This window comes from Malania oleifera, chromosome 1, assembly GCF_029873635.1.
Source record: "Malania oleifera isolate guangnan ecotype guangnan chromosome 1, ASM2987363v1, whole genome shotgun sequence".
Taxonomy (NCBI): Eukaryota; Viridiplantae; Streptophyta; class Magnoliopsida; order Santalales; family Ximeniaceae; genus Malania; species Malania oleifera.
Window position 1 is genome coordinate 97,178,826 of NC_080417.1, and position 72,089 is coordinate 97,250,914.

Sequence of the window (72,089 nt, forward strand, 5' to 3'; positions counted from 1 at the left end):
GAAACTTTAATAAATTTGTTATGTAGAAAGAATAATTCAGCTTGAATTTCTTTGTAAGAAGGCATACTTTCACATGAATTACTACAAGATTCATTACACGAATCTTCAGAGAGAGAATAATAAGAGTTTACCTCTTCGTTATGCGCCATGAAACACATGTTTGCTACTTCTTGATCACTTGACTCACTTTTCGATTCACTCGAACTAGTGTCATCCCAAGCTGCCTTCATTGTAGACTTCTTTTTCTTCTTTTCCTTCTTGAGTTGTGGGCATTCCATTTTTATTACTTTCTCCTTTTTCAGCTTTTGATCCATTAAATTTTCTAGCGAATTTTTTGTTTCTTCTTAAGAATTTTCCAAGTCTTTTAGTTATGAGAGCTAAGTCTTCATCTTCTAATTCACTAGATTCATTATCTTCCTCACTTGAATATTCTTTCAAAGCTTTTAGAGTTATAGACTTCTTATTTTTGTTTTCAGTGCTTCTTTCTTTCAACATCATTTCATAGGTTAGAAGAGATCCTATGAGTTCATCTAAGGAAGTTGTTTTAAGATTTATCCCTACCGTAATGGCTATGGCTTTTGATTCCCAAATAGGTGGAAGTGTTCTTAGAATTTTGCGGATCATCTCATGGGTAGACTAATTTTTTCCTAAGGCACTTAGTGAGTTTATGATATGTGTGAACCTAGTGTACATGCTTGCTATACTTTCATCGGAGTTTATCCTAAAAGCTTCATATTCACTGATTAACATATCGATTCTACTTTCCCTAACATCTACCGTGCCTTCATAGGTTACTTCCAATTTATCCCAAATCTCTTTGGTTGTTTTACATGCCATTACTCTATTGAATTCATTCACATCAAGTGCACAGTATAAGGCATTTATTGCACTTGAGTTAATTTGCAACATTTTGTAATCTGAGTCGTTTAGTTCTTTATCTTCTTTAGGTACTTCTTTTCTATCAACTAGTTTAGTGGGGATTAAATTTCCATTTGTGACAACATTCCATGTCTTCCAGTCCATTGTTTGAAGGTAGATTCTCATTAGTTACTTCCAAAAGGTGTAATTTATTCTACAAAAAATGGGTGGCCTAGTTAAGGATTGACCATCACCAAAGCGAGCTACTCCTATTTGTGCCATTTTGATCTTTATATAGCTACTTATTAGGTTTTGCTATAACCAGGCTCTGATATCAATTGAAACCTAAGCTGTAGTCCTAATAGGGGGGTGAATTGGGTCGTTTAAAAATTCCTTAGATCCTTTTTGTTCCTTTTTACAATTTTTTAACGCTTTCTTGTATTCTTGTTAACCGGGTAATCTACACAAACTCCTATTTCCTCAAATTAATCCACAATCACAACGACCACAATTAATTAATCAACTATTCAAGCAAAACAAGCATACACCAAGAAATCAATTTGGAATATTTAGCGACCCTGTATATGAATATGAAGTTCCTGTAGTTGGCTTTTGAATTTCAATATTAAAATGACATCCAAGCACCTTTTTAATATTAGAATTTAAATAAACCTTTAGCTAAAAGGTTTTGGGATGTTAATCAATCAACGTACTTCCTTTCGGTTTTCGCAAAAGATCAATTAACCAACGTACTCCTTTTCGGTTTCCGCAAGCCCAAAAACAAATTAGACTTTGGGTTTACTTAATTTCCAATATGCGTTACTTTATGATTAAAAAATATTAAAACATCCACGCAGGTTATATCATTGCTAAAATGTAAAAGAGAGTAAGGGAAAGAGAGTGACACCACCACTTTTACGAGGTTCGGCTTACCCTAGCCTACGTCCTCGTCTTAGGTCAACCACCTAAGGAATTCACTATACCTTGTTCCTTTCGGGTGGAACAAAAACCTTACAACAATTACCCTCTTTTTTAGGAAGAGGAACCTCTCCAAGCAACAACTTGTGCTTGGTCCAATGATCTAACAAACCTTTGAACCGTCAAAGATTAAAATGAACGAAATAGATCTGCGTACAAAAATACGCTCACAATTCAGAGCAGGTTGTAAAAATTAAATTCTAAATCATACTTCAAAAACCAAAGTTAAATAGAAAATGTGAAGCTTTAAAGGTTTAGAAGTCATCAATGGTTCTTAAAAAAAATTTGAATGCAACTTAGAACCAATCTCTTGTTTGTCAATCCACTAATATCGTATAGTTTTTCTCCAACAAAATGATGTGAGCACAAAAAAACTTTTAGGAGAATTTCAGTGCAGGGATCATATATAACTTCGGCGTATTGCTCGTTTGATCTTTTTGCTACTTTTTTTCTTGCGTAATTTTTCATTGCTCAATGAGGTATTTATAGACTTTTTCAAAGAAAAGTTTCTTCATTTAATATGAAGCATTTAGGTAATTTTTCAAAAATTATTCAATTATAGAATTAATTTTGAAAATCTTCCATTTAGGTAAATTTTTCAAAAAATATTAAATTATAAAATTAATTTTGAAAATCTTCCATTTGGGTAACTTTTCAAAAAAATATTAAATTATAAAATTAATTTTGAAAATTTTCCCACAAGTTTGAAATTCAAAGATTTTTAATTTTGACAATCTTCTCGCAAGTAAAAAATTCTCAATTTTGACAATCTCCCCGCAAGTCAAAGATTCTTAATTTTGACAATCTCCCTGTAAGTTTGAAATTCAAAGATTCTTAATTTTGACAATCTTCCTACAAGTCAAAAATTCTCAATTTTGACAATCTTCCCGCAAGTCAAAAATTCTTAATTTTGACAATCTCCCTGCAAGTTTGAAACTCAACCATTCTTAATTTTGTTAATCTTTAAAACTCTAGTTTACTTGAAAAACTTAATTTGAACACTTTAAAAACATTTTTAAGAGTTTTTCAAATAATGATCTCTGGGTCTTTGATTCTTAAGGAGCTTCACATATCTAAATAGCATTGACTTTGAAATACTTACAACAATCCTTCTAATCATGGTCTCCTTAATCACTAAGTCTTTCAGCCTCCTTCAGCCTCTCGAGGTTCGCTTTTGACTTTAAGATTTGCTTGGCCTTTAACCTCTTCATCTATCGTTCATTGCTTCAATATTTTGAGGAGCTTCCACTAGATTGACATTGAACTTCAGCTTATCAACCGTGAGTGTCCTTTTACCTAGATCTGAAATCAAATCACTCAACACCACATGTTAAAGCATCCTTCATTTTGTTATCATCAAAAAAAGATTGAAAGGCCTAGTTAGGCCAACAATAACAATTAATGATGTGAAATTTAATATTTCAAAGCCGTATATTTCCAAGTGAAGTGGCTCCCCCTCAGATTATGCATTTTCTTTAATTTTATAATGTGAGCATATGGCACAAGGTATTTAAAACTTAAAAATACACCACATGACAAAATATTATCTTTTGAGATTAGTTCATGCATATATGACTTTTAAAAGAAATCCCCCTTTTTAAGAAAAACGAATACCAATTATTATTTTGGGGATACAATTTGCCACAAAATGTTGAATTTAAGTCCAGCAAAGTGATTGAAGAAAACTAGAACATATCATATTATAAAAAATTCATGATGCACAAAAAGATGATGTTCTAAAATCACAATCTAAGTTGAAAATGTTCAGATTTATAAGACTGTAGGATGTGTGTGCAGTGAATTTGGACAAATTTTGGCAGCACTTCTTTTAAAAATGCAACTTTCCCCACAAACACCTGTCTATTACAAAGCATTTAAATATATGCAAAAGCTTCAGATGATTCAATTTAAATTGAGCTAAGTGCAAGAATTTTAAAAACCAAAAGCAGATTTAGCACGCACATCCATTTTAGAAAACATTTGAATATTTTGGGAAAATGTCAAAAAAAAAAATCCGGCAATATGCTGTTTGTAAACAGGACATTTCTCATATGAACCCACATACAAGGGTTCAAGCAGACAGTATATCATTCAGTTTTGAGCATGCGAGAACCAAACAATTCTACCAACAGGCAATACACATCAACTGCATCTACCATGTAGGAGGCATCAATCAGGCAAATATATATACATATATAAAGGTATATGTAAGCCATCAAACCATCAGATATATATAAGTATAAGCAAAGGACAATCACCACATAATAGTATCTCTCTATGTGTGTGGTGAGAGTGTATAGACAAAAAGCAAAATAAAAAAGGAATTATTAAGTTATTATAGACCCCAAATGTAAATGTATGTATGTAAAGGATAGGATAGATAAGATAAAAGAGCAGTTGATATCCATGGCTCACCTCTAGGTCTCCCCATCACCATGCTCGTCATCTTCATCACCGCTCACCTCCATCTGTTCCTCACCAACATCCTCATCATTCATCTCCCTCAAGCGCTCACCGAGTATGTGGAAGTTCACCCTCACATCAAACTGGAACTCTATGAACTCGAAGTAGAACGCATCATGCCTGGCCTAAGAGGAGGAAGCATGCTCCCTAATTTCACTCTAAATGGAGGTCTTAAGCTCCTCAGTAGATGCAGTGAGACCAGTAATGGTATCCATGATCTCGGCATTTGACGGCATGTGGGGCTGCTTTTGTGAAACCTCTTGAGGCCCTGGACCTCTCTCAGGTATAGTAGGCAACCACATGTTACCAGTGAGCTCGTACCCCATTAGCTTCAAGGTAGTGGAGGAGAAGGTGTTCGTGCTCTTGATCTTCTTTAGAACTGCATACGGAGTACTCGTGATTCTCTATTTGACAAACATCCTAGATAAGATGCCCCCGTATGGCAGTATACTCCTATTCCCTACTGTCTTCATGAATATCCATCTTAAGATCAGTCTAGGGTGGTCCATCTTCTTCCTCGTGAACAAACACCACATCACGAAGCAGTCTAGGTACGAGACATGATCCCTAGACCCTGACTTCGGCAAAATATTATAAGATATCAGGTGGTGTACCACTTTCGCCTCCAAAGTCAACGACCTATAGCTGGGTGTGTGACTGAGATCAACAACAGGATGAGACATAACCAAATTCACGAAGGTACTCACTGTGAAATCCTGCTCATTGATCCAGGTCAAGGTGGATTCAAGATAGTCGAAATCACCTCTCTGGATATTGAACGCCTCAACAAGATATGCTTCATCGAACCGAATGTCCGTCTCAAACACCCGGGAGTAGTATCCCTGGTCATCTTGCCCAATATTGGCATAGAATAGTCTCACAAGGATGGGGTAGATCCCCCTGGGCTGGAAGCTCATAAACTCATACCACCCCTGGTATCTAAACATTTCTAACACATTATTGAAGTAGGTCTGTATAAACTAAATGTCCAGAACCTTACCTAGTATGGGCTCCTTGAGCCGGAAGACCTTCTCATACTTGATCCTTCTTTTAGGCATCAGGAACCATTGCTTAAGAGCAATGTCTATCTCCGTGCACCTTTGGTCTCTAGACATGATTAGGAGAAGGTTTTTCTAAGAAATATTGGGCTAGGAATGAAAATGGGAAGGCTGGAAGAGAGAAATTCCGAAGGAACTCTCAAGAACAGAGAAAAAATGAGACTGTTCACACGGGTAAAAATATATATAGACTGCGGTTCGGTCACCTAAATCTTAATAATTGCCCAAGGCTGTAAGTCTGTTCGGTTGACTGAACACAGGGTTAGTTGGCTAAATCTCAAGAGACTTCTCGTGTTCCAATGCTCGGTAGCCCGAACCAAAATGGTTCATTTCAGTTTGGTTGGCTAAACCTAGGATTCAGTTGCCCAAAAATCAGTTCAGTTACCTGAACCATGTTCGATGGCCCGAACATGCTTTGAACTGAAACATTCACCTGCCCAAATGTGGTCAACATTCCGGTCAAACTTTAAGTTTGGTCGCCTGAATGATTTAGACTGAAATGGTTTAGCCGACCGAATCTAGTTGACTTTCCTTCCTTTGACATTTTCTTGTATAACATGACCACCTATGATTCAGATACAAGACCTAAGGATTATGGAGTCCACCTGTTTTACCCAATTGAACTTGGAACATTTTTGGGTTTAGGAGAGATGGATTCAGGTTTTTCTTTTACTCTCCACACTTGCTTCATTTTGACCCCTTTCCTTTTGAACGGACAATCAAACTTAGTGTGTCCCTTCTTTTTACATAAAGCACAATAGGTATGAGTATAAGGACTAGAGGAGGTACTAGCATAATGATCAAACTCTCTCACAAAGTACCCCATGTACAGATTTTTCCTTTTTCTATTTCTAATTCCATTATATCACATACCTTCCTTGTCTAAGGTCATCTTTTGTGAACCTAACAACTTATTAAAGTTATCGTTGCCTCTAGTGAAGGTGTAGATGATCTTAGCTTGGTCTTCTACTTTATCTTGCATTTTTAAGTTCTTAAGACCTTTGCAAACATCTCGTAGTTTAACAAACTCTTTAGTCATGTTGTTTGCTTTACATTCAAGTTTTGCAATAAGATGATCTTTATTATTGTCTTTTGAAGATTAAGATCTTACTGAATTTAATTCCTTTTCTAATTTCATTCTTGTTTACAAACTGTTCGATTCTTAAATGATTTTCCTTTTCAATAAGAACTTTTGATTCACATTCTTTCACACATGCCTCAAACTTGTTTTTCAAAGTATTATATCTTTTATTAGCTTTAATATAATGCCCCAACCTGGGTCTATCAGGGAGCACTGCATCTCTCCTCCTCTACCTGGACCAGACAATAGGGGGCGGGCCTTATCGGACTAATGACTGGCCCCACAAACCAACACGTGTTCTTTTTAGTGTATTTTATCCTCACTCACACACTTCCTGAGAAAACTTCCTAGGTGGTCACCCATCCCAAGATTACTCCAAGTCAAACATGCTTAACTATGAAATTCTTATGGGAAAGCTCCTGAAAAGAAAGGTGCACCTTGTTGATATGGGCAGTAACATCTAATCTTTTAAGTCTTTCATCCATGGGGTATCACATTAGAAGTTGTCACGCCCCGAACCCGCAGGTGGGTCCCAGGTGTGAGTTTAAGTAACCTAACCTGTCTCTGTATCAATTTACATGATACAATACAAATACGAGGGTTCGACCCCGTGGGGTACATGGTTGCCCTATATACATACTCATAGCAATCCATAATCATTAGATACGCAGCAGAATACGATCTTTTATACATAAACAGTATCATACCAGAGTCTATACAACTAGGACATACATTCCTATAATTACAACACGTACCCTAGGTGTCTACAAACTATCTTGACAACCTAGATCCCAAAACTCGTACCTAAAAGGTACTAGTAGTAGCTATGACACCCCTTACTTCCGGACGCTAGGATGCTACTTAGCGCTACCTTAAGGACCTGAAAAACATTGTACGTACATTTGGGGTGAGACACCTCTCAGTAAGGAAGCAAACAGTTTATATCAGTTTGTGGCATACCAGTGTCATTTTACATACTTCATAACACTATACATACAATGCAGTTTGAAACAATTCGTACAGTTTCATACAATTACATACAGTTCCAGTATTTTTAGAAAACCATTCCAATTCATACGATACCAAAACATACGTACATACATACATACGGTTAGTATCATCACACTAGTTCGCAACTACATAAGGTCACCTCGTCTCACAGCGATTACAATGCTACATACACAACTACGGTACGATGGTCAAGGCCTAATAGTGATTACATTGCTCCATACGCAACTTCACAAGGTCGCCTAGTCTCACATCGATTACATTGCTACATACGCAACTACACAAGATCACCTAGTCTCACCACGATTACATTGCCACATGCACAACTACGTTGCGACCACCTAGGCCCACAGTGATTACATTGCTACATACGGTGTAGAACACACCCTTCGGTGACCAGTCGGAACATACTAGTGATATTTCACACCCCGAATATAGAGCTGGCCACTCTCGCTCATGGTAGTGAACTGATACATGGTTGTTTTATAAATCCCTGGAATCATTTTGGAACTCACGTTCCTATACATTTCAGCGTATGGTAATTAGCCGCCACATAACTATTTTACAAATACCTGGAACAAATACATACATCCATACATACCACACTTATTTGGTTTACGGCAAATCATATCAATTACAATTTCAAGTATACAGTTTATGCAAATATGGATTACGGTCACCTCAATAATACAGTTTCAATGTAACAAATAATTTTCCAAACCAAGTAGAGATGATACCCGAAATCCTCCATTTTCCCAAAAACTGTAACCCGAAAATCCTGCATTTTTACCTGATAGATTTTCCCAAATAAGTAGCCAAAACATACATATGATCGTAGCCTACAAGCTTACCGATCCCGATTTCGAAAATGAATTGATATAAACAGAATCCCCTTACCTTAACTCGAAATCCAACTACGAACTCTACGGTCCTCAAAACTACGAACCGAGACTCCGAAACCTACAAACCACAGTACAGTACATGCTTACAATCCGTACTACTACACATATACTGAATCATAAATGAAAATCAAGTCTTACCTCGATTTTAGCCCGAAACCCGAAAACACTCGAATCGAGATTTCGATCCGGTAGAAACGTAAAGAATCCTTCACTGATTCTTACAGTAACCTTGGATTCACAAATCGAGCAATGATCAGCAAGCAAAACTAGAGAGAGAGAGTGTAGGGAGAGTTCTAGAGAGAAAGAGGGAGTTTGGGAAAAACTTAGCCCCAAAGCAAACTCAAAATATCCTTTTATAAGCCTTTGACCCGAGAGGATTTGTCAACAAATTGGGGTCCTCGTCGATGAGCTAGATATTCCCAATTTTTCCTGGGCTCTCGGCATTTACTCGTTGACGAGCTTCTGAATTTCGTCGACGAGAAGTCTTCAGCCTTTGTCGACGAATTATGGTCTCGTCAACGAATTCTGTGAAATTTCTATTTTTACCCCTCTTTTACATAATTAACCCCTATATCATGGTTCGGGTTCTTACAATCTCCCCTCCTTAAAAAAATTTCGTCCTCAAAATTTTCCATCTCTCATTCACATACTCATACATACCATCAAACACATATATACCACTCTAGAGCAAAACTGGCAGCCACTACAGCATAGCCCCATTACAATCCCTACATACCTACTCTAAAGAATACGACGGCCATTTATATGTAGCTCCGTCACGATACATACAAACATTTCTAGAGAATACGACGGCCATTTATACGCAGCCCCGTTACAATACACACATACATTTCTAGAGAATACGGTGGCCATTTATACGCAGCCCCGTTACAATACATACATACATTTCCTCACTTATGGCGGAGGAATATCGTGGTCACATACATACACGGCCTCGGGAACTTACAATACTACCAGACCCTCCCAGAGACTAACCACACAATACTAATATGATAACAGAGGTTTACATACATATATACATACTCATACCACCCTGCTATCCAACTACTACTCAGAATAACTGCGGATACTTCCGGTGTATTTCCATTTCTAGTTCCCAAGAAGCTTCCTCAAGCTCGTGGTTTCACCACAATACCTTTACCAATGGTATTTCTTTGGTACGAAACTTCTAAACTTTACGGTTCAAAACCTGAACAGGTATCTCCTCATACACTAAAGTATCCGCAATTTCCAACTCATCATAACTAATAACATGTGAAGGATCCAACACGTACCTCCTCAATATGGATATGTGAAACACATCATGGACCCTTGAAAGTGCTGGAGGTAATGCAACTCTGTAGGCTATCGGGCCCACTCGCTCAAGTATATCGAATGGTTTGATATACCTCGGGCTCAACTTGCCCTTCCTTCTGAATCTCATCACTCCCTTCATCGGAGCAATTCTAAGGAATACCTTACCCCCCACCTCGAACTCCAACTCACACCGGCGAACATCTGCATAACTCTTCTACCGACTCTGAGCCGATCTAATCCTCTCCCGGATCAAACCTTCCTTCTCAGATGTCTGCTGCACGAGTTCAGGTCCTAAAACCTAATGTTCATCAACCTCATCCCAATACAAAGGAGATCGACACCTCTGACCATACAATGCCTCAAACGGTGCCATCCCTATACTAGCCTGGAAGCTATTGTTACAGGCAAACTCCACTAGTGGTAGAAACTGAATCCAACTACCACTGAAGTCCAATACACAAGCCCGTAGCATATCTTCCAAGATCTGTATCGTCCTCTCCGACTATCCATCAGTCTGGAGGTGGAACGCTGTACTAAAAGTAAGCTTTGCACCCAATGCTTCTTACAAGCTCTTCCGAAATCGGGAAGTAAACCTCGGATCCCGATCGAAAACAATGGACACCGGCACTCCGTGCAGTCTAACTATCTCCTGCACGTATAGTTTCGCTAGTCTATTCAAGGGTAGCTGACCTTCATAGATACAGAGTGAGCAAATTTTGTCAACATGTCCACGATCACCCAAATAGCGTTTTGCCCATGAAGCGTTGTCGGTAATCTGGTAACAAAGTCCATGGAAATGTGCTCCCATTTCCACACTAGAATAGGCAAAGGCTGCAACGGCCCTGCCAGCCTCTAATGTTTAGCTTTCACCTGCTGACACGTCACACACTGCTCCACAAACCAGGCAATATTCGACTTCATACCACTCCACAAGAAGGACTCGCGCAAATCCTGATACATCTTCGTACTACCCAGATGTACCGTATATAGAGAACGATACGCTTCCTCCAGAATCGTCCTTCTAATCTCATCATCCTTTGGAACACACAGCCTAGTCTCAAACCTCAACACACCTCTGTCAGAGATGTAAAAAGCCGCAGCCAAACCTTGCTGCACTTTCTCCACAATCGTCGCTAACTCTGCATCATTAGCCTACGCGGCTTTAATACGCTCATACAAGGTCAGTTAGATCACCAAGCTAGCAATGAAAGCCTGATGATCACCAGACACCAATTCTACGCCAAGGCTTTCCAGATCTCGCCTGACATGGTGCTGAGCTACAACTGCAGTCACTACTGCATGCTCTGATTTCCGACTCAACGCATCTTCTACCACATTAGCCTTTCTCGGGTGATAACTGATCGTGCAATCGTTGTCTTTAATCAATTCTAGCCACCGCATCTGCCTCATATTCAACTCCTTCTGTGTGAAAAAGTACCTGAGGCTTTTGTGATCAGTGAAAATCTCACACTAAACACTGTACAGGTAGTGTCGCCAAATCTTCAAGGCATGAATAATAGCAACTAACTCTAAGTCATGCGTAGGGTAATTCTTCTCATACTCTTTAAGTTGCCGAGAAGCATAAGCTACCACCTTACCCTGTTGCATAAGCACACATCCCAAACCCTTCTGGGATGCGTCACTATAGATCATAGAACCCCCATTCCCTGAAGGAATGGTCAACACTGGGGCAGTAACTAGCCGGTGCTTCAACTCCTGAAAGCACTGCTCGCAATTGCTAGTCCAGTCAAACTTCACCCCTTTCTTAGTCAATCGTGTCAGGGGTCCAGAAAATTTCGAGAAACCCTCTACGAACCGACAATAGTAACTCAACAGTCCCAGAAAAGTCTAAACCTCCTATACACTCTTCAGTCTAACCCAATCAACCACAGCTTCGATCTTGCTAGGATCGATAGAGATACCGCCCTCAGACACCACATGGCCTAAGAACGCGACCTGATTCAACCAAAATTCACACTTCTTTAGCTTAGCATACAACTTCTTCTCTCGCAAAATGTGTAGTACCAACCTCAAATGGTTTTCATACTCTTCTGGACTCCTCGAGTATACCAGAATATCATCGATGAACACCACTACAAACTGGTCCAGGTATTCATGGAAAACCCTGTTCATCAGACCCATGAACACTGCCGGCGCATTGGTCAACCCAAATGGCATAACCAAGAATTCATAGTGGCTGTATCTGGTTTAGAAAGCGGTCTTTGCTACATCCTCATATCTAACCCTCACCTGATGATACCCTAACCGTAGGTCGATCTTCGAAAATACATGCGTTCCTCGCAGCTGGTCAAAAAGATCTTCTATACGAGGCAAAGGATAGCGGTTCTTCACTGTCACTTTGTTGATCTCACGGTAGTCAATACACATACGCATCGACCCGTCCTTCTTCTTCACAAATAATACTGGAGCTCCCTAGGGTGAAACACTCGGTCTAATAAAACCCTGGTCCAGTAATTCCTGTAACTGTTCTTTTAACTCTTAAAGTTCTGCTAAAGCCATCTAGTACGGAGCTTTAGAGATCGGTGCCTTGCTAGGCAATAATTCTATCACAAACTCCACCTCCCGATCTGGAGGTAAACCAGGTGGTTCTTCAAGAAACACATTCAGAAACTCATTGACTGCTCGAATGTCCTGGAGTCTCAACTCATCCCGCAGCGGTTCCTTCACGCAAGCTAGGTACCCCTGACAACCATCCAAGAGTAACCTCTCTCACCTGTAATGTCGATAAAATCTGTGGCGTCAAACGCACACACGATCCCATAAACTCATACTTTTGCTCCCCAGGAGGTCTGAACACTACTACCTTCTTCCGACAGTGGATCACCGCATAACTGGAGAATAACCAATCCATTCCCAGTATGACGTCGAAACCCGACATGTCGTATACTACAAGATTCGCCGGTAGTAGTCTCTCCTGAATCACCACTGGGCAGTTTCCAAACATCTTACTACAAATTGTTACACTCCCAGTTAGCGTAGTCACAGACAACATCTCATTTATCACACAGGTTTCCACCTCACACAACTTCACAAAACTCGCAGATATGAATGAATGGGTTGCCCCTTAATCAAATAAGACAGCAACTCTATTCGAAAGCAATAACATAGTACCTGTCACCACGTTCCTAGCGTGTTCTGCATCTGCTAGAGTAAGTGAATATACTCTCGCCGGAGCCGTGATTGCTTGGTAGTTCCCTCGAGGCATCTGTTTACTCCCACGATTCTAGCTCTGTGCAGGCATATCCTTCCTCAGTTCCTGGCAGCTCTTCGCCATGTGGCCCGACTTGCCACAGTTGTAGCAAACACCCCAAAATGGCTAACACTCGCCCTCGTGCCATTTATGGCACTTAGCACATGGTGCGGAGGATGGATCCCCCTGAGAACTCAGTCGCTCAGTGTTCTGCCGATAACCAGAGCTGTAATTCTTCTTCTTCTTCCACTAACTCTGCCGATGACCACTCTGAGGACCAAAAGATACTGGCCTCTTCCCCTGAACCTACACTACCTTATCTCCTCAAAGGTCGGTCTCAACTATGGTGGCTTTATCGACCAGGATAGAGAACTCACGGATCTGCAGCATCCCCACAAGACGGCGGATGTCTTTCCTCAGACCCCTCTCAAACCTCTAAGACTTCTCGTGCTCATTTGGAACCAGGTACGGCGCAAATCGAGACAGCTCAATAAACCTGGCAGCATACCTCTGCACCGTCAAAGTTCCCCGTATCAAGCCCGAAAACTCATTGGCCTTCGCATCTCGTGTGGAGACCGAAAAGTATCTTTCAAAAAATACCTCCTTGAAGCGGCCCACGTCATACCAGATGGACCAACTCTCTACCTCTCAAGCAGACTCATCGCCGTCCACCACTGCTCTGCCTCCCCAGTCAGTTAGAAGGTGGCATACAAGAACTTCTACTTCTTAGTGCAGTGGAGGACTTCCAAAATCCTCTCGGTCTTCTCGACCCAGTCCTCCACCACTATCAGATTGGGTCCTCCCGTAAATGTCAGAGGGTGCATGCATGTGAACCTCTCAATGGTACACCTCGCATCAATAGGAGTGCTCTCACGTCTCCTAACACTCTGCCCAATCTCTCAAATCACTTGTCTCGCCAAACCACGAGACACAGAAGGAGACTCATCACTTGCCATCTCCTCGGAGCCACTTTCCAAGTTATTATCCTTGGGTTCCATTCTGAAAACAGAATAGGAATCAGTTAGAATTCCTATATCGTACGCAATTAACACAATCATAGACCTAATCATGTCAACTATTACTCTCACCGGTCTAAGCCTGTCCCGTCACCCCGACATGAAAGTCGTCAATGATCTGCCCTGCCTTTACTGGAATCATCATCCTAGGAAAAACACGGAATACTGCCGACAAATCCTAGTCTAGCAACAGAATAATCCTCAACTAATACTACCCATTTCCTATATCCTATACTCTGGTATGAACACATCAATACTCCTAACCAAGTCTACAAGACCTAACAACCTGGTTAACTCTGATACCAAGCTATCACGCCCCGAACCCACAGGTGGGTCCCAAGTGTGAGCTTAAGTAACCTTACCCGTATCTGTATCAATTTAAACATACATGATACAATACAAATAAGAGGGTCTGACCCCGTGGGGTACACGGTTGCCCTATATACATACTCATACCAATCCATACTCATCAGATACACAGCGGAATACGATCTTTTGTACATAAACAGTATAATACCAGAGTCTATACAACTAGGACATACATTCCCATAATTACAACACGTACCCCAGGTGTCTACAAACTATCCTGACAACCTGGATACCAAAGGTACTAGCAGTAGCTACGACACCCCTTGCTTCCAGACGTTAGGATGCTACTTACCGCTACCTGAAGGACCTGAAAAACATTGTACGTACATTCAGGGTGAGACACCTCTCAGTAAGGAAGAAAACAGTTTATATCAGTGTGTGGCATACCAGTGTCATTTTACATACTTCATAACACTATATATACGATGTAGTTTGAAACAATTTGTACAGTTTCATAAAATTACATACAGTTCTAGTATTTTCAGAAAACCATTCCAGTTCATACGATACCAAACACATACGTACATACATACATTCGGTTAGTGTCGTCACACTAGTTCGCAACTACACAAGGTCACCTCGTCTCACAGCGATTACATTGCTACATACGCAACTACGGTGCGACGATCAAGGCCCAATAGTGATTACATTGCTCCATACGCAACTACACAAAGTCACCTAGTCTCACATTGATTACATTGCTATATACGCAACTATGATGCGACGACTCAGGCCTAATAGTGATTACATTGCTACATATGCAACTACATAAGGTCACCTAGTCTCACCACGATTACATTGCCACATGCACAACTACATTGCGACGACCTAAGCCCACATTAATTACATTACTACATACGATGTAGAACACACCCTTCGGTGACCAGCCGAAACATACTGGTGATATTTCACACCCCGGATATAGAGTCGGCCACTCTCACCCACGGTAGTTAACCGATATATGGGTGTTTTACAAATCCTTAGAATCATTGTGGAACTCACGTTCCTATACATTTCAGCGTACGGTAATTAGCCACCACATAGTTGTTTTACAAATACCTGGAACAAATACATACATCCATACATACCACACTTATTTGGTTTACGGCAAATCATATCAATTACAATTTCAAGTATATAGTTTATGCAAATATGGATTACGGTCACCTCAATAATACAGTTTCAACGTAACAAACAGTTTTCCAAACCAAGTAGAGATGATACCCGAAATCCCCAATTTTTTCGAAAACTATAACCCGAAAATCCTGCATTTTTACCCAATAGATTTCCCCAAATAAGTAGTCAAAACATACATACGATCATAGCCTACAAGCTTACAGATCCCAATTTCAAAAATGAACTAACATAAACAGAATCCCCTTACCTTAACCCAAATCCAACTATGAACTCTATAGTCCTCAAAACTACGAACTGAGACTCCAAAACCTACAAACCACAGTACAGTACATGCTTACAATCTGTACTACTACACATATACTGAATCAGAAATGAAAATCAAACCTTACCTCGATTTTAGCCCTAAACCCGAAAACGCTCGAATCGAGATTCCAATCCAATAGAAATGTAGAGAATCCTTCACTCATTCTCGCAGTAACCTTGGATTCACGAACCGGGCAACGATCAACAAACAAAACTAGAGAGAGAGTGTGTAGGGAGAGTTCTAGAGAGAGAGAGAGAGAGCTTGGGGAAAACTTAGCCCCAAAGCAAACTCAAAATATCCTTTTATAAGCCTTTGACCCGAGGGGATTCGTCGATGAATTGGGGTCCTCATCAACAAGTCGGTAGCCTCGTCGATGAGCCAGATATTCCCAATTTTTCCTGGGCTCTCGGCATTTACTCGTCGACGAGCTTCTGAATTTCTTCGACGAGAAGTCTTCAACCTTCGTCGACGAATTATGGCCTCGTCGACGAATTCTATGAAATTTCCATTTTTACCCCTCTTTTACATAATTAAACCCTATATCATGGTTCGGGTTCTTACATTTAACATATGACTTATAAATTCTAACATATTCAATTTGCAATTCTTCATAAGTAGGCATGCTCTCACTATCAGAACTATCACATGATTCAGTATCAGATGTATCATTCAAATCATCACATGAATCATTACCAAGATTATCTAATAACGTAGGAGGAGATGAGTTTACCTCATCATCGGTTAGAGCTATGAAGCATTGCTTTCCTCCTTCAAGATCAGTAGAGCTTTAGTCACAAGGAGTGATCACATTTTCCTACATAATTGCTTTATATCTCCTTTCAAGTTCCTCACATATCTCCATAGCATTGTTACATGCCATAACCTCACAAAGAACATTAGAATCTAAAGCATGTAGTAAGGTGTTCATGGCATCAAAATTTACTTGCATTAAGTTCCTATTATTATGATTCACCTCAAATTAAGATTTAGGAACATCAACACAATCAATGATTTTTACAGGCACAATATTTCCTTGATCAATAACTTTCTAGAACCTTCAATTTAAGGCTTTAACAAATATGGTCATCCTAAATTTCCATACAGCAAAATTTTCACCACAAAACACTAGAGGATTCATAACTAACCTTCCCTCACATGAACGGGATGCACCAACACAAGCCATCATGATCTTTTTACTAACTAACTGTTAAGTCTAAGTAACAGGGCTCTGATACTAATTGTTAGCTTTGGTGCAATTCCAAGAGGGGGTGAATTGGATATTTAAAAATTCTTTCCTAGGTCAACCAGTCTATCAAAAGTATTATGCAACCTAGGGTTTGTCTATGCAATTATAAATCCAATCATTCACAATAAAACATACATATGCGGTAAATAAATTGTCAAAATATAAATTGCATACATGATATGTTATCGAGGTTCAGACAAAGTGCCTACATCCCTGCCTTAGCTCACCAGCACAAGGATTCTACTATAAGCTCACTTCACGGGTGGAGCGGTACCTAATACAACGAGGTCAATTAATGGGGCTGACCTCAAAATACAACTATACCTTACTAGGATGGTGCACCTAGCTTTCCTAACCGAGTCTAAGTCAATCTAGGACTATTCAATAGGGCTAGTCTCCCTCTTCAGGCCCACGCCTAGAAAACAACAAATATTCAATATAAAGTTTACGTACACAGAAATATGCTTCTCAACAAGCAGATTTGTACCACAATACAGTTCATATAATAATGCAAGCACAGATGATAGTAAATATGCTCAGTGCTAATAGTATGTGCTAAACACTCAATCTAGTGTGAATATACAATCAAGATCTAAAGTGTATTTCCTAGAAAACTTTGAAACAAATAATCAATGTAAATCAATCACCACAAGTTTTAAAGTGTTTCAACAAGTATATTCAAAATATCTCAAATAAGATTTTTCACAACTAATAGCTCAAAAGATATTTGAAAAATGTAAGCTTGTGAAAAATATTTTTGCAAGTCAAAACACACAAGCTTGATGAGTCTTGCAACCAAGATGCAAAGACTCACTAGCTACAAGGATTTTCCCACACAAAGATCTATTGATTAAATTGGGGGAAAAATCTTAGCAAAAACTCTCTATGGAAAAATAATAAAGTAATCAACAATAAGGAGAGTTTAAACATTTTGAATCACTCAAAAACACTCTTAGGAAGTTGGATTTCTCAAAGGAATAGCAAAGAGTGAGTGTATGAACTTAGTATGTGAAAGATATGATCTTTGAAAAATAGAGGATTTTTTGCTAATCAAGTATGTTAATCTCTCTTAATTTTTACAAATGAACCCATATATATAGAGAAGGCCAAAATTATAACTGTTAGGGACACACAGGGAATTATTAAAAATATTTTAAATGAGTTTAAGAAATTAACCCTGATTTACCCTAATTAATTGAGGTAAAAATAAAAACAACTTGAGAGTTTCAAGTGCCTGTCCCTTGGTTTGGTCGCCCGAACAAACACAACAGAAAAAGTAATTTTTGAAGTTCAGGTGCCTAAATTTAGGTTCGGTTTGCTAACCAAAGGTGATTTCCATTCTGTCTAAGGTTTAGTCGTCTGAACCATAGTTTAGCTTACCGAACTTCCAAGTTCGGTCGCTCGAGGGTAAGATGAATTGTAAGTTCGGGTGCCCGAGGACGATGGAAAAGTACAAGGTACAAGTTCAGTCGACCGTGGACACTCAAGTCATTTTGAGTTCGGTCGCCCGAATCTAGGTCAACTTTTTGACCAGTCCACTGTTTAGTCGACTGAGGCAATTTGACTTGCCAGGTTCGGTCACCTGAAGCCTCATGCTTTTAACCTAAAGTTCATTCTTTGATTTTAATTTAACCCCTAATAACATATGAAGTATAATGGGGCTTTATGCACTATGTATGGGAACCTAAGGTCTATCTAAGGTCAATTTGAGCATATTGTCCTACCATGCATGATGTAGATTATTACAGGCCACATAGTGTTACAATCCAAAATTAATTACAATCCAGAATGAAGAATATAAAAACACAATTACAAATAAGGTATAATATTCTTCAGTCTACTGTAATATCACCATACACCATCACGATATAGAATTCTTTTCAATTTCATGCGTAGAGTGAACCTGCATGGAAGCCTTAGTGCAAACATCAATACTAAGTGTATTTGTCATTATCAAAACAGGATATGACCAACTAGGTCAACAACCAAGATGGGTCTTGGTTTGCTGATTCGCATGGACATAACTGTAGGGAGATTGGTGTTGTCTCATGTTGATTTTGTGGATAAGGCTACAAGGAGATTATCATTATCTTAGGGTGGCTTTACGGATGGAACCGCAGGAAGACTTTGTTTACTATCCCAAGAGGGTTCTATGGAGAATCAATATGGAATGTCTATCATATCCAAGGACAGGATGTGATGTCCGGGATATGTCAAAGGTTTCCTATGATTGCAATGGGGTGTTTCAACAGGCAACAAAGTGAACCGTCAGTTGTTAGTTTTGTTGAAGACTATACAGGGGGCTTTGATGATATAAGGCTTGCAACAATTTTTGTGTTTTTCTGTTGTGGAAAGGTCTTGTTGGAAGTCTAAGGCGAAGTCTTCGGGTATTACATCTACAGCTGTATCGGGGTTGATGGTAGAAACTGAAGCTGTCATCGGCAAGTTCAAGCGGCATTGCTTGGACTTGGTGCATGTCTCCAAGTTCCAGAGAGAGACGGTCCCAACCGAGCGTTTCGAGTTCAAGGTGGAGTAGTCAAATATATTTTTTTTTCTAGGTTCTCCTAAGGGGTATATAATCGCCAAAGTGTAGATTATTGTCTATGATGTGGCTCTTATACTTCGGGGATTAATAAACAAAGGGAGAAAAACATATGGATGTATTCTTAGTGCAGGGCAGTAGCAAAGACTCGTCGACGAACGGATAAACTAGTCGATGAGTGGTCTTCTCTGTCTCATCGACGAGTGCCCTATTCTCGTCGACGAGTGCTTCTGGTTACGAGAAAATATTTGAATTTTGAATGTAAACGTTATGAAAATTGGGGATTTAGAGGGAAGTCTCCGAGGGCTTGTTATATATGTTCTTCTAGGCATATTTTGACAAAAAAAGATAGTAAGAGAGGGGTGAGAGAGGGAGAGAAGATCATTTGAGTGTGTATCTTTAATTTTCATAGTGAAATCTCTTGCCAATTGCTCCCATGGATGTAGGCTTTGCCGAACCATGTAAATCCTGGTGTCGTTGCCCTTATCTTTACTTTCTTTATATTGCTAAGGTTGTGGATATATTATGTATTGACCATTTACATTGTATGCAAGTGTATAATTGATTCTTTTACAACAATATTGTTATTTTGATGTGTATTGCGTGAAAGGCCCAATTTCACGACATGCTGAGACCAAATAGTCGATATACCACTGCAAATCCATTGACTGTTTCTTTTGCACTTGGACAAAACCATCGACGTGTTCAAGCAAACCATCGCCGATTTCTTCCTGCAAGATAGCATCTATGTTTTCACCATATTTTTTCTTTGTACATTCGTTCCACTCAACATATAAGCCACATATTATAACAACATAAAGTAATAAAGTTTTAATGGGATTAAATCCTTTGCATAGACTCTACTAATACCTTTCGAAAGTTGTTTAAGGTCTGAAAGTTTTCTGCAAAACAAAGAAAGGAAAACTGGAGTTGTAAGAGGTGGTCGACCAACTTCTACACACAGTCAACCGCCTAATGCTACAACTTGTTTTTCCTTTCTAAGTAAATTTTTCTTTGAAAAATAACTTTTAAAATAGAAGATACACACACACACAAGGTAAGTATGGTAACTATTCTTGAAATGGTTGTTTTAGGGTATTATGTCTTTAAATTTCATTTTAAACAAAGTTTGAATGGCTACCTTCCCTATTCACAATGGTGCTCTTAGATCTAAAACTCCTTTCAAAAGGTTTTTCTTCTTTATTTTACCCTTTCAAAATCAAAATAAAATGGTGACTCTATTTTCTAAAAAAAACAAATCAGTAAGTTAGAGAACCAATGGTTTAATTGTCCCACTTACTTGTTTTTTAAACAGTCACCAAACATGTTAAGAATCATACCTTTATGTCAAAGTGAGCCATCACTTCCCCTTATAACACCCTTTGTATAGACACTATTTTATTCTCCATCACATATTTTGAATTTTTTTACCTCTTTTTTGAAGTTCAATTCTTGATTATATTGCTCTTATACTTGATGTTTAATTCTTGATTGCAGTGCTTTAATGATTAATGTTCAATGCAATATATTCTTCATTACTTTTTTTTTTTTATCTCCTGCAATAGACTGGACCAATGCACAGCTTGAATTCTTTTTTCAAATGCTAATTCAATTTTAGAATGCGCATTGAACAATTTATTTTCAAACGTTCAGTTGCATTGCTACTTTAAAAGTTAAAATTTTACCACATATACATAAAAACATCTTATTTAAAATGGCGTCATTTGCCTTAACTCACATTAATAGTATTATATAATAAATATTTAAACATGCAAAGTACATGCATTATATACTAGATCATATGTAATAACATCAACCCGACTTCGATGAAGTGTTGTTGTCCCGCTTAATATGACCAAAATTTTTATAATATCGGTGACAAACTTTTCCATCTAATTTTTAGTATCCTTGTAAGAATGATCCACATTAGTATGTAAGATCCACTCATATGATAATATTCCTAATCTGATATCAAACGAAATAGTCGGGTTGAACTCTAATAAAACATTGCCCTCTTTGGCGAAAGGTCTGTGCTTAGTAAAAGGCATGTTCATAGTTGTAATGTAAATCATCTTTACATGATTAAGATTTTCTAATACATGTCCAATCTGAACACATGGCACACTAAATGAGTCAAAGTCAACCTAAAATTATTATTTTTTTCTTCATTCACACTCTATAATCAGTGTTCAATAACCAATATTCCTTTAAGAGACCTCTAATCATTAGAGCATGTCGATTTGAGACCTCTAATAACTAGAGCATGTAGATTTTAATTTGAATATTTAAGTTCAAATCTTGAAGGAGGGTCTAAACATAAGGATGAACATGAATAACCAATCTCATAAACCAAAACTAAAACTCATTTGATTGGGTAACTAAAATTCAATTAATCAATGTTTTTGATTAATCGAATTGATAAAAAAATTTAAAAAATAAAGGAAAAAATATTGAGAATTCCACTTGTGAACTTGTCCCACATTGAAAAATTTAAGTGGATGATGAGTGCTTATATATATGGTTGGACCCAAGACCTAATAGGCTTAAGCATTTTGGTCAAGTTGGTGTTCACTCATGTGTATCAAGCTCACCCTTGGGCTCCTCTGGTCCTAACAAGTGGTATCAGAGACAACGATTCGTAACTCTAGGTGAGCAACATCATAAAAAAGTCGAAACGTGAAACTAATTCTCTTGACATGTTAACAGTTGGAGGACTAAGTGTGTGGCTGAGGCTAATAAGGATCATTTAGGCTACGAATGGATTCGTATAGGGTCAAGACGTGAGAGGTAGGATTGGTTCGGAGGCATGTGGAATGCAATCTGACGCACGTAAGGTGCCAGTGGTAAGACCCACTTGAGCAACTATTGGGGAATTGAGCTTACTCCAAGAAGAGAGACGATTTCAGTTCAAGGGGGAGCAGATTGTTGAGAATTCCACTTGTGAGCTTGTCCCACATTGGAAATTTTGAGTGGATGATGGGTGCTTATATACATGGTTTGATCCAAAACCTAATAGGCTTAAACTTTTGGATCAAATTGATGTTCCCTCATGTGTATCAATCCCACCCATGGGCTCTTTCGGTCCTAACAAAAAATCACTAGAAAATTAACTACTAACATGGGAAACAAATAATAGAATATTCATATTACGAAAAAGTATCAGGATTAAATGTCTCTCTCCTACTACCTTGCTCATTTCTTTATACTTCAAAAGAATTAGCATAAGTTAACAAACATTCAAAATTAACTCTCAAGAAATATGTTTAATATTCTATAATTTGCAGCATTTATATACACGTATATATATATATATATAAAAGTTTGATACATGTGAAAAGAACTTAAATTTAGGAATCATTTAGTGTTACTATCGAAAATTGCGAAAACAAAATTAAAAATTAAAAATTAAAAATTAACATTTAAAACTAAAATTAAAAATGAAGACAAGCAAGTAGCAACTTATTTGGTAAATAAAAAATAGTAACTAGCAACTTATTTAGTTAATATTTATAAAATTAAAATAAATAAATAAATAAAATATTTATTTTTATCCTAAAATTAAATGAAAAATTTTAGCTATCATCAACAAAAATACAAAACCTTACAAATTAAAAAATATATATAAAATGAAAAATTAATTATAACTATTTTGCTTCATTATTATATTTCAAATTCACCTTTTTTTTTTTTTAACTCAAAGAACAGGAGTTTTTTCCTTTTTTTGATTTTTTTAATATTAAAATATTAAATAATGATTGGATGGGAATTTATTTTCAGAGTTTGTTCCCATTTTAATATTATTTTATAATAAAATATTAAATAATACTTCGTTTGGGAAAAAAATTTCCGTTTTGAGGCTTATGTAATCTCACAACTTGATCCAGCGATATTTAAATGGGCAGGGTTTCTCGTGGTGATGCGTGGCAAGCTGGAAAGTAAATCTCGCAGGATCAAGCTGCGAGATTTGTAGGGAAAATGAACTATGAACTTACGCATGGCAAGCTAAGAAGCAAATCTCGCAGGATCAAGGTGAGAGATTTGTAGGGGGAAAGAATTCTCTCAGTCGCCTTTCCACCAGCTGAAGGAGATCTGAGAGCCAAAGGTCAAGCAATCCACAAAGAGAGAGAGAGAGAGGAAGCAGACTTAGATCTGGGGGATGTTTATACCATGAGAGAGCCACCAAGCCCCCATGGATTCACCAACTCACAGTTTAAAATCATGAGGGGTTCAAACTTTTGGTCCACTGTGAAGATGATGACGGGGAGGGGCCAAGGGGGGTGCGTGGTGGAGTAGGACAACACCTACATTTTCTGCCTGCTAACCAGATTCTGTCTCGAGTCTTCTTTTTTTCTTTTTTCTTTTTTTTTTAGGTGAGAATATGGAAATTCATTACTAATGCATTAAAAACATAATCCCTTAGATATAGGTCAAATTCCTTTAGTAAGTACCTTATCCATGTTTATACACAGTATGTAGACAAAAGTATTTATTCAAGCAATAATTATACTCCCCAACGCTGTCCACGACACTGCTTCCCCATACTCCTTCCACACCCACATCTCTAGCCTCATCTCCGGCACCTTCCGGAATGGCACTTAGAGGCATCCCCCCATGAAACCTAGCATCGGCGAGTAGAAGACGCAATCGAACTCCGCCACCACCCGGAACTCATTGCCAGCCAAATCGAAAGAAACAATCCCCCATTTTGGACTACCGCCGCCGTCGTTGGAAATTTCCACGCTCCAGTTTAGCGATTCGCCCGTGAACTTTCCCTTCTCGGGAAAGGTCATTCTGTAATTCGTGTCGAAAATCCGTTTCCAGGAATTTGAATTTTGGGAAAAAACTCTAACTTGGCCGGCAAGAATGTAAACGGCCAAAGCAAATCTCGCAGGATCAAGCTGCGAGATTCGCCATGCGTCAGCTCACTATTCATTTTTTCTGCAAATCTCATAACTTGGTCCTGCAAGATTTGCTTTCCAGCTTGCCACGCGTAAGCTCATGACTCATTTCCCCTACAAAACTCGTAGTTTGGTCTTGTGAAATTTGCTTCCTCGTTTGCCACGCGTCACCACGAGAAGCTCTGCTTGTTTAAATCTTGTAGTTTGGTCTAGCGAGATTAGATTACGTAAGCCTCAAAACGGAAAATTTTTTCCCAAATGAAGTATTATTTAATATTTTATTATAAAATAAAATTAAAATTAAAAAAAAACTCTTATTTCCCACTTTGATGTGTGAGTAAAACTCACTGGATGGTCCAATGAGTTTTGCATGGTGGAGCAAAAAATATATTATTTTTAAAATTATAATAGCAAGGAAGTGTCCTTTTTTTATTGGAGTGTTGGGTGCCATTCCCTTGTCCCATCTACCTTTATTATTAATTCTCCTTAAAAATTAATGTATAAATTTGAAATAATGTTTAAATAATGCAATGCAAAGAAATGGGATGCCCTAAAATCTATCTTTCATAAATTTTTGTGATTTTAAAACACATGTTTAAGCAAATATTTTCACAGAATTTAAAAAAAAAAATTCATTTAGAATAACATTCTTGAATATTTTATTTTCAAAATGAAATCTTTAATTCATGAAATCTATTTTTTTTTCTTTGTAAAATTTTAAAAATACGTACAAGATGGATGATTTGACTTTTTAACATTTGAATTCTATTTAATACTAAACAATATCTATAAGTAATAATCATATTTTTCGTGCAAAATTTTCTAACATTTTTTACTAAATAGTGAATTAATTTCACCTTAAAATTTCAACTATATATCATAAATACAAACATCAACACCTAATAAAATCAAAATTAAAAAAAAAAGGAGCTTGGGGCCTTGGGCCACTGGGCACTGTATAGGAAGTAGGGACTCAATTGAAAGGGTTTTAGGAAAATAAAAAATCCCAGTTCAGTTCTTAAAACCCTTTTTGAGCAAGCGCGAGGGTTTTAGCCTGCGAGTGGGCGAGAGTTAAACGACTCGGATCCTTCCCGAGGTTAACTACGATCTTCTTCTCTTCAATTATTAGAAATTATTGTTAAGATTCGCATATGGATTTACATATTTTTCTTCTAGGATTGTGTCTAGTTGGTTACTTGGTTGCCTGCTGATTGCGCTTGCCAACTTGTTTATTGTCGGTTGTTTCTATTGATTGTTAATTTAAGGGTTGCATTTTATCTTCTTTATTGGGATGTGAATTTCGTCTCAGAGGTGGTTTCGTTTCGTTTTGATTGGATTTAAAGATGGATTATTTTGAGTTAAAATCTGGGGTCTACACTGTCTAGTCAAAGATGGTTTTTAACAGCTTGTTTGAGAGTTCTCTAGATTGTTGTGCCTCTTACCTGCGTCTGCTTAAAAGAGTGTCAGTGTTGATATTTATGAACTGTAATATGAACGTTTATTACATCAGAGCTCATCTCTGGGTCCGTTCTTTCAAATATATATGTTTGTTTGTATGTGTTTGTGTTTGAGAGAGTGAGGATTGTGGATCCTTAATTGAGCAGCAGAGGCAGGGTTTCTGGTGTAATGGGAGGCAGTTGGTACAAACGGAAAATAAAATAGGAGCTTCATTTCTTTATAATTTAGAGGAAGAATGAAACTAATACACATTATATCATACTATACCAGCTGAGTTGGTAGGTGATGGCAGTTTTAAACTTTGTTTCATTTGGTTGGCATAATTATTGGCTGGTTGACATGTGAAAGGTTCTTTAGAATTTAAATGCAATGTTCTTGGTGTACTAAAGATGTGCCTTCTGCAAATGTTGTGCCCATAGAAGGATGCTTGTTATGCTCAAATCCTGCACTGGGGGCACACATGATGTTGCTATACAAGTGTACTCTTCATTTTCATGGATTTTTTTTTTTTGTATAAATTTAATCCTTGAATGGATTGTTGGATTTTTTCTTTTCCTATGTTCTTATTGTGTTTTGATCAGATCTAATGAGCCATTATTTCAGATTTTGTGTTACTTTTTTTGTGCACAATTTCCGTTTGTGATTTTATATTCTGAAAGATTACTTGCTAATGTAGCATAGGAAAAAGAAACAAGAAAAAAAAAAAGAAACTATATATGAGCATGGGTAGGGTCTCAAGAAGTCTCCCACCCACTCCCTCTCCCTCTCCCTCTCCCCCTCAAAAAAAAAAAAGAAGCAAAGTTTCCTGTGCTTGCTGTATCTTCTTTTGGTTGACCTAATTGTTAGTTTTTGGCACCAGTAAGCAGAGTTTGTTGCTTTGTTGATTGTACAAAATGAGATTAGCATTCTTTGCACATCCTTGCTTTTGTTTGCACAGAGATTAGAGTTGTGATAGCTGTCTATTTTAGGTTTAGACAATGGCTTTTGTTAACAAGGTTGGGAGTATACTTAAGCACACAGTGAGCAAACATGTCAATTTGGATTTATCTGCTTCCAAGCCATCTATTTACCAAGCAATAAGATCCATGTCATCCTCAAGGCTCTTCGTTGGAGGTGCATTGGTTTTCATTTTATTTTATAGTCGTTGCTTCTTTTCTTTGGGCATTTCACAATGGCTTTATATTTCTTTGCAGGCCTATCGTATGGCACAGATGAAACAAGCCTAAGAGAAACATTCTCACCTTATGGGGATGTAATTGAAGGTATTCCTCCCCATGCTCACTCCTAGGTTCTAACCTCCTCCAAAAAAAAAAAAAAAAAGAGGAACAACTCTCACACACACATGCATGAAGAAAGAAAACAAACTAAACTGAAGTAAGAAAATAAAACTGAAACTGAGAGCAGCGCATAGACCACCACTGCGCAGATTTGCACAAGGTACATGGAAATTATCTTTGCATTTAATCCAATCAAATTAAATCAGTATGTTAATATAACTTAAAGCTGCTTACTTTTCTTATCCCATAATTATAGGGATAGTCCATGAAATTTCAAAATAATGTAAAACTTCCCCCAGGCAATGATCTCAATAATATTATAATTTTAAAGACATTTTCCTCCAAATTGTAGCTTGAAGCATGTAGAAACACTTTTGCTCCATATTTTTCGAAAATACCTGCTAGGCTGTACCTTGCAATAAACAGATAAAAATTTTGTGCATAATTATTCTCTCAACAGAATCGTCAAACTTTAGAAGCAACTGATATTATTTTTTAAACAGCGAAAGCAGGATTGCTCATTGCTGCAATGTCTCGAAAAGATACAGGACACAATGTTAAAAGTGACCCTACATATGCTGGAAAGGATATCTTTTCATCATATGCTATATTGATAAGTTACATGCTAATCAATTCAAATTATATAAAACAATCAAGTAATTTCAAAAGTAATTTTATGATATAAATTGGGTTGCTCCATTATGAGTGAAAGAATTGGGTTACAGAAATAGCCTATCCATATGCAAGAGAAAGGCTGTGCACCACCCTCAATTTCTGCATAGTTGGGGGATTAGTGCATTGGTGCCCTTTTTATTTAACAGTGATTATGCTTAATGAAAATTTGAGTCATTTTCATATTGTTTGTACATTGCTGATGAGTTTTTTGGCTGAACCGCAGCACAAAAACAAAAGAATTAAAGTTCATATCTGGTCATATCAATCACACTTAGAAAAAAAAAAAATACTGAATAACAAATTTCTTAAGTTAATATTTGTAGGATTTTTCCTGTTGAAAACATAAATTCAGAATTTTTTTAAGTGATTTGAACTTCTTGAATCTCAATTATGAACAGAATCCTGTAGTTCCCATGTCGTCCTCATAAGTTTTTGTTGTACTGCTGACAGTGCTAGTGCTCATTAGTCAATGCTGATCCTTCATATTCTTGCAGCTAGGGTTATTATGGATCGTGAGACTGGTAGGTCCAGAGGCTTTGGCTTTATTAGTTATACATCTACTGAGGCAGCTTCCAGTGCCATCCAGGCTTTGGATGGGAAGGTCTGATTTTAATCCTCTCTGTGACTTCTTAACTTATTTATATGGCAGACATGAATGGGTTGCATGATTTACTGAGAATTGAAATGTTCATCTGGTTTTACTTTTATTTAGTGAGGTCAAACATGGAGAAGTCTACTATTTGTCTATAAATGTTGCCTGGTGTAGCATATATTAATGAAATAAAGTATAATTTTTATCCAAGAATAAACATTTTCTCCAATGATCAACACAGCTCATTAAATTAAAGCCAGCAATAGCTAAATGTGGTGGACACATAAGGAAGATACTCTTAGTTGTGTATGCTTTTCCTAAACAAATGAAAAGTAAGGGAACGAGTCAAGGAATAATAGTAAAAAAATGAACTTTATTTTAAGGGAAGAATCAAGAGAAATAATTATAAAAAAAACAGCTTTTTGTGTTTATTAACTATTAAAAAATAATAGTTCATGCATATTCAGATACTTTTTATCAAATTAAAAATAAATAAATAATTAGCTTAGGAAAAAGATAATAATTGAAAAAATACTGAAAAATACCAACTTTTGAATCTTAACAATACAATGAAACTCGAGTGCCACCTTAGCTGATGAGTATTTTTTTTAGTTACCAAAAACTTCGTTAATGCAAGAAAAGAAAAAAAAAAAAATTCAGGAAAAAGAGGACAAGCCATCCTCCTTCACAACAAAAGCAAAAGAAAAAAAGAGACGAAGTATTTAAATCAATGCCGCCTTCCAATCCCTTTGGATATTGGACAGTGAAATACCCTTAGCCGTTGAGTGTTCTGCTCTTTTTCAATAGCAGAACACTATACTCTTCCAAGAGTTTAGAATGGTTTTGTGAAGGCAACATATGACCCTTATCTATTGTCTCTTCTTTTTAAGCACAAAATTGACGTAGACAAGGTATGAAAGGTAATCATGTAAAAATAGAAGCGATTAAAAAAGAAAAAAATAAATGTTTTTTCTGGGGTTTTAATCTAGTATGTCTATGCGGATATAATAGGTCTAGAACCATGTTAATTGATGGATTCATCAATCCCTATGATAGATTTGACAACAATTCAGTTGTTTGTTTTTTTTTTTTTAGTAAGATTCAAATGGATTTAGTGTGGAATTGATACAAATTGTATGAATTGAATTGCGAATCATAAGATTATAACAATTATTCTGTATATGCTTTATCTCCTACTATATGGCATATGCTAAATCATAACTTTAGAGGTGTGTCCATTATTCTATCTGTACCATTGAGCTGGCAATTTTTTTTATTAGTTAAGCTATTTGAATGCAGTGAGGTTTTTTCGGGTATTCGATTATTAAAGAATTTTGTAAAGCACAAAAAAGAAGGCACTTAGGAAAGGTACTCTTAAACTTAAGAAAGATATAGTCGAAAATGCTCGCTAAAGAGATTAAGATTTGGTGTCCTTCTATAACCATGATTGTGCATAAGGAAGACAGATAATCCTTTGCTTTGTCTCCGACTACATGGGATATGACTTATGCTTACTTAGAACTTTAGAATCATTTCCATTATTCTACCTGTACTATTTGAGTTGGAATTGTTTCCTAGTTAAAGCTACTTGAGTGCATTGCAACCTATGCAGGTATTGGATTATTGAAAGCATGATATTTAGGGAAATATATGTTTTTTGGTCCATTGGATTTGGAGGTCCACTGCACTTGGGCTACACAACTAGAGTTAGCCCTTTTCCCATCCCATTACCCCCTTCCACCCCCTTCCCAAGGTTTGAACCTTTTACCTCCAACATAGAGTTCTAATGGGGATCGACATTCGTTGCCCATGTCATTTTCAGATATTATGACACGTGGATGACCTTCAGGAGTCCCCATTTCCTTCGTCGACATGCTAACACATGGAAGACCTCTGGATGCCCCTTTCGTTCGTTGCTTCGCAGGAACTTATGGAGTATCTAGAAGATGTTCCAGTGTGAGAAAGGCCCCATCAGAGATGCCAAAGCAAGTCTGAGATCAAGACCCCATATGGGCCCCACATGATCTTGTGGGCCCCTCACAGTTGGAGCCTCCCCTTTGACATAATTACAGATTTTAAGTTGTAATAATTATTGAGTCAACTTAGCTTGCAAGTGTGCTAAGTATTTAATAGGTCTAGTAAGTTGAGCTAATTAATGTGTGTTAGTAAGTTGTGCTTAGTATTTAATGTCTTGTAAGTTGGAGTGTTGTAAGTTGTGTGAGTGTTTATTATGTCTAGTAAGTTGGTGTTTTTATTATTTGTGTCTCCCATGCTTGTACGAGAATTGTTAGCTTATTAATGTCTTGTCCCCCCATGCTAGCTATATATATATCCCTTCATTGTAAGAAAGAAAAGCAAAGTTTTGAATATTGATATTGAAAGGATTTTCCTTTGTTGAAGCTTGCTATAGCTTTGTCCAATCCTTGTGATTGTGCAGTGAGAGGCTACATCGTTCTCTTCGGAGATCAGGTGGTGAGAGACCACTAACCTATCCAGCAACTCATTCTCCATATCCTCCCTCACTCTCACCGCACCACCAAAATACACCCACACGGCCAGCACCTTCATATCCTCACACGACCACCATCACTCCATTGCATTGCTGCGTTCGTTGGTATTTCAAAGCTTGTATGAAGAACTTAAGGCGTGAACTAACTTGTGTAGAATATCGTCAAGTCATCCATTGTATTATTGGTAAATTCAGCACTTATTTGAACCCTCATTTTATATTGAAGCCTTTGCTGCAAATCTGAAATTTCATATTTGTTAAGCCTTTGCATCCATAGACTTCAATATTTCAGTTTGCTAGCTTGAAATCAATTTGTGGAATATTGCTGTGCTAAGCTTAGAATTTAATTCTTAAAACATTGAAATTGCATCTTTCCGTATTTAACTTAATATCTTTTTGAAAGAATCAATTGAGACTTATTTCTGGATAGCATCATACACCTTTTTAAAAATCTTGGAACATGTGAAATGTCCTTTGATTTAATGTGTTTATGTTGATTAATGGAATTTTAATTTGAAGTGTCTTGAGTGTGTATGCTTGCTTGTGAGGGTTGAAATTGGTAGGACTAGGTCACCCCATCCCGTCCTACATCAAGTTCCCAAGCTCCTAATTGTTGATGTAGGATGGGGTAGGGTAACCTAGTCCTACAGGTTTCAACCCTCAAACAACATCCATGAGAAATACTTTGAATTGAGAATTTAACCAACCAAACGTTAAACAAAGCCAATCATGCTTTATCATACTGGTCCAAGGATTTTGAAAAGGTATATAATTTGATTCATAAGTCAATCCCAAATGGTTCTTTCACAAAAGAATCAAGTGATATGCTATGAAGATGCTATTCAATCATTCCAGAAAATAAGTCTATGTTATCACAATCATATTCCCACAATTGACAAGCATGTGTAAAAATACTGAAAATTTCAAGTTCTGGGGTCTTGAGTCGATTGGGGTTCAGGGTTAGTCGCCTAGGAAGTTTTAATATAGTTTTCTGGGCTGGCAGGGCTGGGTTAGTCGACTGAACTCTTGGGGCCAGTCGCCTGACCTATGACAGGACTGAAACACAAAGTGGGATTTTTAGAGTTTTACGCAACTGAGGCTTATGGGATCTTAAACAAGGATTCTAAACAGAGTTAGGAAGGGATTGGGATAGATATTACCGTGTGGAATCGCTGGATATCTTACCAATGATCAACAAACTTGAATCAAACCAAGAAATCCTCAAGCTTTCGGTGAACAAGTATAAGATCTGCTGTTGTTGTTCATATGCGAATGACGTGTTAGGATAAGAGATGGTGAAGACGTGATGGATAGGTGTTGGTCTCACACTAACTGATCTCTAAGGAGAACGTTGTAGCCTCTCGCCACTCAATCTCAAGGATCGGAACAAACCTCAAAGCTTTACAAAGGAAGAACCTTTTTTCATTCAATAACAATGCCTAGCCATCTTTCAGTTTTTACAATAGCAATATATATAGGGGAAAGAAAGACACAGTAATAATTGACCTACACTTCCCATACAAGCATGGGAGACAACTCACTTAATGTTCACAAATTATAAACTCATTAACTCACACAATTCTCTCACAAATTAAATACCTAACACAACGCATAATATAGCATAAAACAATAAATGTAAACAAAGTCAAAATGGAGGCCCAATCCTATGTGGGGCCTAATGGATCCGTGTGGGGCCCACAAGAGTCTTGAGCTCACTTGTTTTCATGTTCAGACGATGGTATTTTCGACTAGGTCGCACCCCCAAGGCTTCAGGTCGCACTCCTGGTCGAAGCTCTCAGGATTTTCTCAGTGTGCAGGCGACTTGGTCACACCTCAAGGTGTCCTGGTCGCGACTTGGTCGAGACTCTCAAGAAAATCTACAAAGTGCTGATGGATAATTTCAGCCGCAAACATGCTTCAATATTTAGGCCATAACTTTTGCTACAGAGCTCCAAATAAAGCGATCTTGGTATCGAAAGAAAGCTAACAAAATTTCCTTCAACTTTTGTGTTCAACCCATTTGAAGATGGGAAGGTTTTGATAGAGAAATTTGCACATCAAATCATGGGTTCCTGCAAAACAGATTTAATGGTGGTGGACTTCCGGAGGCTGTCCATGTGTCACCATGTCGTCGAATGAAAGGGGAAGTGGCTGCTGATCCCCATCAGTTGTTAAGCTATATTTTGATGAATTTGCATTTTGAAAAGGTAAAGCAAATTTTACATGTTATTTTAATTGATTTATTTGGAACTTGTATTGAATTACTAGTTGACACTCTGCCATTAAAAAAAAAAAAAAAATACTAGTTGACACTCCATTACAAAATATCACTCTTAAATATATCCATTTGCCTTTTTTTTGGATCATTGAAGCAAATGATTGGAAGATGTTCCTATCTTGGTGTAGGACAGAAAGAGCATAGAGATAGGAAATGGGGGAAATGAAGAGAAGAGAAGAGAAGAGAAGATGGAGAAGAGGAAAGGAAAATGAAGGAACGTGCGCACGCACACAGAGTGAGAGAAATAGAAGTTTAATTTCAATTCACAACTGCATCTTGCACACAAACAAAGTACCTTACACCACACATTACACCACACATTCAAAGTAAAACAAATAATTGCAAAATAAACCCAGAGAACTAAAATACACAAGAAATAAGTCCAGATTAACTAATACTTCGAAGATAACCAAAATTCTCAAACTAGACTAAAATTACTAATTTCTAAATTTATGGTTACAACACAAGTGCTTAAGGTGTTCCAAAGGTGGTCCTCCGTTAAACTCCCCTTGTTGGAGAAAACATGAGCTCAAGTTTTGATGTTTGAAATGGCACAACAAGAGCAAATCCTTGAGCTGGTATGTGTTGCATCCTCAATCACCATGGGGAAGTAGCAAGAAGATCCTCCAATTGCAAGCAACATAGAAGGCTTCGATGTCCTCTACCTCTGATAGAGTAGCAAGTTTTATAAATGGGAAATCGATTTAATAACCAGATATAATGGCAACTCAAGCAAATCTGCATTTGGTCCATATTCAAGAATGAAAAGTTTCACCATCACTGGTTTCAGAATATGTGGAGGGAAAAGAAATAGGTGATGGAGGCACATAGCCACATATTCATTGGATGGAGCAGAAACCATCTCAAGAGAATACTTAGTAATAGGTTCAACTTGAGAAATCTTCGACTCCTTAATAACAATTAATGTGGCCATGATCTTAAATTTCCAAGAAATTGTTGAAATTTCCATCGAAATTTCTGCTTTCCGTCACCTTTGGAATTGAAATGGCATTCAATTTTTATCTTAATAATTTTCATTGAAATTCCAAAAAAATTCATCCGAAATTTATCGAAATCTCAAAATTTTAGCAAAACTTGTTGAAATTTTAACTATAGAATGAAATTTCTTTGGAACTCAAATGTGTGATTCAGGCGCAAGTAAAATTTATCTCTTAATTTATCCTTTTTGGTTTAATTGAAACGAAAGATTATTACAAGGGCTTTTGAAATTATATGGAAATTTGAACTTACAACAACACATTATTTAACCATTCATCTCTAAGTTATCTTTATTTGTGTAATAAATAATATTTAATTGATTTATAAATTTGGTTTATATGAATCAAATATGTTTAATACACATATTATGTCACGAATGTGTTTAACACACATTATATTACAACTATTGCACCTCATGCACAACATATATGTATTTAATTTATAATATATTAGCCCTAAAACTTACATTATGATGTCTATTAACCATTTCTAAAGTCTCATAAAAGAATTCCATGCTTTACTACTAATTTTCATTGTTTTTTCAAATTAAAATCAAAGTTGACATCAAAATCAAATTTTGCATTCGTTTGGAGCTTGAAATTTTAGTAAAAATCGAAATTTAAGACCGCGATTGTGGCTCATTCCTTGGGTTAGGAATGGAAAATTTGAGGTTGAAGAACTTGTCATTAATGAATATATCTACCCTAGTAGTTGGCAACTCATCATATGAGACACCAAGGGTCCCAATTATTAAGTCTAGTGGCACGTCAAGGATTCAAGGTTATACAGAAGTGTGTCTGTCTTTGGATTAGAATAAACATCAACAGTTTCTTGGGTCAATAAAGACAATTCCAGAATCATATCCTAAAAAAGAGCTATCACATCCTGAAAATATGATTCATGAATGTTTAGAAACTTGTGCATTGACAATATGCAAATCATTGATGTAGTCATGATACTCATCTATGCAATAATTTATGGGGACTTAAAGCAACGGAGTACTTATTCTCAACAAGTTGAGTCCTCTCTTGAACATTTAGTCAATATCATGGCTGAGTCTTGACCACTTTGAATTGGAGGTGTTTTTAGGCTCCTGATTGGATTATTGGGGAAATATCTCAGCTTCAAAACCATATTGTAAACCTCAAACAAAGTGGCGTGATGTTTTCAGTTCTGCACAGTAATTTGGTTTCTGATTTCCCCTCTTAACCTTTTTTAAATATAAGCAGCACACTAGGGCTGTCATGAGGAACAGACCAGCACATGAGCTGTTTGAATTCAAGGTAACAATCAGTAACACTAGAATACAGTTGTCCAAAGTTATTCAAGTGGTCCACTAATATTACACTATAGAATGTGGGACATAATTTTCTCAGTATATTTCATTTCAGATCAAGTTGAAACATACGGCTCCCCAATGTTATGTTCATTATTTTCAACCTTTTTGTGACTATTGCTTTGCTAAATAAATAATTTATGATTTAGCAAAGTAGATGCACCGGTGTTAAATAAATCCATTACATTGTTGACCAACCAATATAAGAAACAGTGAGGTCCTAATCAGCCATCAGAATCAGAAGCCCAGGTTTGGTTGTTTCTCAAGAATGGCCAAATACTTAGGAACCATATTATTGCCCTTTTTCTCCCTCAATGTGAGGGAAAATATTAGGAGCACAGATATATGGACCTACACAATAGCTAAGATACATTAGATCGCATTTTTGTGAGAGGTACTTACCCAAGTTCGTGACTTCATGTAGCCTCACCCAGCATCCTAAAATTTCCATGCAGTCGTTCTTGGCTGTTCCTTTTGTTTCTTAAGTATTGAACCCAATTTCTTGCATCAAATATTCAATTACTTGCATTTTCTTTGATATTCTCACAAAAAATTCTTCAATTTCTAGCTAGGAAAATTTAATTGGCTGAAGAATGCTGATTTTAGTTCCGCCAGAGCCAAATTTTCTTCAGAATTTAGAAATTTGTACTGATAGTCTAGTATCTCACAACAGAGGTTAAAATTTTGCAAAGCACCGTCAAAATATAGTGAGATATAATCACTTTCTACTGTTCATTTTTCACTTATTTCGTCTCAGAGAAAATGAATCAGGAAAATGGAAAAGAAAGGCTGTCTCACTCTTATCACTGGTCATGTTCAAGTGATTGTCTTACAGTGGCTGGCTGAACGGAGGATGGCGCTTCAATGAACTTAATGGCGTGGCCTGAAAATGGTATTTGAGCCTATGGTTGGAAGAACATCCGCCAGCTCATGAAGTTACCTCCTTTGTCAGGCGGGCAGATAGCAACAAAATCTTGGAGATGGAATGCCTGGAAGGATTTGTTTCTCTGGTGGTGGTGTTGAAGTGACAGGTGTGTTGCAGCGAAGTGGCATTTGAAGGTGATGATTGTCAAGCGAGGAATAATGTGATAATTCTTGCCCTTCTCCTGGAACTTTTGGCAGTGCGTGAGCGTGAGTGTTCTTTTCATTTCTTTTATGGAGACGAAGGCAGTTGATGTGAATGTGGTTGATGGACAAGTGGATGGTGACCGACTTGTGTGGGCAACTTGAAGACAGTGAGGATGGTTTGGAGTTGGGATGATTCTCTCATGGAGACAGCTACAAATGGGTGATCAAAGTTTGCTGTGATAGATGAAAGAAAAAAGAACAGAGAAAGAGGGAGGATAATGGAAAAGGAGAAGAGAGAAGACAAGAAGGACAAGAAGAAAAGAAGAAGAATGTGGGGGAGAGACTGAGAGGTTAGATTTCAACTCGTAACTGCACTGTAACTTATGCAATACACAAACAAAGTACTTAGACCTGCCATTCAAAGTAAAAGAAATAATTACAAAACTATCCTAAAAACTGAAATGCCAAAATAGTTCCAATTAATCAAAACTTATAAAATAACTGAAATTTCCTATCTAAAACATAATTCCTAGTTTTTAAATCTATGGCTGCAATATAGGCACCTTTAAGGATGAAGCACCTAAAATGCTCCAAATATGGTCCACATGCAAAGCACATGCCTAGTTTGTTGCTTCTATTGAGTTTGGGAGCACAAATTTTGAACCCTGGATTAGGATTTGTATGGATTTTCACAAAACTTAATGTAATTTTGTACTACCATTATAGTTGTCTAAACCCACACAAAACCAAATCTAAGGTTTTGAGTCCATGCTCCCAAACACAGCACAGTAAATTTATTTTCAAGATTATGGCTTAATTATTGTATACTCTTGTTAAATATGAAATTTTGGATGCAAATCTTATAAATGTCAAAGGATCCAACTGCTGTTAAAGTAATGAGGTAACTACAAAAATCCCTAGAGATTTGATTCCCTTGAAAAGTGATGGTGCTAGACATTGCCTTCACTCACATGCATCTGCATGTACAACTACAAATGCTCAAATGAATACACGCACACATGTTCATGCATATACATGCACACATTAACAAAAATGCATGCACGTGCAAGCAGGATCATGGGCACACACAAGAATACATTGTATATTGAGTTTCAGATGAGTTTTTTTATTCAAGTTGGCACCTTGGTTGGGCAGTGGTTTTACATGTCTTTCTCTCTTTCTTTTTTTTTTTTTCTAGTTGTTTTAGATAGGTATTGAAATTTTGCATTGCTTCAAAGACAAATTTGCCTAAAAAATGAGAAAACAAAAGTAATTGAATTAGGAGTGAAAAAATTTAACAAATAGGTGAGTCTTGCGGCTCATGCCAAAGCCACACCATGTCAGGATTGGTGAATTAGTGTATTTTTTCTTTAAGAAGAATTAGAGGTGAACTGAAGGCTTCGGCTGTGTTATTTATTAGATAGAACATTTCTATTTCAAATTCGGATTGTTACAGTTGCTTTATTTTTTTGTTTTATAGTAACATAGTTTGTAGGGTGTTCTCCTTACCAGTAGCATGTTAAGGGTTTTGTTAACTTACATTTATTGGTACTTGTTTTGAGTTAACACCCACAATAGAGTGCCATTTTATTTCATAAATTTGTAAAAAGTTACGCCTACTAGTGATGGAACCGCTATTGGTGTTGGATTATGGAACTTGTCATTGTGATCTCATGTCATCTTTTGGTTTGTCTGTGAATTGCTTGGTCTGATTTTGAGGAAATGATATTTTTTAATACATTCATTAATAGTGGCATCTCATACTATTATGTTATGATTCTTTGATTTTTCTCAGGAATTTCATGGACGTTGGATAAAGGTTAATTATGCTACAGAAAGACGTCCTCCGGCGATACAAGGAGTTGGCTCTTGGGGCAGCAGCAATAGTGCTAACTATGGTGGTGGTAATTATGGTGTTAGTGCCAACTATAGGGGTGGAGCTGGTGACAGCTATGGAAGTGCAGCAGGTAATTACAGTGGTGGTAATTATGGTGACAACTATGGAAGTTCACAAGACAGTTGCACCGGTGGTGATAATAACCATGGAAGTGGTAGTGTTGGTGATCCTAGAGTTAGTTTTGAAGGCATTGGTGGTTATGGCAGTGACAGTACTGCTAACTATGGTGGTGTTGATCATGGTGTTAGTGTCAACCATGGTGGTGGTGCTGATGACAGCTATGGAAGTGCAGTAGACAGTTACAGTGATGGAGGTGGCACTAACTATGGAAGTGGTAATGGTAGTATTGGAGGCTGTGGTGATAACTACGGAGCTGGTGGTGGTAGTATCAATAATGGACATAGTGTTACTTCCAACCATGAAAATGGTGGTGGTGAAAGCTATGGTAATGTTATGGACAATTATGGTAGTGATGGTAACCATGGTAGTAGTGGCTATCACAAGGGTGGAAACAATTTTGATGCTATGAATGTTGATGGCGGCTATGGTAGCAGTCACAGTGGAAATTATAGTTCTCATAGTGGCACTCATGGCAAACATAACTATTTCAATGGTGGCACTGGCTTTGCTAGTGGGTATGGTGGATCTGCAGAAACATCATATGGTGGTAACTATGGTGGTGCTGGTGGTGGCGGCAGTAACAGCAATGGCAATTACAGTACTGGAATAAATTTTAATGCTAATAATAATGGTGGCTATGGTAGCTGTGGTGGTGTTGGAAATTATAGTGTCACTGGTAATAGTGGTAGCAACAGTAGCCATTTTAGCCGTGGTGGTGGTGGTGGTCATGGCAGTGGTTCTTCTACTGGTGGATATGATGGTACCACAGAAACACCATGTGGTGGTGGACATTCATATGGTAATCAGAGCAGTGGGACTGCTGTTGGCAGCAGACTCTATGACCAGGATGTGCAGGAAAGCAATTACCGAGTTGGGGATGATGAGCCGGACCACCGCGTTGCCAACTCTAGGAACTGGTAGATTTTTTCCCTTGTGGATGAAGATTTTGCAGCAATCAAGCAAGAGTCATGTAGGACCGCTTATTATAGATTATGCTGTCTTAGACAGTTAATTATTTAACCTTTTATCATTCTTAGACTGATTGTTTGGATATTGTGGACTGCAGATATTGTGTTGTGTTGTGCTTTTTGCCTCCATTTTGGGCGGCTTTCAAGTTTATGAGCCTCAAATATTAGTTATTCGGAGAGGCAAAGTCTAATCAGTTTTGTTAGGAATAAATATGCTGCCCAAGGCTAGTTTTGTGATGTGCTTTTTGCCGTCTTTTAGTAGAGCGTTGCCAAATCTGCCTCTGATAATATGTTCTTTTGCTCCTATCAGGGTCTCTCTGAGCTTCAGCTTCACATTTTTTACAAAAGAAAATGTGTACTTTCTTTTTCAACAAGATGGAACCGAGTCCGTGAACATTGAACGTTCCGGGGTATTTTCCTCTGTCAAAACATGCGTTTTCCATTATTGTGTAGCTCTATTTTTTTTTATTTTTTTGAAAAAATAGGGTGGCACATCCTATCTTTATTTAGAAAACCTCACTTATGGTGGAGGTATATCGTGGTTCCAATCTTGAGACTTGGGAAAAATAAAATAAAATCCCAAGAATCTAAAACCGACTCCGCGTTACAATGGACTTGAACTGCTTGTTTATCATTAGCTTTGTTCCTTCCAAATCAATCGAGGGTGACAACAATGCATGCCGTTCACACAAGATGAGAATTGTCCAAGAATATGGTGGTGTGAAGAAGAAAATTAGTTTTACTTTTGCATTACACATTTTGGAACATGAATTTTAATTTTGTAGTTAGATTTGGATCGATTTAGATAAATTTAATATAATTTTATATTGTATTTTATTTAAATTGATACAAATTTAAGTTCAAAACTTGACACTAAGCATAATAATAATATTTTGGGCCAAGTTTAATGTCAATGAACGTATTAATGTTTTATCTATTCCAACTAATATGGAATATATAGGGTACAAAACTTTTATAAACTTTTAAGCACGAAAATGTCCATTTGACATTTTATGTTTCTTAAAATAAAATTAAAGCCTCCATGAACATTTATTTTTTACCAATATTAAATTTTTTTTCATAAATTATTATATTCTTATAAAATGATTGTTTAATTATTATCCCGTTCAATAAGAATAGTTAGTAGCAAAAACGGACATAAATAGAGCATAACATGTCTTCAAGCACCTTCCTATATCATTTTAAAATATTATTTTAAATTTTTTTTTTTTTTTTTCCGATTATCATTCTTTATGGTCCATTTGGATCAAGGATTTTATTTGAGGAAAGAAAAGGAAAGGAAAACAAGCCCTCTTATTTTCCTTCTCTATCAAATACTATCAAAAGCCAAAGTCTATTTTAATCTGATTAAAATTTAGAAAAAAACTAAATATTAATTATGTATGAATTCTAGTTTGTAGGATTCGTTTTGGGATCACAATGCAGTTTAGATATATCTTAGTTTTTATGTCCCATTTAAGTTAGGGATTTTTTTTGAGAAAATAAGTGAAGGAAATGCAAGAAAAAAAAATTTTCATTGCATTTTCTCTATACATCAAGGTTGGTTTGGAACATGAAACAAACAAATAGAGCCTTATATTTTCCCTTATTTTTTATCATATATTTCAAGTTCCAAACAAACTAGTAAGGTTATGTTTGGATCAAGAATATGTTTGAGAAAAGAAAATGAAAAGAATGAAAATTAAGAAAGAAAATATTTTCAATTATATTTTCTTTGTACATCAGCATATTATTAAAAATGAATTTTTATTCTAAATATGGTTAGAAGTTAAGAAATGTAAAATGTTAGGAGACTCCTTTGATCACAAGATTAGCACATGATTGACTTTACCTACCCTCACTTGGAGAGGCTTATCTTGTTATGTGGTTGATTTCAATCAAGTAGTCGACCTAATATGTTCCTCTCCTAAGTAGAGGTTGCTAGTCATATGATTAGTGTATGGTTAATCTAACCTATCTCCATGGAGGGAGGCTTCACGTGATCAATGTATAGCTAAGTAGACCTAGATGAAGAAAAGAGTCACCGCCTCTAATGGACCACTAAAAATATGGACCCTTGAAGCATTTTATATCCATCTTGGGAGACTCCTCTAATTAATAATCAACATGTGGTTGACTTGACCTATCCCTCATTAGGAGAGGCTCATCTAGTTATGTGGTTAGCTTGTGACTAACCTAGCTTACCCCCTTTCAGAGATATTCCTCTAGTCACGTGGTCTGCACAAGGTAACTGAGGGGATTGTACCCGTACCACCCCACCCAACAAAATATCAATTATATGTTTGGTTGATTGTTTGATGGTAGGTGTTCAATAAATTTGAAATAAGTTACGTAGTGTGTGCTTATATTTTCTTCTTGAATTTTTTTATAGGATAAAAATATATAAGAAATATTCAGAACAGAGGGGAGATGCTCCAACAATTTTCATTAGCTTTTAAATAAATTCTATGGTTCAGTTAGAAATCTAGCAATTTCTTTAAAGAAAAAAAGGTAGTTTCATTATTCAAAAATTACTTTATTAGGTTTCATGACACTGTATCTCTCCTATAGCAAGGAAAATCACCAATTGTGAATACAACATAATCAAGAATGGAGATGGAGATGGAGATGGAGATGGAATAATATGTGACCAATCAACAACATAAAATGAACAATCAAAATACCAAATCAATATAAGGTATGCAGCTATCGAATGGAATTATTTGCACTCTCTTAACAAAGATTTTCGCAAACGATTAAACAACGTACTCCCTTTTTAGGTTTCCGCAAACGCTTAATCAAAATGTACTTTATTTAATTAAGAGTCTTCTTGTTAATCTTAGTTCTTAACTTCAGCTACCTGCACTTTACATTCACACACAACAAAGTATAGAGATACTGAAAATAAAGAGTAGGGAAAGAGAGACACCAGGATTTTTACGAGGCTCGACTTATCCTCAGCCTACATCCTCGCCTTTGGCCAATACCACCAAAGGATTCCACTATTGCACTCCTTTCCGGGCGGAGCAAACCATTACAAGTGATTCCCCACACTTAGCCACTCATTCACTAGGTTAGAGCAACGCATTTCTAAGTGATACCCCACACTCAGTCAACAATCCAACAACCTAGAATTGTCCAAGAACTACAAGAAACAAGAAATAATTTCTGCGTACAAGAATACTCTCACAAATACCATATTAGTACAATTTCTAACACTAGATACTTCAATATTCAAATATCAAATTGAAATACAATTGAAGCTCAAGTAAGAATTTCACCAAGTTCCTTCTCCAGATGAGAAATCAGCAATGGGAAATCAGAGAATGGTGATGAGCAATACAGAGATTCAGTAATTCATTTGAGCAAGGATTTGAGCAAGAGAGAGATTTTATTGCAAGATGGCTTTCAACAGATTTTTCAATTCTTAGTATGATTTGATTTTCAAAACCATGTATTTATAGGCTTCTAAAAGTGATTTCGTGTTGCCCAAGATTACTTGGAGTGTTTTCCAAGTTTTTAGAAAATTTGGGGCACAAGAAACCAATATTTGAATTTAAAAATATTTAAAAATTGTAGTCATTAACAGTGTTCAGATGACTAAAGTATCGGGTTTAGTCTTCTGATGTTCCTTAATACACTAAAAAAATTTGAACTGGACATAGGGTCAGACGACTGAACTGTAGGTTCACACTTCTGAAGTCCCAACTCAGATGACTAAACTGAGGGTTTAGTCTTCTGAGGGTGTACTGCCTTTTCAAAAATTTCCAATAAATTCTTTAGCAGACTGAACTTATTCTTCAGTCTTCTGAAATATTTCTTCAGTCTTCTGAGGGTGCTCCTCGATCGTCTAGGCAGTCACTTTTCGTATTTTTCATTTTATTTTCAAAAAATATTTTTGCTCTTTTGCTTTGTTAACTTATAAAATATTTTCCGAGGTTTTAAATAAGGTTTCTAAGTTAATGAACAACCCCTAAAGAACTTTAAAAATATTTCATAAGATATTCAAACAAGAAGTACTTACAACAATGTCCTTAAAGCCCAATAATCTACTCTTCAAGTCTTTCATTGTATTTTGCTTTACGTTTCTTTTGACTTGAGTTTTGAGTCAGCGTTGAGTGTCCACATATTTTGCTCATGTTGGTGTTGCTTTGAGCTTTCTTTTGGATCACTCTACATATACATATGGTTTTATGAATCCTTGAGCTTTCCATTGCTTTCTTTTAAACTTTGTTTTTACTGAAACATCATCATTCTAACAAAAACATATTAAATCATATTTTGTTTTAATTATCAAAATAAGATTGAAAAGCCATGTTAGGCCAACAAATCTCCCCCTTTTTGATGATGACAAACAAGGAGTAAAGATGAGGGTTCTTTAGAAAAGACTCCCCCTTACTATAAGAATTCTCCTTTAATAAGTTTTGAAAAATAATGATATCAAGTATAAAAAGTTCAAAATAGATCATAATTAACAAATGAACATCAAACAAGTATATCAAATGAGTACACACTTTCCAAATTTATTTATGCTTTTATAATTACGTGCTTACTATCCATCTTAGTCTTTGCTTACATTTGCTACGTGCTTACAATCCATCTTAGTCTTTGCTTACATTTGCTTACAATTCATTTACAATTCATCTTTGTTCATTACTTCATCTTTGCTAACAATTTCTCTCCCCCTTTTTCATTATTTAAAAAGAAACGAAGGGTAATCTCAAAAAGTCATCATTGCAGCAAAGAGTCATTACATACATAAATAACAGTCAAGCAACGTACAAACTAAGTGTTTGAATACATCCAAGGATTTCTAAAATTTAGTTTCTTAATACATCAAAAATACAGAATACAACATAACAAATCTAACTAGCAGCTCCATCATCTTCTTCTTCAGTTTCTTCGTCTTTCTCTTCTTCCTCAGTACCTTCCTCTTCTTAATTTCTTTCCTCTTCTTCATCATCATCCTCACTTCCCTCCTCAGAATCGTCATTATCACTGCGAGGGGCTGAACTCATATCCATGGGATCCCCACCTCGGGAGGAACTAGCTTGATGCTCCTCAATATGAATGAGGCATTAATCAAGTGAGGACACCTTTTCCTGAATGCTCTAGAGTCTAGACCTCACTTCGGAGCAGAAGGAGGAGAAGTCATTATGAAAACCCATAAACCAAGAAGGTGCGTCTACAGGAAGACCCTGGTCACGCGCTGGAGGAGGAGGAGCTGCTGCAGGAGTGTGTTGAGGCCTGCCTCCTTTGAGGTACCAACTTTGATCTCCTTTGTCATACCCTATTTGCTTCGAGGTGGTGGAATTGAAAAGATCATAATGAGTACACTTGATGAATAGTTCGGAAGGAGTAGAAAGATTTAGTTGAGCAAAAATTAAGTTTAAGGCACCGCCGTTGGGAAGAGTGACCCTAGATGATTCTAGTTTGGCCCACATCCATTTTATGATTAGACTGGCCAAACCTAGTTTCTTACTTTTGAGAAGACACCATAGGTCAAAACATTCAATACAGTATAAATGATCAAAAGAACCAGATTTTGGTATGATGTTGTAGGAAATGATTTTATGGAGGATTTGGGCTTTAAGATTGAGTTGTTTATACAATGGAGGATGCTCAAAATATACCGGTTCATTTTCCATAACTAAGGGTAAAAAGGCTTCGGGGGAGAAGTCTTATTCCAAAATCCATGACTGGGAGAAAGTAAGACATTCAAATTCTCTGGGTGTTATTTTTAAAATAGGAGCCAAAATTTTAGGGTTTACAACAATTTTCTTTCCCTGAACCTTGGTAGACAAAACCCCGTCACTATAAACCATGTTTGTGTAAAAAATTTTGATGAGGTTCGGAAACATTCCTTTGGCTTGATGGATTATGAAATTGAACCAACCAATTTCCCTAAATGGTGGACGGATTTTAGGAAATTCTTCATCAAAAAAGGAAGTTTCTAAGATTTTACTGAGAATGGGATTAGTGGAACGAAGATATGCACGGTAGCATAGCTTTGCTTGAGGTCCAACGAGCCACCTCTCTATATTTTGCCCATCTCTTCCCGAAGAAGTTCCACAGTTCACTGTTGTTTTGGTGTGTGGCATGTTTGGAGATCAAGAACGATTCAAAACGTAGTTCCTGGAAACCCTAGAATCCGTAAGGATGATTTAAACTTGAGTTAGGAGCCTTGGATTCAGGAGTTTTTAGGTGAGAATGGAAGGAGATAGAGAGGGCTTCGAAGGAGTGATGGAACAAAGATCAGAAGGCTGAAGTTAGGGTTTTAAAGTTTTTAAATATATATATATACCCCGCAACTTCAGAAGATTGAAGTCCAAGTTCAGTCCCCTGAAGATTTTTAGAATATAAAACTGAACAGGCAGTAACACCTTAGAAAACTGAAGTCCAGGTTCAGTCGTCTGAACCTTCAGTGCTATAGTGTTCAGTAGTATGAGCTTTCAAGCTCATTCGTCTGAAGTTTGAAAATTTTTCATAATTCCTTCTTTTCTTATTCTGATTTCTTCTTAAACCACTTCCCTACTATGTAGTAGTCCAAGATCTCTTTTAATAGTATAAACCTTTATTCATTGAGAGGTTTTGTAAAATGTCCACCCATTGATCATTTGTGTTAATGAATTCAAGTGATATATCTTCTTTTTGAACATGATCTCTTAAAAAGTGATGTCTTATATCAATATGCTTTGTTCTTGAATGTGATATTAGATTTTTAGATATATTTATCGCACTTGTATTATCACATTTGATTGAAATGGTTGAATATTCTAAATTGTAGTCTTTTTGTTGTTTCATGTATAGAGTTTGTGCACAACAACTCCCAGCTGCTACATATTCATCTTCAGCTGTGGACAAAGTTATAGAGTTTTTGCTTCTTAGAAAACCAAGAAACTAGTGATCGTCCTAGAAAGTGACAAGTGCCACTAGTACCTTTTCTATCTATCTTACACCCTGCATAGTCAGCATCCGAATAGCTATTCATTTTGAATCTGGTGCCCTTAGGATACCAAAGACCTAAGTCCATGGTGCCTATCAAGTATCTTAAAATTCTTTTAACAACTATTTGGTGTGATTCTTTGGACTCTGATTAGAAACGTGCACACATACACACACTAAACATTATGTCAGGCCTACTTGTCGTTAGAGATAGTAAACTTCCAATCATTCCTCTATAATACTTTATGTCTACCAATTTTCTTTTCTCATCTTTATCAAGGCTAATGGAAGTGCTCATGAGGGTTCCTATGAGTTTACTACTTTCCATATCGAATTTTTTAATCATATCTTTTATGTATTTTGATTGACTTATAAAAGTCCCATTCTTTACTTGTTTAATTTGTCATCCAAGAAAATCGTTTAATCCCCCCATCATGCTCATTTCAAATTCTTCTTGCATACTTTTTTGCAAATTCCTTACATAGATTATCATTAGTTGCACCAAATATTATATCATTTACATAAATTTGAATTAACAGCATATCATCTTTCTTAGTTTTGATGAACAAAGTACTATCAACTTTTCCTCTTGAAAACCCTTTTTCTATTAAAAACCCACTAAGTCTTTCATACCAAGCCCTAGGGGCTTGTTTTAATCCATATAAAGCCTTAATTAGTCTAAACACATAATCAGGATTTTTTATATCTTCAAATCTGGGGGGTTGTTCTACAAATACTTCTTCATTAATATATCCATTTAAGAATGCACTTTTTACATCCATTTGGTATAATTTAAAATCTTTATAGGATGCATAAGCTAAAAGCATCCTTATAGCTTCCATTCTAGCTACAGGGGCAAAAGTCTCATCGTAATCTATCCCTTCTTCTTGAAAATATCCTTTGGCTACAAGTCTAGCTTTATTTCTAACTACTATACCATTTTCATCCTTTTTGTTTCTAAATACCCATTTAGTTCCGATGATTGAATGATTTTTTGGTTTGGGGACTAATTGTCATACTTTACCTCTTTCAAATTGATTTAACTCCTCTTGCATAGCAATTATCCAAGAGTCATCATTTAGAGCTTCTTCAACATTTTTAGGTTCATCTTGAGATAAGAAGGCAAAGTGATTACATAGATTCTTTAATGATGATCTAGTGGTTACTCCACTGGAAGGTTCTCCTATAATTTGATCTTGAGGGTGATTTCTTACATACTTCCATTCTTTTGGTAATTCAAGATTTTCTATAGGGTTATCTTTTGAAGTTTCTTCATTGTTTTCTTCTTTTTCTTCTTTGATTTCTAGATCATCCTCTTTTTGTGAAATATCATTCTTTTTTTCATTCTTGATTTCTTTTGTGAAAGGATTTGATTCATCAAAGTTTACATGAATTGATTCAATGATGGTTAGTATTCTTTTGTTATAGATCCTATAAGCCTTACTATTTGTAGCATATCCTAGGAAAATTCCTTCATCCGACTTAGCATCAAATTTCCCTAAGTCGTTTTTGTTATTAAGAGCAAAACACTTACATCCAAAGACATGGAAGTAAGCTATGTTAGGCCTTCTTCCTTTCCATAATTCATAAGGTGTTTTGTTTAGGCTTGATCTAATGGAAATCTTATTTATTACATAACAAGTTACAGTTTCAATCCAAAAGTATTTAGGTAAATTATTTTCATTTAGTATAGTTCTAGCCATTTCTTAAAGGGTTCTATTTTTCCTTTCAACAACTCTATTTTGTTATGGAGTTCTAGGTGCTGAGAAATTATGGTTTATTCCATGATCATTACAATATTTTTCAACATCTTTATTTTTAAACTCTCTTCCTTGATCACTTCTTATGCTTGAGACAATGTATACTTTCTCATTTTGGAGTTTCTTGCATAGATTTATTAACATACCACAAGCTTCATCTTTGTTTGCTAAAAACAATACCCATGTGTATCTAGAGTAGTCATCAACTATCACGAAGACATATTGTTTTCCTCCTAAGCTTTGAGTTCTAGTAGGACCAAATAAATCTAAATGTATGAGTTCTAGGGATCTACTACTTGATATGTGTTTCTTCTTTTTAAAGCTCGTCTTGATTTGTTATCCAAGTTGGCAAGTATCACAAATTTTATCTTTAATAAACTTTGTATTAGGTAAACCTTTGTACTAAATTCTTCTTAGATAGCTTAGATAGAAGGTCCATGCTTGCATGTCCTAATCGTCTATGCCAAAGCCAACTATTTTCACTTATGGAAGCCAAGCAAGTTATATCTTGAGAAATTAAAATATCAAGATTTATGCAATACACATTGTTCATTCTATATGCTGTGAATAAAATTTCATGATTCTTAAGTTTTTGTATTATGCATTTTTCCTTCTTAGAGATTATGTCAAACCTTTTGTCACTAAGTTAACTAATACTTAAGAGAATATGCTTTAAACCATCTACTAGCAAAACATCATCAATGGTGAGTGAGGATTCTTTACCTATCTTACCAATTCCGACAATTTTGCCTTTTGCGTTGTCACCAAAGGTTACATATCCTCCATCTTTTTGAGAGAGAGTGATGAACTTTGATATATCTCCCGTTATATGTCTTGAACATCCGCTGTCTAAGTACCATTTTTCTTTTGATGGAGTAGACCTAGAGCAAACCTACAAGAAAGGATTTATGGTGTTACTTTTGAAATCCAAACTTTCTTAATTATTTTTAAATCTTTTCTAGTTTTAGTGTTTATCTTCCATTCATTCTTTACTTTGACATATTTCTTCTTAAGTGGACAATTAAACATTATATGTCCCTTATTTTTACACAAGAAGCAAGTAGTATTTTCATGTATGTTTGTGGGGGATGTACTTGCATAGTGTTTAGCTTGTTTTACAAAGTATCCCATGAATAAATTTTTCTTTCTTTTATTTGTAATTCCATTATAACCTATTCCCTCTTTATTGTTAGCCATTCTTTGATGTCCTACCATTTTCTCAAAGTTTTATTTACCTCTAGTAAAGTTATAAATAAGCATTTCTTTATCTTCAATTTGACTTTTGAGGTCATTTATTTTTTACTCTTTCTTGCTTTGATTATTTTCTTGTAATTTGTTCAATTCTTGAGACATAGTGTTTATTTTCTCCATTTGTTTGTCAATATGAGATTATTTTTCTTTTTCAGCAGATTTTGAGGATTCTAGCTAATTTTTAATATTTTTATTTTGTTCTTTTAAAGTTATGTTCCTCTTTGACATTCTAATAAATCTATTATGAAGAGCAAATAATTCAGCTTGGAGTTCTTTGTCGGATGGCATACTCTCACATGAATCATTACACAATTCATCACTAAAATCTTCCGAGGAGGAGTAGCAAGAGTTTACCTTTTCGTTGTGTGCCATGAAGCACATGTTTGCCATCTCTTGTTCGCTAGATTCATTCTCCGATTCACTTGAGCTAGTGTTGTCCCATGTTGCTTTCATTGCTGGCTTCTTCTTCTACTTTTCTTTCTTGAGCTGAGGGCAGTCCAACTTGATGTGTCCGACCTTTTTACAATGGTAACAAGTAGGTGGATCATTCTTATTTTTGTTGTCTTTTTTACTAATTTCACCTTTTTCAGTTTTTGAACCTCTAAATTTTCTTGTGAATTTCTTATTCCTTTTGAAGAATTTTCCAAGTCTTTTAGTTATAAATGCTAATTCTTCATCATCTAGTTCATTGGTTCATTCTCTTCCTCACTTGAACTTTCTTTAGAAGCTTTAAGAGCTATGGATTTTTTATTTTTATTTTCAGTGTTCCTTTCTTTCATTGCCATTTCATAGGTGAGAAGTGATCCTATGAGTTCATCTAGTGATGTATTTTTGAGATTTCTTTCTTCCGTAATTGTTGTAGCTTTAGGTTCCCATATTGGAGGAAGTCCTCTAAGGATTTTCAGAATCATTTCATAAGTTGAATAATTTTTCCCTAAAGCATTGAGGGAGTTTATTATATGTGTAAATCTTGTATACATATTTGTTATGGTTTCATCCGGGTTCATCTTGAAAGTCTCATACTCACTTGTGAGCATGTCTATTATACTATCTCTAACATCAATGGTGCCTTCATAAGTTACTTCTAGTTTATCCCATATTTCTTTTGCCATTTTACATGTCATGACCCTAATAAACTCATTAACATCTAAAGCACAATATAGTGCATTCATGACACTAGAGTTTACTTGCATCATCTTGTAATCAATGTCGGTCAAGTCCTTTTCTTCTTTAGGAACTTCTTTGCCATCAACGGTTTTAGTAGGAATGTAGTCACCATGTGTGACAACCTTCCATGCTTTCCAATCCATGGTTTGGATATAAATTCTCATACGTTGTTTCCAAAAAGTTTAGTTGAATCCACAAAAGATTGGCAGTCTAGCTAAAAGATTGGCCCTCTCCAAAGGGAGCTACTCCTAGGTGGGTCATATAGATCTTTATATAGCTTCTAGTTAGGATTTGCTACAATCCCACTCTGATACCAATTGAAAATTAAAGTGTAGTCCCAAGAGGGGGGGTGAATCGGGTTATTAAAATTTATTTTAATATTTTTTATAAATGCTTAACCTCTTGTTGATTTTAATAATCATACGACAAAGTCTTACTTATTTAATCAATCCACAAACCAAAACACAAGACAAGTAATGAAAAACTTAATTCACCAAACAACCAATCAACAACTTTAAATGAACAATCAAAATACCAAACCAATATAAGGTATGCAGCTCTTTAGCACTTTCAGCTTTTAATTGTAGCCCTTTATTGAATGAAATTGTTTGCACTCTCTTAACAAAGATTTCCGCAAACAATTGAAGAACATACTCCTTTTTTAGGTTTCTGCAAACGTTTAATCAAAACGTACTTTCTTTTATTAAAAGTCTTCTTGTTAATCTTAGTTCTTAACTTCAGCTACCTGCACTTTGCATTCACACACAACAAAGTATAGAGATACTGAAAATAAAGAGTAGGGAAAGAGAGACACCAGGATTTTTACAAGGTTCGGCTTATCCCCTACCTACGTCCTCGCCTTTGGCCAATACCACCAAAGGATTCCACTATTGCACTCCTTTCTAGATGGAGCAAACCGTTACAAGTGATTCCCCACACTTAGTCACTCATTCACTAGGCTAGAGCAATGTCTCTCCAAGTGATACCCCACACTCGGCCAACGATCCAACAACCTGGAATCGTCTAAGAACTACAAGAAACAAGAAATAATTTCTACGTACAAGAATACTCTCACAAAGAGTAGATTAGTACAATTTCAAACACTAGATACTTCAATATTCAAATATCAAATTGAAATACAATTGAAGCTCAAGTAAGAATTTCACCAAGTTCCTTCTCCAGATGAGAAATTAGTAATGGGAACTCAGAGAATGGTGATCAGCAATATAGAGATTCAGAAATTCAGTTGAGCAAGGATTTGAACAAGAGAGAACTTTGATTGCAAGATGCTTTCAATAGATTTTTCAATTCTTGGTGTGATTTGATTTGTAAAACCATGTATTTATAGGCTTCTAAAAGTGATTTCATGTTGCTCAAGATTACTTGGAATGTCTTCCAAGTTTTTATAAAATTTAGGGCACAAGAAACCAATATTTGAATTTAAAAATATTTGAAAAATTTAGCCTTTAACAGTGTTCAGATGACTAAAGTATCGGATTCAGTCTTCTGATGTTTCTTAATACATTGAAAATTTTGAACTGGACACAGGGTCAGACGACTGAACTGTAGGTTCAGACTTCTGAAGTCTCAACTTAGACAACTGAACTGAGGGTTCAGTCTTCTAAGGATGTACTGCCTCTTCAGGATTTCTCCAATAAATTCTTCAGTAGATTGAACTTAGTCTTTAGTCTTTTGAAGTATTTCTTCAGTCTTCTGAGGGTGCTCTTCAGTCGTCTAGGCAGTCACTTTTCAAATTTTTCAATTTTTTTTTCAAAATTTTTTTTTGCTCTCTTGCTTTATTAACTTATGAAACATTTTCTGAGGTTTTAAATAAGGTCTCTAAGTTAATGAATAACCCCTAAAGAGCTTCAAAAATTTTTCATAAGATATTCAAACAAGAAGTACTTACAACAATGTCCTTAAAGCCTAATACTCTACTCTTCAAGCCTTTCATTGTATTTTGCTTTAAGTTCATTTTGACTTTGAGCTTTGAGTCAGCTTTAAGTTTCCACATATTTTGCTCATGTTGGTATTGCTTTGAGCTTTCTTTTGGATCACTCTACATATACATGTGGCTTTATGAATCCTTGAGCTTTCCATTGCTTTTTCTTTTAAACTTGGTTTTCCTGAAACATCATCATTCTATTAAGCACATATTAAATCATCTTTTGTTTGTTATCATCAAAACAAGATTTACTTAATTTCCAAATTACATAGTACATATGATTAAGAAATTAAATCATCCGTGTAGTGCATATATGCTAAAAAATAAAGAGAGTAAGGGAAAGAGAGTGACAACGGATTTTTACGAGGTTCGGCTTATCCCCAGCCTACGTCTTTGCCTTTTGCAAACCACCAAAGGATTCAAGTAATCTAGTTCCTTTCCAGGCTGAACAAAACCTTACAAGTGATACCCCACGCTTAAACACTCCTTCACTAGGCTAGAGCAATGCCTCTCCAAGCAATACCCCACACTTAGGTAAAGATCCAAACAATCCTTGAATCGTAAAATCTATAAGAACAAGATCAATTATTTGTGTACAAAGAATTACCCTTAGATAGGGTGGATTAGTACAATTTCAAATACTATATACTTCAATCAAAATATTAATATGAAATACAATTGAAGATCAGGAGAGATTTCATCAAGTTTTCATTCTATATGAGAATCAACAATTCAGAAACAAAGAGAAGGATTGATTAGTTGCTTCCAAAAAATCTCAGCAATTTAGATGTGCAAAGATGAGAGCATGAGAGCTTTAAGAGTATGAGAGTTTCAACTTTGAGAATTGATTTTCAATTGCTTGGTATAATTTGATTTGCAAAACCATGTATTTATAGAGCGAGTTTCCTTGTCTCCCAAGTTGCTTGGAGTGTTCCCCAAGTTTTTATAACATTTAGATGTAAAAAACTAATTTTTAGAATTTTTTGTTAAATTTCAAAATTTAAATTTTCGTAGGGTCAGTTGACTGAACAGGCAATTGGGTAGGTGTTTATACAAGGTCAACCGGCTGAATAGGCGACTGAGACCTTTCTGTCTGCCAAAAATCTATTATGTTAAATGGTCAGTCAGTTGATTGAATGCAATTCAAAATGATAAGTTGGATGACTTGTCAGTTTATGAATAGGCGACTTCACAGGACATGTGTACGATATATGATTTGTCTCACTCAGAATGCTCGGAGGCACCTACATAACTGTCGTCTTGACTCAGCCTCACTAGTTTATTCCCTCTCAATTCACTCAATAAAATGGGTTCACTCTCATATGTGAGGAAGAATATCATGATCAAACATCCCACATATTTGAAGAACTAACGTTAGAAGTGTGGAGTGGACTAGTCTTATAGGAAAGGGATCCAACCCTTATTGAGGTGTCCGGTCCTTCACCCTAACATCTCCTCATTCACTCACCACATTTAATCAAGACCACCCTTGATGCACTTATTCCTCAACTTGCGTGAATTTAGCAAATGCATTGGGCAGAAGATCCTCCATACGTACAGACTTGTAGTTTGTGTCCTTAGCTTGACCTTTTTATCTTTTCTCAGTGCAAGTGTATATTTTTGTTATTATTTTCCTTTGCTCAGGTTTTTCTTTTTTTTTTTCATTTTATTTTCTTTACATGGTCAGCTAAAACAATCATCACATTCTTATCTTGTCTTCATGTTTCCAATAGGAATGTAACTCGAACAGGAGTCCATTGAAAAAGTAGGTCTCTAGGGGTGGCTTGACTTTTATGTCTTGAGTAAGTTACAAGACCTAGGTTTATATCTCCCCACTTGATGTCACCTCTAAGCTAGAAAATACAAGAGAAAAGACTAGTTGTCAAAGGAAATCTAGCAAAAGAAGGAAAATTAAGTTTTATAAACTCAGAGTTTGACGTCAAAAACTCGAGCAATGAAAGAATTGCTGAACAGTACCTCACACGATGTCATAGTCGCCACGGTTGTTCTCTCAATGCTCTCAAAGAACCCTAAGTGTTACAGATCATGTGTAAGTGTGTTTTTAACCCTATGAAGTACCATGTAAATACTAGAGTTTACATTGCAGTATTAACCCAAACAAACCACTAGTCAACTACCTAGAGTAATATCAAGTTGTCGGCCATGTTATGCAACTTTTACACAACTAATTTACTACATTGTTAGTGAGCATAATGAAATCATATAACTGAAAAGCTTATGCATGTAACATTAGGTTATATAGGTGTATGTAAAGGGTATAAAATATGTTATCATGGTTCACTAGAATTTGTTTTCAAAAAATTTTAAAATTGTGTCATTTTTGTGCATGAATGTGCCATGTAGTGTGCCACCCCTACCCCCAGCTTAGAACTTTAGTGTCCTTACTAAAGTGTGTAAAGAAAAATAGAACCCAGGCAAGGGATAGGACAATGCATGGTGCCAGTAAGAACCAACAGTGTTCCTGTAAAATATAATGTTCAGACAAGTTATGCATGCAAATTTACACTGTAGCACAAAGGACACAAAATGGCCAAAAGCACCATGAAAGTTGTCATTGAGATCAACAAGTACACCTACTCTAATCACATACCCCCAACTTATCCTATGATTTACTCTAAGGACTCCGATTTCTAATTAATCTATTCTAAATACCCTAAGAACCTAAAAGAAAAAGGAAAATTATCGTGTTGCCTCTCGGAAGTGCTAAGTTTACCGTTTTCAACCAAACGCATTGAAGCTCAATTTGGACTCATCCTGGTTCCCAAGTAGCATTGGCTTCTCTCTTTTCTTCCTCACACTCGAAGTTGCATACCCCCAACTTATGTTCAGAATTGGGGACCCACTCATAATCTATTATAACTTGCTCAAAAGGGCCCACAAATTCAGCAGTGGTAGGGCTATCAAGTTGAAGCGTACTTTCCCTAGGGTGTTGCCATAACATTGAAGGAAAGGAATTGGGTTTGTGGAAGTCTCCATGTCTAAAATGATGAAATCAACATGGTAATGGAAATCTCCCACCTTGACTACCACGTCTTCTACCACACCTTGGGGTTGCTTAAGAGATTAATCAGTAAGGCATAAAGAAACCGAGATGGATTGCAACACTCCTAGGTTAAGTTTTTGATAGGCCAAGTATGAAAGGATGTTCACACTTGCTCCTAAATCTAAAAGGGTCTCATCAATGGTGTAATTTCCAATTACATATGAAATAGTAGGTGAGCTGGGGTCTTTTAGTTTAGGAACAAGGTGCTTTAGTATTATTGAACTCATATGCTCGGCCTGCTTAACCAAACAATCCATGTGCACACTTGATTCTATCTCCTGTGTTGACAAGTCCCTGAATGCAGGTGATTGCTTAATGCCATCGATGAGAGGCTTATCCATTCTCACTTGTTTAAATATATCCCAGATGGACTCAGTGGAAGCCTCTTTCCTAAATATAGAGGGTGCAAGTGGGGCTGTTGGATGTGTCATTGGGTAGTCGTGAAAAGCCCTATAGGGGGTGAAGTGAGGTGTGGTCCTTCTAGTGGTAGGTGAGAGACTCAATGGTCTTTGTACCCGACTAGAGGAAAAAAGAGTGCATGAATCCGTGTTGGGTGCTTCCAGTTTTTCATCTTGGGTCTCCCCTATGCTCAGCTACTCCTTGCCTTGTTTAGTTGTCAGCTTGCCATTTTGAAATGTGTTTACGACTTAGGCCTGCTCAGAATATGATGAGGGGTCAGTGTCCGGTTCACATTCTACCTCATATTGTCCCTTAGGATTTATTATAGGCTGACTTGGCAACTTGCCTTCATCTGTCCGACTCAAGGTGCTAGCTAGTTGTCCCAAAACAACTTCTAGTTTCGCAATAGATTGGGAGTGAGAGTGAAGGAGTTGCTGATCCGCTTGGCGATCAGCTTCAATATTCTTAAGGGACCTCAACACCGTCTCTTGAAATGTGTCATACTTGGGTTGCGAGGGAGACGGCTGTTGGGCAGTTGAAAATCTAGGGACTAAATCAGGATGACTTTGGAGATTTTGGTATGGTCGTTGAGGCAAAGCATTCGGGGCTTGTGGAGGTCTTTGGGTTGAAAACCCGGAGCTTGCGGCTTCCATGAGAAGTTAGGATGTTGTTTCCACCCAGGGTTGTATTTTTTTTGAATATGGGTCATTAAAGGGCTTATCATACTAGTTGTGGGTGGCCTGTACTTCCTCATGCCTAAGCTCAGGTGGGGAATGCGCGTGTGGGCAATTATAACATATATGGGAAGGGTCGGAGCAGATTTGCACATATCTTTGCACACGTCGTTGGTTGCGATCCTAGGGACAGGCGTTGATCCAGATTTTTTGATATGGCATACAGAGTAGGAGCTAAGTCCTGGCTCATGGCTAACTCGTAAACTCCCTTAGGTTTAGAAGTTGATGGATTAGGTAGTCTATTGGTGGCAGTCATGTGCTGTTGAGAGTTTTCAATCAGATTTTCAATGAGAACCCGGGCCTCGTTCTTGTGCTTAGTGAGAAGTACCTCCACACGACACATCAACCATGGACCTATCTCTCTCAGCCAACCCTTCGTAAAAAGTTTGCACTAATTGCCACTTGGGGACCCGGTGATGTGAGCATTTACGGAGCAGGTCCCTAAAGCACTCCCAAGTCTTGAAAAAGAGTTCCCCATCCATCTATGAGAAACTTGTGATGGCTCTTCGAAGTTGATTAGTCTTCCCAATTGGAAAGTACTCTTTAAGAAATTCATGTTGCATAGTGGCCTAGTTGGCCACCGAGTTCGATTCTAAGGACGTCGGCCAATATTTGGCATTATCCTTCAGAGAGAATGGGAAAAGCCTAAGATGGAGAGCATCATCACTAAAATTAGGGACGCGGATAGTGGAACAAATTTCCAAGAACTCATCTAGATGCTGATAAGGATTTTTAGTAGTGTTCCCATGAAAGTTGAGTAGCATTAAGATAATTGAAGTCTTTATCTCAAATTGTGTCATTTGGACATCCGGGAATTGGATACCAGATGGTGTTGTGTATGCATTAGGTACAAAGTAGTCCCTAAGAGGTCGAAGGTGTTGCTCTCCCACCCATAGGTAGGTGGGGAGCATGGGGTTCTGGGATTTGTTCAGTGGGGACCGAGGGATTATCTTCGGCCATTGCTTTCAGTTCAGACGACTCAACCTTCTTCGGACTAGAGATAGGTTTCCTAAGGGACCTATGGGATTTTTTAATCTCAAGATCTATGGGAATTATCTCGGGTTCCAAATAACACAGACCAAACATACACACGTGTAAGCACACAAATTTAGACTTCAAAAACAAATAAATAAATAAATAAAGAAAATAGAAATTAACATAGAAAGTGAAAACAAAAGGAGAGCAAATAAAAAAAACAAGGCAATAATACTCTAAAGCGGACGTTGGCTTATAACCGTAGCCAAGTCCCCGGCAACAGCGCCAAAATTTGGTAGGCTCGCCAAGACTTGGGTCCTTAACTACCAAAAATAATATTTATAAAACCTAACTATCCCAAGTTCAGTAGAAAGTGGGTAAGTCAGGTATCGATCCATGGAGACTTGAAGCACAGTTATTAAACTACTTCCAATTTAGTATACTAAAGCCTTGTTATGAAAAAGAAGTGAAAGATGGTATTTTGCAATGGTGATTGTCTAACAACTACTGGAAAGCATGTAAATTTCTACGTTACCCTACTCTTACAAAGCGATACTGTGATTCGAATCAGACGCTAGATGCCATGCTTCTAACTACGCTCATCCAGACTTCCATTGAAGTACTAACTCGAGCAGGCCAAAGCAAGAGAGGGGCGATCGAGGGCATAGGATAACAAGGGTGCACCAACCGTCCGGAGTACGGTTGGGAACCAGAGTATACCCTGTCTCAATGATAACAAACACCTCCACGGTTCCGTCTCCGACAATTTCCCTCTAGCTGATACGTAGCAGTGCTCATCCTTATCTGCGTTCTCAAACACATAGCAAGTAAATGGAAAGTTGTAAATTGAAGCAGTAAATGAAAGCATGAGTAAAAAGATCATCCCTTTGTCATTCAAAATGTCTGTCACTAACGCCAGAAGTACAAGAAGAGATCCTAATATACACAATTGTTGTATGAACGCTGCCAGTTGTCACAGGCCATTGGATACTTCATACACGAACCAAAACTACTCTACTCCTATTCTAACTTGACTCTCAATGACTTCCTAGTCTTGTCACTAACCTAAGAGAGGCCAAAGAGGAGCCCATAGCTTGTGTTCATAGCGAATACTTATAGGCTCTAGGGTTTACAAGGTTGTTTTACAAATTAGGAAGGTTTGTAGTAAATCTCGCGTAGAAGATCATTGCTAAATCACTCTAAAAATGAGCAGCTCGGAAGTTATCCCAAGTATAGGAGTTTAGTCATGTAATAATTAGCCCAAGGGTCAAATCATCTCCTCAGGGAATGCAATTTAATTACAAACTTTGCGAAAATCCAAAAGAAAATAAGAAAATAAAATTTTACTGAACATAGTTCAGATTCGAGTTCTTGAATTTTTTAGATTTTTACAATGAAACTTAAAACATGCATAAATATTACCAATCAACTTACTAATAACTAATTTAAAATCAACCTTAACGTAAGAACAAAGACCCAACTCGACACCAGAATATTGAAATAATTAACTCCTACAATATCTCAACTAAATAAAAATGAACTAAATTAACCGATAAATAACACTCAACCAAATAAATAAACTAACTTTAACAGAAAACAAACCCAAATAAGATTCAACTCCAACGTAAAATAATAAAAGACTGAGCTTGATAATATGAATAAACTCCAACTAAATAAAAGTACTAGAGTTTATATTAAGACCAAGCTAAGTTAAAATCTAACAAGATTACTGAATAATAAAAAAAGCAAACTTTATTAATAAAATACCCAAACATAATATTTAAATCTCTGCAAAGATTTTTGAATAAAAGAAATAAAAACAAAATAAAGTAAATAACCCAACAAAAATTAAAGTTCAACAATTATTCTAAAGCAAGAAAAAAAAAACAACTTGAAGCTAATAATATTCCTAAGAAATAACTTTAAAATAGAATTAAGAAAGACAAAGAGATGAGAGAAAGAGAGAGAGAGAGGGAGAGATGAAGGAAGCCATGTGTTGTGGTGTGGTATGGGAGAAGGAGAAAGCTACAGCACGGAACCAGCAGCAGCGGCAGCGCACGACGGCAAAGAAGCAGCAGCAGCAAGTAGTTGAAGCAGCAACAGCAATAGCAGTTGAAGCAGGAGCAGTTCCGAGAGCAACATGAGGGAATCAAAGAGAGAGAGAGAGAGAGAAAGATAAGACAGAGCTAAGATGAGATTGAGGGAGAGGGGAGGGTGAGACAGAAAGGGGGCAGAGAGACTAAAAAAAACACACACCAAACCCTACTTTTTTTTTTCTTTTAAATGCAAAAGCAACCTGCCCCCAGCGCCTACTAAGACCCAGCGCACACGAGCCTCTTTTTTTTTTCTTTTACATGGCCGGTCTTCATGGCAGCCCACCTCACGACCAGCTTCACGTGATCACATCAATTGCATGAAACCCACTCACCTCTTATTTAAGGTCCAACTCCAATTGCATTCTCCCCTTTAATTCCAAAGCCCAGCTCACGGGAGCTTTAACTTGACTTCACGTGCATGGCCAGCTTCAAGAGACTCACAGCCAGCCCCACTGTGCCGAGCCTTCAGTGCATGCTTGACTTCCTCACATGCATGCTACTCACAAAGCTCATGTACACGGCGCCCATGCACTCTCGTGGCATGTTCACATGCATGGCATTCACGTGAACTTTAATTTCGATTTCAATTCTCGCAAATTATCCTACAATACTAAAACATGAATATCAGTAAATTTATGGAAAAAATAGGGTAATTATCGAAAAATTATCGAATAAGCTCAATGTTACAATATTAGACATAATTAGGCATTCAATTAGAATTATAATCTTGAATGCACAATTTTAAATGCCTAATTATGCAACTTTGACACATAATCACACCCCCCCAACTAACGTTTTACTAGTTTCTAACAAATAACGTGAATGAAATCCAGGGTGGTACCCACAAACACTAATTCCAACAAACAAGAAATGAATGCACATGTGACACAACCATACCATTTCACACATAGGAATATCACCAGATTATGCACAAGCTCATTTATACACAATTAACGTAACTCTGAAGTAAGTCATTCATGTAAGTTTCATCATTATATAGCCATTAAGAACAATATACTCACATAAAATTAACTAGCAATTACAATTCAGAGTTAATGTAACCATATAAATTCGAGTATAAATAGGTGAAATTTCGAAGCATATGTAATGTGTATGGCTTGTTACACCCAAGATACTAGTGGATACCTACAGAATGGTCATTTTGACTCGTTCTAACTGGTATACCCTAAAAAACACTCAAAAAGGATGGGTTCACTCATCATATGTGAGGAGGAGTGTCATAATCAAACATCCCACATATTGTAAGGAACAAACGCTAAATGTATGAAGTGGACTAGTCTGAAAAGGATCCAGCCTATTTGTGAGGTGTTGGGTCCTTCACCCTAGCATCTTCTCACCTACTCGCCATATCCAACCAAGACCACCCTAGTTCAACTTTCAAGAGTCAAAATGGGAGACATAGGCATTTCATTCTTTATTGTGATTTTCCCTAGTTTCTAACAAGCCTCACAAGTTTTACAAAGATTCTCAACATCTTTGAACATAATAGGCCAGCAAAATCCACTTTGAAAACTTTTTGAAATAGTTTTCTTTGCAACAAAGTGGCCTCCACATGCTCCACTATGACAAAAATGTATCACGAAAGTGAATTCATCATCAGACACACATCTATGAACCAATTGATCAAAGAAATATTTAAAAAAATATGGGTTTTCAAAATAATAATGTCGTACCTCCGTAAGGAACTTACGCTTATCCTGAGTTAACCAATGTTCTGGCATTCGGTCAGTGACAAGGTAGTTCAGAATATCAGCAAACCACGGAGCGCGTGACACTGCAAAAAGATGCTTATCAGGAAAATCATCATTTAAGGGAGAAAGAGATATAGACACATCAGGTAGCTGCAAAAGAGAGAGATGATCAGCTACGACATTTTCTACTCCATTTTTATCTCGAATGGTGACGTAAAATTCCTAAAAAAGTAGAATCCATCTTATCAACCTGGGTTTAGCATCCTTCTTTACCAACAAATATTTTAAAGTAGAGTGATCAGTAAAAATAATGACAGGTGATCCAATGACATAAGAATGAAATTTTTCTAAAGCAAACACAACAGCCAACAATTCCTTTTCATTGGCGGTATAATTTTTCTGAGCATCATTCAAGGTACGACTCGCATAATAGATGACAGATGACTTATTATCGACTATTTGACCCAGAATGGCACTAAGAGCGAAATCACTAGCATCAGTCATGGTTTTTGAAAGTCAAGGTGTTATCCCAAGAGGGAGGGTGTATTGGGTTTTAAAAAAATTTCTTTTAGAGTTATTATCAATTTTCAGCTTTTTATATACTTAATCAAACACACAAGGAAGCTGTCAATTTTAAATATTCAAACCAATCAACCACACTCACAAAACCAATCACAAAAAAATAAAAATAAAATAAACAATCACCCAACCATACAATACTTAGCCAACTTTGTGAGAGCTGCAACACTTTGTTTTTCAGCATTCGCAAGAATTCTATTTATAGCCATGTTCAAACGAATTTTTATGCACTCCTTTTAAACAAAGTTTCGTAAGTAATTAATCAATGTACTCCCTTAAAGGTTTTCGTAAAATATTAACCAATGTACTTTCTTAGATTTAAAAGGTCTTCTCAATCTCAGATTTTCAGCAAACCTACACTTTGATACACAATTTGTATATTCTGAAATTTAAATGGAAAAGGGTAGAGATAGTGAGACCAACATTTTTTACTAGGTTCAGCTTATCCCCAGCCTACGTCCTCACCTTAGGTAAGACCACCTAAGGATTCCACTAACTTGTTCCTTTTTGGGCAAAACAAACTGATTACAACCCTCCTTTAGGGTGGAGCCCCCTCTCCAAACGATACCACACGCTTGGTTACAATGATCCAAATACCTAAACTGTCAAAGAAACAAGAAACAAGAAAACAAATTCTTTTGTACAAAGAATGCTCTCAAATAAAGCTGATTAGTACAACTGAAAGTGTTATATGCTTCAATAACAAATACCAAACGAAATAGAATTGAAGCTCAAGAACAATATCACTGCAATACTTCTCTTAACAAGGAATCGGAAATTCAGATGATTAGAGCTCAGAGAAGAGTGATCAGTTCTTTAGAATATTTCAGCAATTCAGAATGAAAGAATGAGCAAAAGAGAGCTTTGAGAGAATTAGTGAGCTTTCACCTTTAGAACAAATTTTTCAATTGCTTGGTGTATGTTTGATTCATGAAAACATGTATTTATAGGCTCATAAAGCTTAATTCGTGTTGCCCAAGTTTACTTGAAGTATTTCCCAAGTTTTTACAAAATTTGGAGCATAAGAAACTTAATTTTTAATTTTAAAACTTTTAAAAAATACAGCAGTTAACAGTGTTCAGTCACCTGAGGAGTCGAGGTCAGTCGCCTGAGGTTCATTAAAATAGTTTTTTTTTTTTTTTTTTTAGCTGAAAATAGGGTCAGCCGCCTAAGGTGACAAGGGTCAATCGCCTGAGGGTACACTGCCTCTTCAGAAATTCATCAGGAAATTCTTTAGGCACCTGAACTTATTCTTTAGTCGCTTGAGGAAATTCTTTAGGCGTGTGAGCTTACACTTTAGTTGCTTGAACAGACAAAATTTATGTTTTTTAGGTTATTTTTCAAAAACACTTTGCTTTCTTGCTTTATTACTTTATAAAAACATTTTCCATGGTTTTTAAAACAAGCTCTCTAAGTCCAAGACAAACCCTAAAGAGCTTCAAACCATTTCACATGATGTTTGAATATGAAGTACTTACATAGTTCATCCTAAAGCCTTAAACACTCTAGGTTTTGAAGTCTTCATATGAGTTTTTGCTTTGAGTCCTCTGAGACTTTGAGCTTGAGTCAACCTTAGGTTTCCCAATGCTTTGAATCATTTTGGTCCGCTTGAGCTTCCTTTGGATCACTTTGAAAATAAGTGTAGCTTTGAGGTCCTTGGTGATCTTGAACTTACATTTCCTTTGATATTTTGAACTTTGTTATTTAAGCATTCCTAAAACATCATCACTTAACAACACATGTTAAATCAACCTTCATTTTTTATCATCAAAACGAGATTCGAAAGCCATGTTAGGCCAACAATCTCCCCCTTTTTGATGATGACAAATAAGGAGCAAAGATGAGAGATCCTTTGAAAAAGGCTCATCCTTTCAATAAGCATGCCTTTTTAACAACTATGAAAAATGATGAATTCAAGTATGAGTAAGTTCAAAAATAAGTAACAATCAAAAAATGCTCATGCCATCATGTATGCTTTTATTAAGTTGTCATGTTCATTCTACCTTTTACTCCCCCTTGCTATATGCCAAGTTTTTGTATGCTTTATATATTCGCCATATTCTTATTTTCATTCATGTTTGCTTAAAATTTCTCCCCCTCTGACATCATTCAAAAAGATTTAAGTGGCATAGACACAAAGTGGGTTAGTACATTAAAAGCATAGTCATATTAAGAGCATCGTCATACTACAAAAAGTCACAAGTAATAGAAAATACAAGCCAAACTAAAAATAAAAACAAACAAAGCTACATAAAACAAGGCCAATACATAGGGAGTTCTTAATACATCACAAAATGACAAACTAAATCAGTTATCAGCATCATCTTCTTCATCTCCTTCCTCGTCATCTTCTTCTTCTTCATCACCTTCTTCACTTCTTCCTCTGATTCTTCATCATCACTCTGAGGAGCAGAACAGGAATCCATAGGATCAACACCATGGGATAAGCTAGCTTGAAACTTCTCAATACGAGTGAGGCACTGATCAAGTGAGGAACGGGTAGTGTGAAGTGAAGATACATCCTCCCGAAGGAATTGAAGTCCTGATCTCTTGTCTCTATTAAAGGTGGAGAATTCATGATGAAAGGGAATGAACCTTGAAGGTGTATCAGTAGGAGGTCCTTGGTTTTAAGCTGGAGGAGGAGGAGAAGGTACAACTGTTGGAGCTCTTTGAGGTCTTCCTCCTTTTAAGAACCAACCCTGATCGTGCTTTTCATAGCCCATATGCTTGAGGGTTGTGGAGGTGAAGAGATCTTATCGGGTACGTTTGATGAATAACTCAGAAGGTGTGGTAATGTCAAGCTAAGAAAAGATAAGATTTAATACACCTCCATAAGGAAGTGTGACACCAATGGCTTCCAACTTAACCCACATCCATTTCAAAATGAGGCTGTACGGATCAAGCTTTTTACGCTTTAGTAAACACCATAAAACGAAGTAGTCGACATAGGAAAGATGATTATAAGAGTCAGCCTTAGGTAGGATGTTATTGGAAATGATTTTGTGAAGTATTTAGGCATGGAGGTTCAATTGCTTTTACATGGGCGGATGGCCAAAATATACAGGTTCGTTTACCATTATTAGAGGCAAAAACTCTTCGGGTGTGAAACCTTGCTCAAGAATCCAGGATTGAGCAAAGGCGGGACATTCGAATTCTCCCAGGGTGATATGCAAAATGGGAGTTAGAATTTGAGGAGTCAAAACAATTTTCTTGCCTTTTACTTCAGTAATGAGAACACTTTCTCTAGAAATCATGTTGGCATAAAAAATTTTGAAAAGGTTGGGGTACATTCCTTTAACTTGAAAAACAACAAAGTTTTTCCAAACGATGTTCCGAAACATAGGCAGTATTTTAGGGAACTCTAAATCAAAAAAAGTGGTGTCGATCACCTAACCAAAGATAGGATCTGTAGAACAGAGAGTAAAACGATATTGGAGCTTGGATTGTGGAGTGACTAACTATTGCTCGATGTTGTTATCGTCCCTTTCGGAAGAGGATCCTCGGTTTGATATGGTCTTAATGCGAGGCATCGTTGTTTTCTTGGAGATTGGAGGAAACAAGCCAAGAGGAACCGTAGAATCTGAGAGGAAGAGAGTAGGAGAAGGGGTTTAAGGCTTTGATTCAAAGGGTTTTGAGTGAGAAAGCAAGAAAAACAAAGAGGTGGAACTTCAAGTAAGTGATGGAGTAGGAGATAGTAGCCTGAAGTTAGGGTTTCGTGCCCTAAAATATATAAATTCTGTGTCCTCAGGCACCTGAAGATTAAGTTTAGTCGCCTAAAGATTTACAGAATTGGAATCTCAACATGCAGTAGCACCTCAGTTGCTTGAGGTCTGCTTGCTCAGGTGCCTGAACCTCCTGTCTACAGTGCTCAGTCGCCTAAGCTTCCAAGCTCAGTCCGAAAGACCCTAATTTCTTAATTTTCTCAATTTGCTCAATATGAAACCTACCTAAATCACTTCCCTACTATGTAACAACCCAAGTTCTCTTCTAATGGATATAAATCTTTCTTCAGTGAGAGGTTTTGTAAAGATATCTGCCTATTGGTCATTTGTGTTTATATATTCCAGTATAATGTCTTCTTTTTGAACATGAACTCTTAGAAAGTGGTGTCTTATGTCAATATATTTTGTTCTTGAGTGTGAAATAAGATTTTTAGAGATGTTTAAAGTAGTCCTTTAATTGTTGTTTCATGTATAACGTTTGTGCACAACAATTTCTAGCTGCTATATACTCAGCTTGAGTTATGGATAATGCTACAGAGTTTTGTTTCTTAGAAATCCAAGACACTAGATATCGTCCTAGAAAATGACAAGTCCCACTTGTGCTTTTTCCATCTATCTTACATCCTGTATAATCAGCATTTGAATAGCTAATCATTTCGAATTCGGTGTCCTTCGGATACCAAAGTCCTAAATCAATTGTTCCTATCAAGTACCTTAGGATTCTTTTTACAGCTATTTGATGTGACTTTTTAGGTGCTGATTGACAACGTGCACACATGCAAACACTAAACATTATGTTGGGCCTACTAGCTGTTAGTTATATTAAACTTCCTATCATACCTCCATAATATTTCATATCTATCGGTTTCCCTTTTTCATCTTTATCAAGGCTTATGGAAGTGCTCATGGGAGTACCTATGGCTTTACTACTTTTCATAATGAATTTCTTAAGCATATCTTTCATGTATTTAGATTGACTTATAAAAGTTCCATTTTTTACTTGTTTGATTTGTAATCCTAGAAAGTAGTTCATGTGACGATCTGCTTAATTTCCACATTTTTTTTATATAATAATAAGATCAATATCACAAATCCCAACTCAGCAGATCATAATCCACCTGGACCCGTGGGTGCTAGGGATACATCAGAAATACATCACGGAAACCTATGCAGTAGGAAATATAAATCATAAATACCTCATTATACCACACATCACAATACCAGAGTTACTACAATCACTGCATACATATATACACAACACTCAACCTAAAAGGATGTCTTAGGGCCATTTCCACAAAATACATCCGACCCTATCAAAATACTTACCCTTTTGGAAAGGCAGATCTACCGTACTAGATCAGCGGGGCTTTACCTGCTCTCCTATCAGGGGTTCCTGAAAAGTTTATAAAATTTTGGGGTGAGACACCTCTCAGTAAAGGAAATAAACTAATACTAGTGTGTGGCAACATGAGTATTTCGTGTTATAGATATACCATACAGAACATATTCAGTAACTATTATGTCAAATCTGGGAAAACATATATATATATATATATATATATATCATCAAAACATGGTAGAACATACTGCATTTTCATAACATATCTCATCTTATATAATAATAATAATAACAAAAAAACATTCCTGGTAGGTTAGCTGGCTGTTGTCATGTATTACCCTCACATGATTGGGTTGTGTGGCCTGAAGGCGGGACCTAACAATGGTTGGCCGATCACCGCCAAGTCAAAAGTACAGTCTGTAAGTCTAATGGGCCTGCCAGACCTGGTCCGTACACCAGGGACGCTCACACACTTCTTAAAAAGCACATCGACCATCCAATCTCACACCACTCCGTACAGCGGCGTTAACACAGATATCATGATCATGAAGACCATGGACACATAGCAATGGTACAGTGCAAGTGCTAACCTAGACCAAGCCAACCAGGTTCTGATATCATATAACATATACTAAAACTGTGATACATGGATATCTTATATCATTAATTATCAGATCAATCATATCATTTTGCATATTTACGTATATCATGAAAAATCATCGGCCCATACGCTGGTATTTCACATTTTACCATAACTTGGCCCGTACACCGGCAAATCACACAGCCCATACGCTGGCAAATCACATCCATAGCTCGGCCCGTACATCGGCAAATAATATACATAGCTCAGCCCGTACGCTGGCAAATCATACACATAGCTCGGCCCATACACCGACAATTATATCAAAATCTCGACACACATGCCGGTTTTCCATTATATAAAAAAATCTGTATCATTCACACATTCCCCGAAAATAGTATTTCATGACAATTTTTACTCATGCCACAGTAACAGGTTTTTCGCATATTCAACATACCATCATTTTCAACAGTATTTTCCCAAATATAAATCAAATATATATATTTATTTCCTGAAATCAAATGCTATAACAATATACATATTTTCATAAAATACTAACTTAGTTTATCCCCTTACCTGATTCTTGAAAAGCTCTGCCCCGCACCCACAGGGTTCTCAACTCAACACCCTAGAAACAACATTCCCTAGAACTAAAGTTCAATATTTTTAAGCTTATAATATTTTCTACAATTGCCAAAAATCCAAATACTGAGTAGAAACTCTTACCCTGGATTTGGGATGGTTTCCAACTCAGCCCCACCGACGATCCGCTCTGATAGACTTGTAGAGAACTTTCCCAGGAGCGTCATGGTGGCTTTAGATCATCGAACCGGTAGAAATCCGGCTCGAAATCGAAGAGAGAAGGAGGAGGGACCGAAGGGTAGGAGAGAGAAAGGATTTGCGCAAAAAATTTCAGATGAAAATGAACTTTAGGCCTATTTAAACTGTGGCCTTCGTTGACGAGGTCAATACAAAATTCGTCGACGAACTCTCCCCTTCGTCCATGAAATTCAAAAACCCCAAAATCATCCCCTCTGTATTTCCTAATCAACGAGCCACGTCACCTCGTCAACGAGACCAATTATATTTTCATCAACGAACTCCAACCCTTGTTGACGAGCTCCTGTTATACCCTCGTCGACGAGTCCCCTATATTCATCAACGAGGAGCTGAAAAATTCCTCGGGATTTATTCTTTCCAAAATGCAATGTCTTCCCATTTCTCTTTCTTTTATTATTTAAATACCATTATTCTTCGGGTCGTTACAGTTCAACTCTCCCATTATGCTCATTTCAAGTTCTTCTTGCTTACTTTTAGCAAATTCTTTACATAGATTATCATTTGTAGCACCAAAAATAATATCTTCTACATAGATTTGGATTATGAGCATATCATCTTTCTTAGATTTGTTAAATAAGGTACTATCAACCTTACCTCTAGAAAAACCTTTATCTAGTAGGAATCCACTAAGTCTTTCATACCAAGCCCTAGGGGCTTGTTTCAAACCATTAAGGTCTTAGTTAGCTAGTACACATATTTAGGTTTTTGTATGTCTTCAAAACCCGGTGGTTGTTCTACATATACCTCTTCATTAATATAACCATTTAAAAATGCACTTTTTACATCCATTTGATATAATTTAAATTCCTTGTGAGACGCATAAGTTAAGAGCATCCTAATTGCTTCCATTCTAGCTACGGGAGCAAATGTTTCATAATCTATTCCTTTTTCTTGGTTTTATCCTTTAGCTACAAGTCTAACTTTATTTCTTACCACTATTCCATTTTCATCCTTTTTTATTTTTAAATACCCATTTAGTTCCTATAATTGAATGATTATCCGGTTTGGGAACTAATTTCCATACTTCTTTCAAATTGATTTAACTCTTCTTGCATGTCAATTATCCATGAGTCATCACCTAAAGCTTCTTCCACATTCTTTGGTTCTTCTTGAGATAAGAAGGCATAGTAATTGCATAAACTTTTCAAAGAGGATCTTGTAGTTATTCCTCTAGATGGTTCTCCTATAATTTGATCTTTTGGACGATTTCTTATATATTTCCATTCTTTTGGTAGTTCAGTATTTTCAATAGCATCATTTGGTTTTTCTTCATTTTCTTCTTATTTTCTTTCTACAAACTCATCTTGTTTTTTAGTAGCTTGTACTTCTTCAATTTTTATTGGTTTATTGAATGGGCTCTCTTCATCAAAGGTTACATGAACTGATTCTAAGATTGAAAGAGTTCTTTTATTGTATATTCTATAGGCTTTGCTTTTTAATGAATATTTTAGGAATATCCCTTCTTCATCAGTTTTTGCATCAAATTTGCCTAAGTCATCTTTATCATTTAGTACATAGCATTTACAACCAAAAACATGGAAGTAAGAGATGTTAGGCCTTCTACCTTTCCAAAGTTCATAGGGAGTTTTATTCAAATTTGTTCTTATAGAAACCCTATTTATTACTTAGCATGCAGTGTTTATTGCTTCAGCCCAAAAGTATTTTGGTAGATTATGTTCATTTAACATTGTTCTTGCCATTTCTTGAAATGTTTTATTCTTTCTTTCAATAACTCCATTTTGTTGTGGAGTTCTAGGTGCTGAAAAATTATGATTAATTCCCTGTTCATTGCAAAATTTATCAACATATTTGTTGTTGAATTCTCTTCCTTGATTACTTCTTATGTTTGAAACATTATATCCTTTTTCATTTTGAAGTTTCTTGCATAGATTTATCAACATATTACAAGCTTCATCCTTGTAGGCTGAAAACATTACCCATGTAAATCTAGAGTAGTCATCAACTATAACAAAGGCATAGTGCTTTCCTCCTAAGTTTTGGGTTCTAGTAGGACCAAACAAATCTAAATGTACAAGTTTTAAGGGTCTACTGGTTGATATATGTTTCTTCTTTTTGAAACTTATTTTGGTTTATTTTCCAAGTTGGCAAGCATCACAAATTTTATATTTTATGAACTTTGTATGTGGTAAACCTTTAACAAAGTTCTTTCTAGATAGGTTTGATAATAGATCCATGCTTGCATGTCCTAACCTTCTATGTCAAAGCCAATGAGCTTCATTTATGGCAACCAAGCATGTTACATCCTGAGAGACTAAGTTTTTAAGGTTTATACAATATACATTATTTACTCTATAGGCTGTGAATAGAATTTCATGGTTTATAGGATTTTGAACTATACACTTATCTTGTTTAAAGATTATGTCAAGACCTTTGTCACTAAGTTGACTTATACTTAAAAAATTATGCTTTAGTCCATCAACTAACAAAACATAATCAATAGTAGGTGAGGGTTCTTTACCAATTTTACCTATTCTGATGATTTTACCTTTGGCATTGCCACCGAAGGTCACATAGCCTCCATCTTTTTGAACTAGGGATGTGAACTTTGTTTTATCTCCTATCATATGCCTTGAACATCCGCTATCCAAGTACCATTTTTCCTTTGATGGAGTAGTCCCAAAGCATACCTACATGGAAGGATTCATTGTGTTACTTTTGGAACCCAAACCTTTTTAATTCTTTTTGAGTCATACCTAGTTTTAGTGTTTACTCTCCATTCATTCTTAATTTTGACATATTTCTTTTTAAGTGGACAATTGAACTTTATGTGTCCCTTATTTCTACACAAGTAGCAAGTAGTGTTTTCATGTATATTTGTAAAAGATGTGTTTGCATAGTATTTAGCTTCTTTTACAAAATATCCCATAAATAAATTTTTATTTTCTATTCCATTGTAGCCTATTTCTTCTTTATTACTTATCATCCTTTGTTGACCAACCATCTTTTAAAAATTTTCTTTTCCTCTAGTGAAATTGTAAATGACTTTATCTTTATCTTCAATTTTGCTTTTAAGATCACTTATTTCTAGGTCTTTCTTGCTTTCATCATTTACTTGTAGTTTTACTAATTCTTGGGACATATTGTTAATTTTCTTCATTAGATTATCAATATGAGAATCTTTTTTTTTTTTTTTTCAGCTGATTTAGAACTTTCTAGTTGATTCTTAAGATTTTCATTTTGTTCTTTTAAGGCTATGTTTCTCTTAGATACTTTGATGAACCTATTGTGTAAGTTAAATAGTTCATCTTGGATTTCTTTGTAAGAAGGCATACTTTCACATGAATTATTACAAGATTCTCCACTAGATTTTTCTAATGAACTATAATAAAAATTTACCTTAGCATTGTGTGTCATAAAGCACATGTTGCCAACTTCTTGTTTACTTGAGTCATCCT

The 72,089-nt window shown here is 36.5% G+C and overlaps 1 protein-coding gene across 3 annotated transcripts; it reads left to right on the top strand.

Moving 5' to 3' along the window:
• The first annotated feature begins 25,292 nt into the window (after nucleotides 1-25,292).
• On the top strand, nucleotides 25,293-39,802 carry LOC131160094 (glycine-rich RNA-binding protein 3, mitochondrial-like). 3 transcript variants are annotated; one of them, XM_058115441.1, is made up of 5 exons: nucleotides 25,293-25,484; nucleotides 26,815-26,959; nucleotides 27,040-27,108; nucleotides 28,293-28,399; nucleotides 38,376-39,802. In XM_058115441.1, exons 2-5 carry the CDS (start codon nucleotides 26,824-26,826, stop codon nucleotides 39,516-39,518), a joined length of 1,455 nt encoding a protein of 484 aa, XP_057971424.1. In that variant the 5' UTR covers nucleotides 25,293-25,484; nucleotides 26,815-26,823; the 3' UTR covers nucleotides 39,519-39,802. The 3 variants fall into 3 exon arrangements, with proteins under 3 accessions (XP_057971424.1, XP_057971416.1, XP_057971431.1); XM_058115433.1 differs by having other exon boundaries at nucleotides 25,327-25,484; nucleotides 26,821-26,959; XM_058115448.1 differs by lacking the exon at nucleotides 26,815-26,959 and having other exon boundaries at nucleotides 25,329-25,484.
• The last annotated feature ends 32,287 nt before the right edge of the window (nucleotides 39,803-72,089 follow it).

Bases quoted from the DNA above. Each gene is read 5' to 3' on its own strand.
- LOC131160094 (XM_058115441.1), top strand. From the start codon at position 26,824: ATGGCTTTTGTTAACAAGGTTGGGAGTATACTTAAGCACACAGTGAGC. The intron at 26,960-27,039 runs GTGCATTGGTTT...ATTTCTTTGCAG, and splicing joins CTCAAGGCTCTTCGTTGGAG to GCCTATCGTATGGCACAGAT. The intron at 27,109-28,292 runs GTATTCCTCCCC...ATATTCTTGCAG, and splicing joins TTATGGGGATGTAATTGAAG to CTAGGGTTATTATGGATCGT.